At 32.3% G+C, this 72089-nt stretch overlaps 5 protein-coding genes across 9 annotated transcripts; 2 read left to right on the forward strand and 3 right to left on the reverse strand.

Annotated features, from left to right (window-relative positions):
• Positions 1–702: 702 nt before the first annotated feature.
• LOC140436542 (rRNA N(6)-adenosine-methyltransferase ZCCHC4-like) lies at positions 703–15734 on the reverse strand. Its single transcript, XM_072525445.1, has 5 exons — positions 15098–15734; positions 14816–15019; positions 9165–9458; positions 8843–9074; positions 703–874 (listed from the first exon to the last, which is right to left on the reverse strand). Exons 1-5 carry the CDS (start codon positions 15595–15597, stop codon positions 755–757), a joined length of 1350 nt encoding a protein of 449 aa, XP_072381546.1. The 5' UTR covers positions 15598–15734; the 3' UTR covers positions 703–754.
• A 1240-nt stretch (positions 15735–16974) lies between these two features.
• LOC140435699 (uncharacterized) lies at positions 16975–18196 on the reverse strand. Its single transcript, XM_072524420.1, has 2 exons — positions 17980–18196; positions 16975–17843 (listed from the first exon to the last, which is right to left on the reverse strand). Exons 1-2 carry the CDS (start codon positions 18194–18196, stop codon positions 16975–16977), a joined length of 1086 nt encoding a protein of 361 aa, XP_072380521.1.
• Positions 18197–22922: 4726 nt separating this feature from the next.
• LOC140436543 (uncharacterized) lies at positions 22923–37735 on the forward strand. Of its 2 annotated transcripts, none has more exons than XM_072525447.1 (2): positions 22923–23236; positions 33156–37735. In XM_072525447.1, the coding sequence occupies exon 2, from the start codon at positions 33188–33190 to the stop codon at positions 34220–34222; it is 1035 nt and encodes a 344-aa protein (XP_072381548.1). In that variant the 5' UTR covers positions 22923–23236; positions 33156–33187; the 3' UTR covers positions 34223–37735. The 2 variants fall into 2 exon arrangements, with proteins under 2 accessions (XP_072381548.1, XP_072381547.1); XM_072525446.1 differs by having other exon boundaries at positions 22923–23227.
• A 6739-nt stretch (positions 37736–44474) lies between these two features.
• On the reverse strand, positions 44475–56693 carry LOC140436544 (uncharacterized). 3 transcript variants are annotated; one of them, XM_072525450.1, is made up of 3 exons: positions 56619–56650; positions 56441–56550; positions 44475–46269 (listed from the first exon to the last, which is right to left on the reverse strand). In XM_072525450.1, the coding sequence occupies exons 2-3, from the start codon at positions 56465–56467 to the stop codon at positions 44653–44655; spliced, it is 1644 nt and encodes a 547-aa protein (XP_072381551.1). In that variant the 5' UTR covers positions 56468–56550; positions 56619–56650; the 3' UTR covers positions 44475–44652. The 3 variants fall into 3 exon arrangements, with proteins under 3 accessions (XP_072381551.1, XP_072381550.1, XP_072381549.1); XM_072525449.1 differs by having other exon boundaries at positions 56607–56639; XM_072525448.1 differs by having other exon boundaries at positions 44476–46269; positions 56441–56693.
• A 65-nt stretch (positions 56694–56758) lies between these two features.
• LOC140436545 (uncharacterized) lies at positions 56759–60821 on the forward strand. 2 transcript variants are annotated; one of them, XM_072525452.1, is made up of 3 exons: positions 56759–56971; positions 57033–58225; positions 59760–60821. In XM_072525452.1, the coding sequence occupies exons 1-3, from the start codon at positions 56858–56860 to the stop codon at positions 59761–59763; spliced, it is 1311 nt and encodes a 436-aa protein (XP_072381553.1). In that variant the 5' UTR covers positions 56759–56857; the 3' UTR covers positions 59764–60821. The 2 variants fall into 2 exon arrangements, with proteins under 2 accessions (XP_072381553.1, XP_072381552.1); XM_072525451.1 differs by having other exon boundaries at positions 56761–56971; positions 57033–60819.
• The last annotated feature ends 11268 nt before the right edge of the window (positions 60822–72089 follow it).

Raw genomic sequence — 72089 nt, forward strand, 5'->3', positions numbered from 1 at the left:
TAGAAACAAACTGGATTGCAGCAGCTAGAGATAGAGAGAACTGGAGACGTTTGGAGGCCGATATCCAACAATGGATGTGAAAATGGGGCTGGATGATGGTGATCAAATTTTAAAAATATATCTGTCACACGATCATTCAAATTTGATCAAATTGACGTATGTCAAGGAAATTAACTGTCTTTTTTGCTTATTTTGTTAGTTACTTGGGCTTTATTTACGATTCTAATTTTTCTTATACACAAAGAAAATAAATAGGGTAAAAGGATTTTTATAATAATATGGATGTTTTACATTATATAAATAGCTTCTTTCTCGGTATAAATCAATTATGTAGAAACTTGTTCCTGGCTTCAAGATATTTTAAATTTTTATTTATATTTCATAACAAAATAGGAAGACAAATAAACCACACACTGTCAACCAAAAGAAAATTAATTTAAATACGTTATGTCTAACTGCTGATTGTCATTTGACTTTAGATATTTTTCGACCAAACAAAATTAAAGTTTGATCAAACTGACCTTGAAAATAGAAGATCCTCTATTTTTAGAGGATTTGATCAAACTCAGGATGTGACGTCATATGCTGTCAATTTTTTGGTTTGGTCAAACTAGTTTGATCAAATATTTGACCGTCTGACACAGACTTAACGCTTCTTAACCAGTTTTAAAAAATGAGACGAAGGCTGTAAATAAAATGCAATTCTTATTCAAAATTTATTACAAACCAAATTATTCAAAATAACAAATTATTATCACTTTTTTTTCTTTTTGCGATTTGCTTCAGCTGATTTTTTCCTCTTCTGGCCTATTGTTGGATTGAGCAATGGACAATCAGCTTTCTTATGGCCCAACTTCTTACAATTAAAACATTCCTAAAAATACAACAAAATATTAATGAAGTGCAATAATAATAAAATATTGTTAAAATCGAACACAATTAAAGCTACCTAATGTTTACATATTTAAATAGAGAATAGGTACGTGTTATTAGTTTGTGCACTAAAAGGACTATTTGGTGCTTCTGAAGAATACTAAACATAGTAGGCGAGCGGAAAATGCCTATAAAATGAAACTCTACTGACCACAAACGTTGACTGTATATAGCCAATTGTAGTCATACTGTTTTCAATGTCACTGAATCCGAATTTTAAGTTTATTCTTACTTGGAAATGTTGGAGCATGCTCAAAAATAAAATTTTAAGCAAAATTCGAAAAATCAATTGTATTCGCTAATCAACTACATAGTATCTTTGGTCGCTATGGATATTCCCTTTCAAAAATATTATTGCATTAACTTTAAAGTGTTTAGACCCGCCCTAAATCTTTCACCAAAATCTACGAGGAATGGTCATCATCATCATCATTGGCTCTACAACCCATAGTGGGTCTTGGCCTGCTCCAGGATCAGCTTCCATTCCTTACTATTCTTCACCTTCGTTTTCCTATTTCGTACTCTTAAGTCTTCCTCCACCTGGTCTTTAAATAACGCTCTGGGCCTGCCTCTCCATCTTATCTCATCCGTTCATTGGTTATAAATATGTTAACAGCTCAAAATTATAGCGCCTGTGCAATAATCCGTTTTTTTTTGCACGCCTTTATAACATGTTTTTTTACGTTCATAATAGCGAGGATTTTACGTTCATAATAGCCTAATTGGGGAAGGAAATATCCTAAGTGATACGGTCTTAATCTTGAACCGATGGGCTGAATTTTTCGACGCAAAATTTAACTGCCCTTTTATCGAAGAAGCATATAACACCGTAGCAGATCGAAATAATTGGAATCTACTCAACCCAAACGAAAGATCACCTACCACTGAACAGATTGCCCAAGCCATTAAAAGACTTAAAAATAATAAAGCACCAGGAACTGATCAAATTTATAGTGAGCTCTACAAGAATGGTGGTGACGCCCTGGTACAAGCACTGCATAAACTTTTACTTCTCGTCTGGCAAAATGAGACCATGCCCTGTGAATGGTCTCAAGACGTGATATGCCCGTTACATAAAAAAGGCGATCAGCTCCAGTATGACAACTACAGAGCAAATATTATCTACGAAAGGCTACAAGTTTACACTTTTGGCATAGTTGGACAATACCAGAAAATTTACTCTCGAAAAATCAACAATTGACCAGATTCAATCAGTAAGACAGATCATCGAGAAAACATTAGAATTTAACATCGAAACCCATCACCTTTAATGCCGCATACGACAGTGTCACGAGAACAGTACTATACCAATCAATGCGTGAGTTTGATATATCAGAAAAACTTATCCGATTAACGAGAAAGATAATGTCTAACTTAAAAGCCAGCGTTAGGATACAGGGAGAAAATTCTCGATCTTTTGAGATAAAAGATGGACTCAGGCAACGGGATGCCCTATCTTATCTCCTATTTAACATTGCCTTGAAAACGATCAAGGGTAGTGGCGCAAACGATTTAATTTCGAATTAAATTAACTCTTTAATGAACCAGATGTAACGTTCATTAAAACACAGCGACTTAGATGGACCGGATACATAATACATGCCTGATACAATGCCTGACAACATGATTGCTAAAAAGCTAACCACAGGAACACCTATAGGAAGAAGAAGCAGAGACCGACTTAAGGATACTAAAGATCAGAAGACGACAACACGTTGCCAAAAACCGGACATAATGGCGAATAATCTTAGAACAGGCTCCACAGAGGATTGTCGAGCCAAAGATGATGATGGTGGTGAATAGCCTAAATGTTCATTGCTTTTTCTCATCGTCCATGTTTCGGACGCTTAGGAGGGGATGGGCTTGATAAGAATTCCTTATATCAATATTTTTGTTATTTGCTTTTTGATCGTTGATTTTTCTTTGCGAAACCCACACTGATATTTGCCTATTAGTTTTTCACAATATCCCGATAGTCGATCGTAAATAATGTAGGCCAATATTTTGTGTCAGGTTTAGGAAGGTAATTACTCTGTAATTACCATAGATTATTGGATCTCCTTTCTTGTGAGTACGTACATTTATACATACATTCCAGTCAATAGTTCAGACTTTTTAGGTCATGTTTTAAAAGCTCCAAAGGACTGCCATCTGTACCAGGAGATTTATTTTCTTTCAGTTTTTTTATTGCTTTGATGACTTCTTCCTCTGTTAGGATGTTACTTAATTTCTTGTTTCGTCGTCAATGTCTTCAAGCTGGATTTCTGCTACTTGTAACCCTATCTCATTTCTTATATTTAGATTAATTATCTCTCCCGTTCTGTTTCTGATGATTAATAATCTAGGTTTGAATTCCTTTCTATTTTGGCTAACCATCTGAAGAATTTTCGCGCTTCCATTTGTGTGTAGTACTTTAGTTCTTTCAGTGGAATTTCAATATGCTGTTTCTTCTTTCTTTTTAGTATTCGTTTTTCGTCTTGTCTCAGCAGCCTATACTCTTCTTCTACTTTTCTCGTTATTCGCCCTGGTGTCTTACATACTGTTTGATTCTTTCTTTATGTTGGTTGTGCACATTCCTCATCGTACCAGTCTGACCTTATTTTTGACGCTTTTGCCTTCCAATCCCTTTAGTTGCCACCTCTTACAATATGGTTCTACACTGCCTCCAATGGTTGTTATCATCTTTAACTATATCATCCGTATAGTTCTCTAGCTAACCTTCGAGACTCTCCTCAAATCTCTTCGCTATCTCAAGGATTTTTAATGCTTCTATGTTAAACCTTTTCTTTTTAACTCCTCTGATTTTCTTTACATTGGAGATTCTAGCTCTCATTTTCATTTGGACTAATGTAGTGGGTGCTACACACTACTACCACCGAATAATTAACAATCAGAATGACCAGTCTGCTTGTCAAGATAAGTACGCGCATCTCGTTCGCGCAGATGGAATCAGCCATGTTTTAAACGGAACCAGTGCTGTTCAGTGAAATTTTATCTTGTGTGCATAGAAAAATTAACCTGGTTTAATTTATTTACGGCAACCATAGACATAATATGAACTATTTTATTCGAACTTTTAGTTGAAGAATAGATTAAATTATTTCAAATTTACTAAATTATTAATCTCTAAAAATTTAAATCACAGTTCTGTCGTAGCTTGTCACAAATTTCTCAATCCGAGTCTATGTTTCTGTTTAAAAATGGCGATCGCGTGGTGACACTGCAAAGGCGGCATCTGAGAGTGGGCATTCTCATTGTTATTTATTCTGCGCTAATACTACTAAACGTAGGAGTCTATGTTTGCCCCGCGTCTTAAACATATGTCTATTACGTCACTGAAGTCTCTCATGTCGACTAACTACTACATGGTCGATTTGATTTACTAAACGGTATGAGGACTGGTTAACGTTTAAATATTTTATTGCGAGCTTTCACTAGTTTTATGTTTACATAGAAGTTGAGTCAGAAACTTCTGAGTTTAGGATTTTATTAACACAATATTAAAATTAATAAAATGAAGAAGTTTTCTGGAAATTTTCAATTTAAAATATACAATACAAAAAGAGATGTCTCACTTTAGAGATTGGCTGTGCTTTGCGCAATAGTAGTCATAAAAAAGAAGTGAGTAGTTGGGGTCAATTGTTAATAAAAATATATTTGGATTCAGCTATCTCGAAAACATAAAGTATCATTATAGTTGGCCATTCACCTAATGTGGTCATTTTGTTGTTTGAATTTCGCCCTTTTTAGGTACTTTTTTGTCTTTAGATTTTAACTACATGGCTTTTCTAGATTTATCTGTTAAATAAATTTGATTAATTGATTGAAAAGACAACAGAAGCACATGTTAACAAAATTTAACAAAATCGAAAATTGAAACAAAACAAATGGTACTATTGATGTGTAACGAGTCCGTCACTTCAATAATTCTTTATTCACTTTAAATAAAATTTTTAAATCCATATCCTCTTAATAATTTTCTTAATTTTTAAATTCTAAGTTGGTATTGAACAGCGACACCTGTGGCGCTGTAGCGATACATGATTATCCGGCTGGCAATTAGCGCTCATTCTGGGTTTAACTTTTTGGAAGACAAGTTCGGTTAACTAAGAAGGGTAGGCGGCGAGAGAAGGCTAAATTTGTTTTAAGAATATTAATTTTTGTTGGAAAAGAAGAATATGGAGAGTTTTTAGTTGTTTTGTGGGGTATACTATTTGATTTATAGCCACTCTTACCTACTTAAGAAGTTAAATCCAGAGTCAAGGATTTTTTTTCATTTATTTTTTTTTTGGGATTTATTAAGAGGAAAAACAAGAATTACGTTTTGAATTTACACATTTGCCCGTTACCCTTAGCTGTTCCGTCAGAGGTCCAGATCTCTCTAAGACTATTCCCGGACCACTTCAGGGAACCAGACGGAAAGACCTCCCTTAATTAGCGTGTGGAACATTGTTCATTTTTATATTGTTTTATTCATTAATTGTTAATAATTTTTTTTATATTTCTTTTTTAATCTTAATGTAATGAAATGCAAAACCTTTATAAACTAGGTTTTAATATACAAGAAATTAGCATTGTTTTGTTTGAATGAATAACATGACAATTACATATGACATTAACTAAAACTAAGATAACAAATGACAAACACAGTTCACAGACCACAGGACATTCACCCCAACTTTATTTTTGAACAAAGTCTTTAAGGTAAGCAGGAGTGTTTTTTCCCTGGTACTTCTTCTAATAAGACTGTCTTTATTTTCTTCCTTTAAAACACTTTCAATATTACCTTGATCTACCAGAACGTTAACAGGAGAAGTATTTGGATTTTCCTCACATATACTCAATCTAGGGCTTGGTGGATCTTTGATAAAATGTTCATTAGAAACCGCAGATTCCGATCCACTAACACAGTCCAGTAGAGATGCATCTCCTCGTGGTGCAAGTTGTCTTAAGGCTACTGTTGTTGCTTTACCATCTTCACGTCTAACAACAGCATAGTTTGGATTTACTTCAATTAGCTATACTTCTTCAACGAGGGGTTCATATTTGGACTGCCTCACATTTTTTTTTCATAAATACTTTTCCGGGGGTTATCAACCATGAAGGAAGCGCAGCTCCATTTATAGCTTTTCTGGAATGATGAAACATTCGCTCATGAGGGGTACTGTTTGTAGATGTACACAAAAGAGAACGAATTGAATGAAGAGCTATCTCAACTACTTCTTCCCACTGTTCAGTTTTTAAATGTTTAGATTTTAAAGCAAAAGAAATAGTTTTCCATATAATTCCATTATATCTTTCTGTCTGGCCATTGCCTTCAGGATTGTAAGATGTTGTTCGGCTTGTAGGTATGCCTTGCTTGTGAATGGAGAAATGTTTTGACTTCTTGAGACATAAATGCCCCCCCCCCCTTGATCTGAATGGATATAACTAGGCATTCCAAATAAAGAGAATAAGTTTGTAAGACACTTCACAACAGTTTTCGCTGTCACAACATCTTGACATGGATATACAAAGGGGAATCGAGAATATTCGTCAACAATTGTTAGGATATATTTGTTATGAGATCTAGATGGAAGCGGTCCTTTAAAATCCAGAGACAATCTTTCAAAAGGCGAAGTAGCTTTAATTAATCTCCCTTGAGTTTTCAAAAACTTTGGTTTTATTTCTGCACAGATAGGACAGCGATTGGTCATTTCACGGACTTCATCAATAGTATATGGTAAGTTACGTGTCTTTATCCAATGGACCATTCTGGTGATTTCTGGATGACACAAGGATTGATGTAGTTCAAATAGACTTGGTCGAGGATTTATTGAACAGCTCACTCGTGAGAAAGTATCTGGCACTACATTCTCAACTCCTGGTCGGTACTGAATATCGAAACTGTAGCATGATAATTCAAGGCGCCATCTGATAATCTTCTCATTTTTTATCTTACTAGTGTGGCGCATATTGAACATAAAAGAGACAGACTTTTGATCAGTTATCAGTCAAAAATGTTTACCTATCAAGAAATGTCTCCATTTTCTAAGAGCTTCCACTATTGCATAAGCCTCTTTTTCCACTGATGAATGATTTCTTTCACTTTTTGATAAGGTTCTTGAAAAGAAAGCAACAGGTCTTCCTCCTTGGCTAAGAGAAGCAGCAATACAAAAATCTGAAGCATCAGATTCAACGATAAAAGGAATCTTGTCATCAATCGTAGTAACGGCTGAAGAAATAATTTCAGATTTAAGAATTTGGAAAGCTTCAGCTGCTTGTTCTGTTAAAGGAAAAGTATTGCATGTGACTAGTTTTTGTATCTTTTCTGAAAATTGTGGGATAAATTTGGAATAATGTGCAAACATTCCGACAGCTCTCTTTAGTGATTGTGAATCGTTTGGTAAGGGTAACTTCTTTAATGGTTCAAGTCTTTCGGGATCAGGTTTTAAGGTCTGATTTTCTATTTGATAACCCAAAAGTTTGATTGAATTTAGTGTATAAGAACTTTTATTTTGATTTATTGTTAGATTGTATTTCTTCGCTACTTCCATAAATTTATTAAGATTTTCATTATGTTGTTGTTGATTTAATCCACAAACCGTAATGTCATCAAGATATGCATATACACCTTTTAAATATTCAGATTTGATAATACCATCGATAACCCTTTGAAAACAAGCCACTCCGTTGGTTACCCCAAAAGGAATCCGGCAAAATTGGTATAGTTGGCCGTTGGCTTCAAAAGCAGTGTTTATTTTCTCTTCATTTTTGATTGGAATTTGATGGTATGCATTTTTAAGATCAATAGTACTAACAATATCTTCAACATCTGGGAGAGGATAGGCATCTAAGTAAGTAAATTTATTAATCGTTTGTGAATAATCTACCACCATTCGCTTTTTGTGTTTCACTTTTTGTAATAAGTACTTGTGCACGCCAAGGAGAGTTGCTTTCTTCTATGATTCCATTCAATAGCAGATACTATATCTCGTCAGATATGAATTTTCTATCTTCAGTTGAAAATTTTCTTGATTTAGTTGCCCTCGGTTTGCAATCATTTGATAGATTGGAGAATAATTTGGGTGGCTCTATATTTAAGTATGCCAAACTACAAATGTTATCTATACGATCAATAACTAAAGGCATTTTTGAGCCAGCAAAAGTGATTTCTAGAGAAGAATGTTGTTTAAGCAAGTCATGACCTATAACTACATCAGCACACAAATCTTGAATTATTGATAATTTGACATTTTTATAGGAATGTTCGTTTATTTCTAAATTAACAAAGCAGTGTCCTGAGATAGTCGTTCTGAGTGCTGTTGAAGCCATTATTATGCTTGCATGACTTCTAAATGTTTTCACGTTTATAGACAATGCATAATTCTTACTGATATATGACTCAGAACTACCTGTGTCTATTAAACTTTCAGTTGTATTTCCATTCACCTTTATCTCAGTAACACTTTTAGATAAGCATTGAATGGGCAGCAGCAAGATTTCTAACATTGGAACTAGATGTAGTAGTAGCTAAAACAGCAGCTGATACTGAATGGGCATCTGAAGCCTACATACCTTGGAAAAATGTCCAACTTTCGAGCATTTCTTACAAACTTTGTCTCTAGCAGGGCATAGGCCACGAGGATGCCTTTCAGTTGATCCACAAAAGTAACATTTCCAACTTTTCACAGCAGCAGAAGTATAATTAGTGTGCTCTCTGGTTTCGGAAGAAATTGCATTAATAATTGGTACAGGAGTTGTATAAGCCTCAGAGTGTTTTGAAGCTGACTCCAGAGACTGGGCTTTCACTATGGCATCTTGCAGAGTAATAGTGTTGTTTAGTACACACATTTTTTGTTACAGATGGAAAATAATGCATAACATTGAATTAACAAAAAAGAAGAAAACATAATAACAAGAAAACTACCTTAACAAACTCAATGTTTGCACAACTATGTACAACTTGGGCACACCTGCCACATTTTTGGCAATGTTTCCATGTAGGTTTCACACATCTATTACACTCTTCACAGTGAACATAGGTAACACCATTTTTTGAAGTACAAGAGTTACATGCAGCACAATGTTTATTTTCTTTTGCAACCCATCTTTTACATATTTTACAATGTTTATGTTCTGGAGAAGGTAATTTTATCAAACTGAAAATAACAAAGATAAAAAAAATGTTAACAAAAACCAATCTATCCATTGAATAACACTAAGTTATTATGTAAATATTTTTTGCCTACCTGGGTTTGACATTAGTAAAAATTCTGATTGGTGACCCTTGTTTTCTTCCTCCGGAATTAGTTTGAAAAGATTGATGGTTCTCATACTCTACTTTATAATCCAGCATAGAAAAATCTGGTAGTGAATTCACAATTTGTGGTTCCATAAAGTATGGATATATCCAGAAAATTGGCAAAGTATTTTGGGTTTGGTTAAGCTTCTGATATTGATTATTTATTCTTTTAAATGTTGCTGAAATCAACTCTGTTCTTCCCCCAAATGGTGGATCTGTTATTATTACCATATCTTTACCGCTAAAAACATTAATATGTTATTAGGAATTTGTATATTAGGAACTAGTCTAAGACCCCATAAATCAAAAAAGAATAAAAATTTTACTTGGCACACATTGTGCTGAAAATAAACATTCTAAAAAGCAACCGCAACAGGAGAAAAAGTTCTGTAATATGTTCTTAATTGCAGATCAAATAATATCACAGATTTTTGCCAGATGACAAAGAACAAAAACTTCATACATTATTAAATTGATTATGATTTAATATATTATTAAAATTGAAATATTGAAATAGTCTAGCTAGATGTTATACCACAATATTTTGCAAAGTTAGATATGAAACTTATAAATTGATAATATTGTTTATGAAACCTTTTTTAAAAAGATTGGTGAAGGTGAACAGAAAGATATCATAGGAAAATATGGTCTGGGAATACGAAATGAAAGAGGAGATATGTTGGCATCTTTTTGCGTAGAAAAGCAATAAATAATAACAAACACAATTTTCCAACTTTCAAAACGTCGTCTTTACACCTGGAAATCACCAGCAGATACACCTGAACGAGTTGTTCGTACCAAATAGACTTCATATGTATAAATAAGAGATACAGAAATTCAGTATTAGCAGTAAAAACATATCCAGGCGCAGATGTACCAACAGATCACAATATTTTAGTAGGAAAAATAAGACTGAGATTAAAAAGAGTTGCAAGGAAGAATAAGCAAACAGTTACTATTGATAGAGAAAAGATGTTAAATGATACTGTAAAACAATAAATAACTAGTATATTAGAACAAAAAATGAAGTTAACATCAAGCAAAGAGGAAAGTACTGAGGAAAACTGGACGAGAATTAAAGACATCTTAAAGACTGTTCAAGAAACAAAATTGAGTGCGCTAAAAGCAAGAAAAAACAAGGGTGGATGACAGAAGAAATACTGAGACTTATGGATCAAAGAAGAGAAGTCAGAAATAAAGATAAAAACGAATACAAGAGGATCCACGCAATAATCAGGCAGAAGATAAGACACGCGAAAACACAATTTCTAATAAAGAATGTAATGAAATTCAACAATATGAAAAGAAACACGATACATTTCATCTGCACAAGAAATTAAAAGAGGTTGCTGGAAACAAACGGAAACAAGTATCCCAAAGTTTAGAAGACAGAAACGGACACAGAATATTAGACATCAATGAACAGTTAAAAGAATGGGAAAACTACATTTCTGAAATTTGAAGATGAGAGAGTAGAACACTATACACCGATTGCTATATCAGGTCCATCTATAACAGAAAGTGAGGTTACACGTTCAATACAAACGGCAAAAAATGGAAAAGCACTTGGCCCGGATGAAGTAAGTGCTGAAATACTAAAGTTTTTGGGAGAAAGTGGAATTAAAGCTCTGTGTAATCTCTTTAACAGAATTTATGACACTGGGATATTACCAACTGATTGGTTAAAGTCGACATTTGTCACAATACCTAAGAAACATCGTCCAAAGACATGCGGTGATTATCAGACAATAAGTCTGATGAGTCACGTTTTGAAGATCTTCCTGCGAGTAATACACAGCAGAATTTACACGCTGTTAGAGGACAGAATTAGCAATACTCAATTTGGGTTTAGGAGTGGCTTGCATACAAGAGAAGCCTTGTTTAGTATACAGGTGCTAGTACAGAGATGCAGAGCTTTAAATCAAAATGTTTACATTTGCGCAATCGATTTTGAAAAGGCTTGTGACAAAGTCAAACATAACAAAATGTTAGAAATATTGGAAACAGCTGCACTGGACAATAAAGATCTACGAATAATTACAAATCTATACTGGCATCAAGTGGCAAGAATAAAGGTTGAACAAGAACTGTCGGATGAAATAAATATAAAAAGAGGAGTGAGACAAGGCTGTACATTGTCGCCTTTACTTTTTAACTTGTATTCTGAGGAAATATTTAAGGAAGCCTTAATGGAGACAACCGAAGGTATTATTGTGAATGGAGTAACCGTCAACAATATTAGATATGCCGACGATACCTTAGTGCTTGCTAATTGCGGAGAAGACCTTCAAAATCTTATGAACAAAATAAAACAGACTTGTGATCAGTATGGATTAAAACTCAATGTTAAGAAAACTAAATATATGATAGTTAGCAAACAAAATTATATACAGGATGACGGTATAAAAGTCGGAGATGCTACACTGGACAGAGTAGAGAAACTCGTGTATCTCGGCAGTAATATCAATGAGAGCTGGGATCCAACCGCAGAAATTAAAAGCCGAATAGAACAAGCCCGATCTGCCTTTGTAAAAATGAGAAACATACTTTGCAGTCACGATCTTAGCATTGACCTTAGAGTTCGAATGACATCTTGCTACATATTTCCTGTCCTGCTGTATGGAGTGGAAGCGTGGACTCTAACTGAGGCTATCCTTAAACGCTTGACAGCCTTTGAGATGTGGGTATACAGACAACTACTGAAAATAAGCTGGGTCGACAGAGTTAGAAATGAGGAGGTCCTTAGACGGCTGAACCAAACAACACAACTGGTCAATATAATAAAGAAACGCAAGCTGGAATACTTCGGTCACATTATGAGACACCCTGAAAAATATGATCTTTTACATCTGATCATTCAGGGAAAGATCCAAGGTAATCGTGGTCCTGGTAGAAGAAGAACATCATGGCTGAAAAATCTAAGAAAATGGTATGGAAAATCAACTACATCGTTATTTAGAGCTGCTGTCAATAAAGTCACAATAGCGAATATGGTAGCCAACATGATATCCAACAATCGATAATGGTCATGGAACTAGAAGAAGAAGAAACCTTTTTTAAAAAATTTACATTTATTTTAAAAAATGCTTACTTCTTTTAATTTATAAAATACTTGGAGGTCTTGTAAAGAAAATGAGTTCAAAATGAATTTTTTTAGTTATTTTAGACCTCAAAAGGGTAAATTATATTAAGATAAACAATTAGAATTTAGCAAAAACAATTGATTTTACAAATTTTTTACATATCTACAAGGTACTACGGTAGAGGTACATATAATTATTGTTTCCACCAGAAACAAAACATCCATTCAAGCTTTGTAATCTTTAGTTTCCAGTTGAGCCAATTTTTGTTATAACAATCAAAACAACTCAATGCAAACAAACAAGCTCAAGATCAGACATTCTTACAGGTTAGGACTTGTTAAATTTGGGTTTTACCAAAGAATATAGATGCATATACAAGGACAGTTCAAATAGGCGATTTGGTTACAGTTATTATACTTCAAACACTCCTTAAGAGGACAACTACATAAACTCAAACCGTGCCATAGGCTTGAAACCATCATGAAAGATATAGTTAGGGCAAAGTGGGAAAGAAGTACAAACGGAGCTATTTATTTAAATTAGGCATCCACGCTTACCTAATCAAATTTCGATGCCCTTGATTAGCAAACTGTCTTTTTTTTTTGTTTTTTTCACAATAAAATCTTTATTTTTAACATATTAAATTATTAAATTTTTAATTTTAAGACTTAAAAGGGTATGAAATTTAAATTATTCAAAGTATTTATTTTTTTATTACATGTAAATAAAGTTTTATAATTTTGAATTAAAAATAGCTTTGTTCCAACACTACAAAAAAACCTCACATAACTTTTTATTATACTATTTTCCTGTCCAAAAATTTACGAAACATTTTAAAAAGTTTTCAAAATTATATTCAACCAAAAATTTCATTTTCTCAGCACTTTTCATTAAACTTTTTAAAGTATTTTCGAAATTATTTCATTGAACAATTGTCTTGTTCAAAAAAGTATTCAATGAAACTTTTTACTAAATTTTGAAATTTTCCATTTCGCTGAAACCTCCAAACTTCCATTTCATCCATAATCTTTTAATAAAAACAAAAAGCATTCCTGAATTATTTTTCAAATATTTATCAGTAACTTTTAATGAATAGTCTACGTGAAAGTTTTTAAACTGTATGGGTACTATTTAATCTTGTTTTAAAATAACAACTACTAGTAAAACCTAATTTTCACAATGAACAAATATTGGGGAAATTATTTCAATATAGTCTTAATTGGACCTACGTTTTAACGCATAAATTTTATCAAAAATGTGTGCAAATACATATAGCGTATTTGATTGTGCTAATAATAGCAAAAATAGTAAGTGTAGTTTTTATAGGTTCCCAAAGATTACATATAAATTAGAGAAAACAAAAAGATGGATCCGTGCTATTAATATAAAAAAGTAAATATCACATAACTTCATTTTTATGCAATTGAAATAGGAAAAATTTAAATAATTTATATTAAATGATATTTTATAAGGCTTCAAGCTAACTGCAGAGTGCCTGATGACTTTAGCTTTTATATCATAACTTTTACTATTACTGTTTTTAAATATAAATAATATGCTCTTTCATGTGAAAAACTTGATTTGCCAGTGCTAGATCTTCCCCTTTCTTTTCCGTTTGTGGTTGAAAAGATATATTATGATGAATTTTGAGAAACCCAGTTTTTAATACTACATTTATTTTGTACATAAACTGGAAAAACATAATTAAAAAGTTAATTATTAATAATTGTCAATTTCGCATGTATTTAACAATGTCAAACATATGTCATATGTTTAACCTGAAAATTGGTAGGTCCAAAACTGTCAGATGAAGGCGGTAGGTGTCGCGTCAGTCACGCACGTAGCGAATATATAATCTTCATAACTGATTTTTTTATTCATATATGAATGAATGAATAAATTATTGGTTTCAAAAATGAAGCCAAATGTTAACTTAGTATTACTACATAGTATATTCAACTAAACAGAATTTGCCTCTGGGGGGGGGGGGGTTTGGTTGGTCACCGAATTTTTTTTTATGATGTTACCTCCATTTTGAGTCCTTAAAATGTGTGAGTAACAGTGTCGGAATAGGGTCCTGGTGAGGGGGTTTAACCCCTAAAACGCCCCTGGGTGCGCCACTACAACTAAATAATATTCTTTTCATTATATATTAAACCTAGATACTACCGTCATTTGTTAAAATAAATGTTACAGAAATATTGAACAACAAAAAAGTAAAATAAAAATATATGAGAAATGATAAACATTTTGAAGGTAAGAATAGCAGATAGTTTAAAAACCTTTTAAATGTAAATATTGCTGCTCTTAGCTAATATTAATTTGCGTAATTTAAAACAAAAAATAGGGACATGAGAAATTATGAAGAAGAAAAAAGATATAGCCTATAAATTTAACAACTCATGGATAAACATAAAGTAGTTAGCCAATTTTTGAAGCTAACAACTTATTTTAAGCAGTAAAAGGATCATTAGTGTCTCGAACTTTTCAATCTATATAAACAATGTTTACTTACCCATCTGACTGAAGAAAATCAATAAACACGTCTTTGGCTTCTTTGAAGAAAAAATGATTGTTGAACATGTTATACCAACAAAATTGAAGAGGCCCAAAAAAATTGTGAAACCTTTTATCTATATCTAGCAAAATACTAGACATGTGATCACAATTACTTTGAATGTATTCATGAATTCTAGGAGTTCCGATACATATAACATTCCTTAAAATATAGAAAATATTGTACTTTCAAGAAGTATTAAAATATAATAAAATACAGTATATGGATAAAAATACATACTTATATCCTAGTTCTTTAAATATATCCATTATAACAGTTACTGATGTTTGTGAAAAATGATACTGTGCTTCCCGTTTGGAATCATCTAAAGCTGGCAAAACTGCAGAGGGATGTCTCAATTGTAAATCATTTAAACTTTTAACAACTGTGTGACTGGAGTGTTTTTCATTATCCTTACATAAAATGTTACAGGTACTACAAAACGATCTTTTAGAAACATCCAGCGAAAATATTTCATTAAGATTAAGAAACATTTTTCGGTGATTAATACCTTTGACAAATTTTTGGTTTTGTATTGCCCAAAAGGATTCTTTATTTTTCGACTTTTCTTCTTCCCAAAGAAAAAAATTACACTGTTTTCTATCTCTGCAAGCAGAACAAGCAAAATATCTCCTGTTTTCATCTTCAATTTTTCTTGAAAACAATATTGTTGGCCCATGTGGACAGCAAGGATGATTCCTTATATCTTTATCGATAACTTGTACACTTCCTTTAGTCATGTTACAGTTTTTAATAACATATAATAAAAGTTATAATTATTTGTTAAAGTATTTTCTTCAAAGCATGATGGCAGTCTAACCTAAAATAAAAACAAAACATTCTTCTTCCAGTCGTGGTTAGTTACCTTGACTACTTGTATTTATAATTTGTATAAATGATATACTCGGTTCGCGGACGATTTTCACATTTGGTCCCATTGAAGATAGCTATAATTGAGCCGTCAATTTAAGTTCATAGAACAAATTTTTGATGTTTGACTGTGTTGTCATGTTTTTATAATGTATATGTTGTAGGCTTCCCAGTACGAACTGTCTATTAGTGAATTTAGTAATCATTTTTTTGCGAAGTTAGTTACTTTTGGACCATGGTACAATGAATACACTGTGTATTCATTGTACCATGCTTTTGGACAGACCTAAACTCTATCCACCGAGAAGCGATAGTGCCAGTAAACAACGAAATATACGCGTGTATGGTTATAAACGTTTTAATTGGCTGGCGTTTAGATCTCTCTCCGCCTATTTCAGATCTGTATTACGAAAATTAAGTGATATTTATGAATATATATTTTTAAATAATAGAACATTTTTGATTCAATGCACATACAAAGGCGGCAATAAATGTTTTTCTCATCCCATATGTCATAAACTTGGGAATAGATATTCATTATACAATTTTTTGTTTGTATTTTTAAATTAAATACTAATACTAAATCAACTGACAACACTGTACACAGCTGTACTGCTGTAACTTCCATTAAATTAGTATTTGAAGAGAAGTCGAACGATAAAGATGCATCCCTAGCCACAGTTAGACGATACTTCTGTTATTGCGCTGTTGCCAATTTGTTATATTTTATTGTGCTACATAGATTTTAAATCCATTTGTTGACAATTATGAAAAATGAGCACATACATTTTGCAATGCATATGGAATGACATTTAAAATAAGTTTTTTTTTCAAACCCTTTATATTTTGTGCACTTATTTCTATTTCCGTTAATCAGTCTGGTAAAATTATAATAAATCAAACTTGAGGAAAATGTATGTTATGCATTATTCTTATAAAAAAGATTTACAAATAATAATTGAGATTAGTGGGATAATTATGAAAATAAATACAAACAAACGAGGCTTACATGCCAAAAAAATCGTTCGCCTTCCGTTTTATAGCTAACTTGGGAAAAAAAACGTGGCTACTAAGATGGCTTACCTTGTTGTCGTTAAAAACAATTAGGAAAAACTTGAACTATCACTATCACCATTACTACCAATTTCTATAATTAACGGTTCAACCATGACCTCAATAATATGATCAAGTTCCCAGAACTTTTTTTCTACTGTATTCTGCACATGCTTCACACAGTTTTTCCATTTCTAAAGGGTAATGTTGTTAAGGGCATCATTTAAAAGGATTTTAACATCTGCAAATTTGAAAGTCTTGTTGTTGGCAGCAACAAAATTTTTAGCATCAGACCAAATCAGCTCAATAGGATTGAGCTCGCAATGGTAGGGTGGCAAACGTAAAACGGTTTTATTTTGAGCTTTTGCGAGTTCATCGATAATATATTTGTTATATTCAGCCTTACGCGGTGCCACTAATTGTAAGAGTTCAACTTTAAGCATGTCCTCATCGAAGTCGATATTTTTTGATCGTAACCAGTCTTTTATTTTTTGCTTTATCCATGCTGTAGTCGGTACTTTCTCACTTTTTCGCGAATGGTAAGGAGCATTATCGAGAACTATGACACAGTTGTCTTCTAAAAGGGGCAAAATATTTGCAAACCACTTTTCAAAACCGTCTGAGTTCATTTCCTCGTGATAGTCGCCACTCTTTTTTGATTCAAACGTCCATAGGCCACCTTCTACAAAACCTGTTTCACTCCCAATATGTGTAAGAATCACTCTTTTTCCTTTGCCAGATGGATTTTTGAGACTTGCTGAGAGACCTGACAAAAACGCCTGCCTGGAAGATTTCACCGTTTCGTCAACCCACACATGAGATTTTGTATGTCCTGCATTTACCCACGTTTCATCTAAATAATAAATTTTCCTGTTTTCCTCCCGAAATTTTTTAATGGATTTTAAAAAATTTCGCCTCCATAAAATAATCTCTTCTCGTTCTAATAAAGCACTGTTTCTACCCCTACGTACGTATTTAAAATCTAATGATTTTAAAAATTTATGGAAAGTACTGCGTTTAAAATTTGGCAAGCTTTCGTCGTTAACAGCTGCAAGAACTTTGTCTATAGTTGGTATTTCGTTGCGAAAAAAAAAATTGATGTACAATTCGACGAATAGCAGTTTTATCAAAATCGTCTATTTTGTGAAGTATGGTTTTTCTGGGTTTGTTCTTTTTCGGTGAAGAAAATCCTCCTGTACTTTTCTGTTCCCTAATAATTCTGTACACAGAAGCTTCACCTACTCCGCTGGTAGAAGCAGTTTGTTTAACTATTTCCGATATTAAAGCTTCAGGACGCGATTCCGTTGTCGATTTATAAATATTATATATAACGCTTTTTTCCGTACTACTAAATGCACGTAATTTTGAACGCTTTTTTGGAGTTAATTCCTCGGCAGAATCTGTAGAACTCGACATTGTTTGTAAAACTGAAAATTAGACAGCAAACTGTAAACAGTGTAAAAAAATAAATATAAAAGCAAACAATAGAAAGCATAAATAAACACCCACTAAGTTCGATTAAATGCGCCGAAATGTACAATTATTACCACGAAAGCTATTTTATCAACTGAACTTATAGCGAGTTTATACACGCAAGAATTTGCTGACGACAGTATTTGTTGGTTCAAACAAAATCAAACAGTAACTGATTATGGCAGTGTTAACAGTGGCGGTGTTTTATTTCATTGTAAATAGGAGCGTGTTACAAATTGCTATTTATTTTTAAAATGGAAAAATTTCTTTTGCATAAAACCAACAAGATGAATCCAGATAAGTACAACATATTATTAATTTTGGATTTCCAATTTACCAAAAAAATATGTTTAAAAAAGTATGTATTAGCAAACGTTAAATCCGGACCTGGCAAATTTGGCAACGCCTTGTTGTTTTGGCGCACTATCTCTTCTCGTTGGATAGAGTTTAGAAGTGGCTGGAAATTACTATACAACCAAGCACACGTACTCATAGCCCATATTAATAGTAAACAAACTAAATAGTAAATAAAATAAAACTTTGCGAATTACCGACAATCAATATTTATTTATCTGCATCATATAATAAATAGTTATGTTAAATTATAACAACTAAAATATATTTTTGAAGTTATACTTCTATACGCGCGCTCCACGTTGAAAATTTGTACGGGAGTGAATCGGTGAAATTATTACATATGTAAGATAATGAGTAATAGAGAGACAGAAGATATATTTTCTCTCTTTTCCTCAATAAAAATGTTCCTTTTGTATATATATATATATATATATATATATATATATATATATATATATATATATATATATATATATATATATATATATATATATATATATTGTGACGATTAGGGTTTATAGAAAATAATTTATAAGTTATATACTACATAATATTAGATATAAAAAAGTATTTGATTAATTTAAGAAGTTATATATTAGAGAATTTAATAAAAATATATTTATGTGAGGGCATTTTTAATAAATTAGCATATAATAATTGTAAAAAGTTGTATTTTAGTAATTTTAATGTTGTAAATAGATTTAAGTGAGCCATGTGCATAGGCAACACACTATACCCTCCATTCCTAAGTGTCATTTTAAGAATTTTACGAATATAAGTGGGGTTATATTGTTTGAAATGTGTATTTTATTAAATTAGAGTGTTAGTTACTAATTTGAATGTTTATTCTGATCTGAAAAGCCTAAATGTAAACAAAATTATTAATAGAAAAGAATGGAATTCTCTGGATCAGCGGAGATGACCATTGTTTACAGTCGAACATTCTCGATATAATGATTATGGCGGTGGATCGAACAGATATTTTTTTCGAGAACATCTATATGAAAGTAATGGAACAAATTGGAACATGATATCTTACGAGATGGTTCTAGAATATCAGAAAAAATATAAATACCCGTGATTTGGATTCAAGATGGGAGTTTTATCATGAAAGTTAGTTAGAAGATAGATACATTTACTTAGTGAAGTCAATTGTTCAGAATTTTCAAGAAGTTTTTAGTCAGAAGTCAGGCCAGTTCATTATGAAAGTTAATAGACACATTTAGTTAGTGAATAGTGAAGAAAATTGTTCAGAATTTTCAAGAAGTCAGTCAGAAAAGTTTAGTAAGAAATATGAAAGTTAGTTGGAGTCAGTGAATCAGGTACAAATAGTCGAATTGTTTAATATAGTGAGTTAAATGAAGATTAAAAATTATGCATATAATTAATGCACATTTATAATTATACACAAATAATTATTGAAGATTATAAAAGTATATTGGAAGAAATTAAATTATATTATGGTTGGAGATTAGTATAAATCAACTTATAATAATTGGCTATTGGTATATTGAAAAGAAGAATAAATATAAATGCTGTTTGCTGGTTTGGTTGGTGGTGTATAAATGCTGGTGAAGAAAACTATATCTTAAATTGGTAGAAGCTGATAATTGGAAAAAGTAATTTCACAAAAAAAACAAGGATAACTGAAGTACGAAGACATTCAGTGGTGATTAGAATCTATATACTTAGTGGAAAACAGTTCATTTAGGCATTCAGTGAAAGAAAGGTACAAAATTTTGTTAATATAATTTAGTTAGTGTCATAACAATTTCAATTTTGAAGATAGTTTGTTTAAATTTTAGATTGTCTATAGAATTTAATTAGTTTTATAAGAATATCAGTTTAAAGATAGTTTATTTTAAATTTACATTGACTAGGTTAGATATATATGTGTGTTTCATAATAGTTATAATAAAGATAATTTAAAAAAGTACTTACAAGCTAATTCTTTGAGAACCGCGATAAAAACCCTATATATTATATTATTAAAAATACTCATTGCTCATCATTCAAACAAAAAACACATCATAACAATATATATATATATATATATATATATATATATATATATATATATATATATATATATATATATACATATATATATATATATATATATATATATATATATATATATAATATATATAGGTATATATAATAATGTATATATAATATTATATATATATAATATAGTATTTATTAATATTATTATTTTTGTGATATGTTTTGTATTATTTATTAAATGTTTAAAATTATTTTAGTCTTTTGTATTTCAAAATAATAATCTCAATAAATCACTGTTTGACCGAGAACTGTCAATTTTAAAATACGTTTGTGTCATGTCCAATTGGCAAATATTTTACGTGTTTGGTTCATACGCTGGTAGATGTGAGTTCGAATCCCAATATGAATTTCCTTTTTTATTTTTGAAATATTTAAAAACCCCACGTTAATCTTATTAAATATATGTAATATACGCAAAAATTCTAAATTTTAAAATAAAATGAAAATTACAACATAATCCGAGTTGTTGGTTTTTGAAGTTATACTTCTATACGCGCGTTCAACTTTGGAAATTTGCACGTGAGTAACAAGCCTCGTTAGGCATGTTAAATTATAAATTAAAACTTGTAAATATCTCAAGAAAGTTCAAATGTGTACTTATATACACAACAAATAACAATTAAATATTGTATTTGTCAATGTCATAAATTGACAGTTGTATTACCAAACAATATTGTTTTTATTAATATTTTTATCATGGTAAATTAAATATATGCATAAGTAAGTTACATATAATGTCATTTTTACAAATACTTATGAATATTGCATTTTAATTTGTATTGTATTATTATATTGAATTATGTTGCAGTATATTGTATTGTATTTTTATATTAATAACAAAATTAACAATTAATTTTACTGCAAATTATGTGTAAAAAAAATTTTTGCATTCAAGTCCTTTTATACATATTATATGAAAATAAAAATATATATTTTCATTAAAATATTGATTCAATCCTTCATTTACTTACTTTACTATTACAGGTCAAATGTTTATATACAGCAAACGATGCACTATATACCTAATTCTTTTTCGCTTTCTGCTCTCTCTTACCTATATCATTACATATGTAATGATTGTGCAGATTGACTCCCATATAAATTTGTTACGACGAACTCGTGTATAGAAGTATAACTTCTACCGGCAGTCCCACTGGACTGCCACACCCGTTTTTTTTTAAATATATACTACCCAAAATTTTATGGATTTAGTATACACTTCCACTATTTAGAATAATTCTTCTTTTTTTAAAGAAAGAAGTCTGCAATAGTAGTATATTTGAGCTATTAATACTGAGAAGTAGGAATTTTTTAATATTGTTCTGATGCTATTTTCTTGTGGCATTTTAAATTAATTACTATTTAAATGGGAATAAGCCACAATTAAAGGTTAAAATACGTTTATTGACGTTTCAATTTCCACTTCGGAAATCGTTCTCAAAATACAAACATTAGTAAATTAAACAAATTTTGTTTTTCGTTTGGAATTTTATTAAAATTAAATTAAACAAATTTCAAACGAAAAACAAAATTTGTTTAATTTACTAATGTTTGTATTTTGAGAACGATTTCCGAAGTGGAAATTGAAACGTCAATAAACGTATTTTAACCTTTAATTGTGGCTTATTCCCATTTAAATAGTAATTAATAGGAATTTTTGTGATGTAGGTTTCCGACAATGAATCTGTCAAAATATGCCCGAGCTAAGAGAATGGAGTAAAATAAAAATATTTTTATTTCCGTGGTTGACATTTGCGGCTATACTCAGCTTTTGATAGTACATCATACATCATAGTACATAAAATAAAAGGGGTATATTATATAACCACAGTATAGATATACTGTGATATAACTCTGTTCAATATACAACACGAACGAATAAATACTCGTTTCTTCTCATATTAATTGCAGTTAATTATTACAACATTTTTTTGGCATTTGCCTTTGATAATAAGCTAATAGATTTGGCAATCCTCAAACCACCAGTTGCCAGATTGTTACAGATGGTCACCAGATGTCTGTGGAAAGTACCTGAATAATATTCTTATTATTCTTTGAAAGAATTTCTTTTTTACTGTTAGTTTGTTAACGTTCTATTGGATTTTTATTAATTATAAATCACATGCTATTTCCCGATTTATTAAAAAAACATGGCACAGTCAAGCGCCAACATTTCGTTCTATGAACTTGATTGACAGCTCAATTATAGCTATCTTCAATGGGACCAAATGTGAAAATCGTCCCTGTGATTTCTTATTCTTATCGAATTTTTCGCTTTTTGGTGTAAAATTATTATTGGGATACATAAACTCAAGTGTAATCAAATGGAAGTAAAACAAGAAATTAGTGAGGAAACGTGTAAAGTAGAAATAGAGTATAATGAATTGGATGATGCTGGTTTGAAAGGCTTTAAATATCAAATTCAGGAGGAATCCAATAGGCAAATTATATATGATTATTTAGACATAGAAAAATGTCACATTAATACTGAAATAGAACAATATGGAAATAAAATAAACGCATTTGAAGAAAACCAACAAACTGAAAAAGGTTAGTATTGTAAGTTCCTCCCATATTAATTTCAAAGGATAGATAGGAATAACTTTATTAACTGCTAATATAATTTTGGTCTTAAATACAATTAAGGGCATATTAGAGACAATTTCAAATTAAGTGCTTAATCATATCATGATATTTTTTTAACAAAAGAAATTATGAACCACAGAAAAAGACAAATCGGATGTACAGTATTTGTGCCAAATGTAGACAACTTTGGTTGCAGCATTGTCCCACCAAAGGTCCCACTTTCAACTAATCTCCAAAATAATGCCTGATATTCAATTTACAATTTTACAAGTTTTCTATTCTTGCTTTGAGTCATCTTTACAAGAAAATTTGAGTTAATGTGACAAGGCAGTACTTAAAGTTGGAGAACATTTCAAAGCATTAATATTTTTTGAAAACCAAAAATTTATATTAACACAAAACTTATCAATCTCACTAATCAATGAAAGACTATCAATAAAACTTTACTAACTACTTTTCGTTATTTTTAAATTTAATTTTTTTTTTGCATAGACTTTTAGTCATTCAGCCAGACTCAACATGGTAGAAAAAAGATTGTCTGAGTTTTTATTAAGATAAATATACAAAACAGTAAACAGGGTCACTCTCTTCTCGCCTAGGGGCCCATCAAGGCATTTTTTTTTTGTAACATACAACACTAGGCCACGGTAAGAAAGGAATTTAAACAATTGGGTTAAAGACAAAGATTACGTTATTAACTAATATATAATTATTTACATGGTTATTTTACTATCTTTTAATGATAATAGGTACTGAAGGTTCCAAGGGGCTAATATATTGTGTTTATGTAAATTATTTATTAATCTGGATGAAATTATAGTATTTCTGGGGCAACTGAAAAATATATGATCTAGGTTTCCTTCTTCTGTACAAAATTCACATTGATCATTATCTAAAACCTTAAGTTTAAATAAATGTTTGGGGTAACAAGCATGCCCAAATCTCAGTCTTATGATTGTGGTAACATATTTTCTAGGTACATTAAAAAACTTATACCAAGGAGTTTTAGGAATATCTGTTTGAAGAGAAGTGTATCTATTTGGGCTAACAATGGAATATTCCTTCCATATATTATCCCACCTTTGGTATAATCTTAATTTTAAGGAAGCCAGAAAGTCGCAAGCCGTGATTTTATACAAAGTTTCTCTACCAGACATAATACTTTCTCTTGCTAATTGGTCTACATGTTCGTTATTTTCCAAACCTATATGTGCTTTAATCCAAACAAAAAGGACATTTTTGCCCCTTGTTACTAACTTTTGTTTGATATCCTTAATTTTGTAAATATAAGGGCAACTGTACGTATAGAGGTCAAAACTGATAAAGAATCTGATAATATCACTATATGGTCCGAGTTACTTTCTGTTGCATAAAGTAAGGCCTCATATATTGCAAGAGCTTCTGCTGTAAAAATAGAGATCTGGGAGTTCAACTTAAATGTGCGTTCTATTCGTTCCAATGGAATAAAAAAAGCGCATCCAGTGCCGTTTGATGATTTGGAGGCATCGGTATATATAACAACGGAGTTTTCGAATTCTGATAATATTGAGTGAATAATCTTTCTATTTATGTGTATACTGTCACTATATTTTGGTACCATGATATCTGCATTTGAACCATGATATGTTGCATATGAGATGTTTTGAAGTGTATATGTAGCTTTATCTATCTCTTTTAATGCTTCCATATTATGTTGCAGAGCTTCGCAGACTAAAGGCGATTTCTTTTTTTCACAGTATTTAGTAGACAAATCATAGCAATTCAGAGTGATGAGCTTTGTGTATAACGATTGATTTTTTATATATGTCTTTACCAGAAATTTTTCGGTCAGGAAGTTGTTTCGTCTGATATTTAAAGGTGGTTCCAAGGCTTCCAAATACAAGGGTTGAATTGGTGTGGACTTCATAGCACCTAAACATGTACGTAGAGCTGAATTGTGTATTACGTTAATTTTATTTAGCAATACATTACTGGCTGATCCATAAAATATGCTTCCGTAATCCAAAATAGAGCGAATATACGCTCTGTAGAATAATAAATTTACGTCTACATCAGCACCCCACCACGTTTTATTAATCGATTTAAGGAAATTTATTCCCTTGTTGCATTTGTTTAACATATCCTCAATGTGATCCTTCCAAGTCAAATGTTTGTCAAGTGTCATCCCTAAATATTTGACCTTATTTTTTAGTGGATATTGATGTTTTCCTAATTTAATTATTTGATCATTAGGTTTATAATGTCTGGTAAAAATGCAAACCTGTGATTTATTACAAGATAATTCAAAATTGTTTTTATCAAGCCATTTTTGAAGTAGTTGATAGATACTATCCAAGTTTTTGATTGCTTGTTTATATTCTTTGTGTTCTGTGTAAATGCAGAAATCATCTGTGTATTGTATGAGGTTGAATGGTATGTTATTTATTTTAATATTGTACAAATCCGCTACGTACAAATTAAACAGGATAGGACTCAATACAGAACCCTGAGGTAATCCTTTGTTTACGATTCTGGGGCCTATGAGCATTTGTTCTTTTCTTAAATAAACTAATCTGTTTGAATAAAGATTAACAATACTATCAGCAAATTGAGCTGGAATTTGAAATATTCTTATCATTTTTTCTTTGAGTGCTGTTAGACACACAGAGTCATAAGCACCTTCTATATCAAGAAATAATGCCGGTAAGTAATTGTTCCGGGAATAATTGTTTTGAATGTCTACAACTAGGGATGCCAATGCATCCAAAGTACCAAAACCTTTCCTGAATCCGTATTGTTCTTTGGGTAGAAGGTTCTGTTCTAGTAACCACCATTCTAGCCTAGCCTTAAGTATTCTCTCTAGAGTTTTTTGTACACAAGATAATAAAGATATGGGTCTGTAAGCTTCAACTAATTTTAGATTTTTCCCAGGTTTGGGAATAGGAACGACAATAATATGTTTGAAGGCCGAAAAGTTAGAACCTTCTCTAATTATCTGATTAAAAATATTTAGAAGTAACTCTTTTGCATTATTTGGTAAATTAAATAGCATAATATATTTGATTTCATCATAACCAGGAGAAGTGTTAGGACGGTCACTAAGGGCACAGTCCAATTCTACCATAGTAAACGGTTTTAAGAGAAAATGACTATAATTCGGATTGAATAACATTAAATCTTCGTGATTGTTCACATATGGTGGTGCAATTTTGTCGAAAAACTCTGCTATCCACGAATCTTCTAGTGGTAATGGAACATTGACCCTTTTCCTGTTCATCCTTTTCGCTTGATTCCAAATCGAAGTAGGCGACGTTTGTTTATTTAATTTTGAGCACCAATCAACCCAGCTTTGTTTGGCTTTCGATTTCAATAATTTCTTAGCGTGTGCACTAGCTTGTTTACATTTAATAAAATTTTCAACTGATGGATCTTGCTTGTATTTTATTAATGCATTTTTTCTTTCTGCAACAATTAGATCACATTCTGCATCCCACCATGGTGAAGGAGTCCGTTTCTTACACTTAAAGGGTTTATATTGGCTAATAGATTGTGTGGAAGCTTTATTGATACAGTCTAATAAAAGATTATATTTTTCTTCGACATTTGGGGATATAGGTCCACTTTCATTTAAAGTATTCTCGATTATTTCAGCGTACATATCCCAATTAGCTTTCTTAGTATTCCATTTACTTTTGGGATATATGGTCTCATTAACAGCTCTTGGGTATTCGAATTCTATTTTTACAACATAGTGATTTGATCCAAGTGTATCAGAATCTACAGTCCAAAATGTCTTAGCAAAAATGGAAGGGGAACAAACCGTAATATCAATCATAGAATCTGAATGTCCTGGATTTCCTTGACAAGTAGGTTGACCGTTATTCATCACAATGAAATCAAGATCCTGTAGGGTCTCTACAATTTGATCGCCAATATTATCATTTTTTGATGATCCCCAGAGCGCATTGTGGGCATTCATATCACCCCCAATAATGCAAGGGTGCTTCACTTGGGAAAATAAGTTTGTCCAATCTTCTATTCTGGTTTTGGTTTTTGGACATCTATATACAGAGAGAAAACTCAAGTGAGTATTATCGTAATTAACTTTAATACCACAGGCAAGCAGCTCTTTATTGAAGTTTTTATTTAATTTTAATATTTCAAAACGGATACCCGTTTTTACCAAAACAGCGACACCAGCAAAACCGTCTGCACGATCTTGACGAACAATATTATAACCTTTAAAATTATATACAACATTATTTTTGAACCAGGTTTCACTTAAAAGAGCAATATCAACATCTTATTTAATAAGGAAATTGAGTAGGCTGTTTTTATTTGCAACAGCTGATCTAGCGTTCCATTGCATAATTTTAAGTTTAGTGTTTAAAGCCATAAATTTAAGTACCTTTAAAAATATCCTCGAGAACAGTATGCAAACCCTTAGCTAACAAATTATTATCCAGTGTTTCTGCATCCTCAAATGATTTTACATTTTTTATAAATTCAGAAAAAAATTTGACTAACGAAATAACCATCTTGTTTTTTTCACCATCTATTGAACTATTAGGTTTATTATTGGGATTAGGTGGTAGAGGCTGTAACGGGCCAAATCTAAAAGGAAAGGTGGAGGAATCTGTAGGGGATTGTGAAACAGGAGTAGAAACTTTCCTTTTTTTAAGTGCATTATGTTCAGTATTAATCCTACTAGGTCCAGGATGAGTAAAGTTTGTTGATTTTTTCATATACGATCTTGGAATGGTAGGATGAGATGACATAATGTCATCAGATACGTTAGGTAGTTTTGGAAAATTTTCTTCAAGATTTGACAATATCGAAAATTTATTGTTACTAACAAATTCGGAAAAAGATGATTCTTTAAATCTTTTTGCTTCTAGAAAGGAGATTTTTTGATCTAACATAATGTTTTTAACATAATTTTTTTTTTGTTCCTCATAAACGGGACAACTTTTGGAGATCGAAATATGATCTTTACTTTTACAATGTATACAAAAAGTTTTTTTAGTGTCGCATATGTGACTATCATTTTTAATTTCTGCACATCGTATACAAAATTCTTGTGTACCCTTGCATTGCTTAGAAATGTGACCAAATTTCAAACACTTGTAGCACTGTATTACCCTGCCTACAAATCTTTCTACCGGTAAATACACAAAATTAACTACGACATGAGTTGGCAAAACATTTCCTTCAAATGTAACTATAATATTTCGTCTGGGGACGTATTCTGTTTTACCTTCTTTATCTACCTTTCTATGCATTCTTTTAATGTCGGTAATTTTAACGGTAGAGTCTATATGTTTTTTTAAATAATCAGTATCATACCTCGTATCTACATCGTGAATTATTCCATTGATTTCCAAGAGATGGTTAGGGATATAGGCTTTTAAATTTTCATCTTTTAACTTATTATGTGTTACTAGATGATTTGCATCCAAAATAGATTTTAAAATGACTTTAACTCTATTTTTTCCTGTAGATTTAATTTCCTTTAGGTTTTTGATTTTAAGTTTTTGATACAAAATTTCCCCCACCACCATTGGATGTAAACGAGAGATGTTCTGATTATTTAATTTCTCTATATAAACGCAACAGGTATGAAAATCATAATTATTAGAGGAAATATTATACAGTTTAACTTCCCTTGTTTTGCCGGAATCCGCACCAATTTCAATATCCTTATCCATATCCATATCTGGGGAACTTGTCGCAACACTTACTTCGCACATTTGCGTCTTAATGTTATTTTCCTCCCCCATTAGGGGAGGTAAATCACTTATTTACACTAAAATTCCAAGTATTAAACCGATATATTTACACAAACTTTAAATTTAAATATAAATATCGATTTTTAATTACCGCAAAAACTTATCTCTGCTTAATGTGGTTTTATCGTCTGTTCGAACTGAAAGACAAATTCAAACTGTTTTTGCATTTAATGATTTTAATATAGACAAGGTTTACCAACAATGTCAGTTCTAAACTAATACCTAATTTTATGTACAATAAGTATATTTTTAAAAGGTTTTGTTTGTATTTTAGCATTACATCTCTATGGTCTGTTGAACAATAAAAGTAAAGGATAATTCAAAATACTTTAAAGAAAGATCATCAATTATGATAACTGTTATATATTATAATGTTATAATATGTTTACTATTTATGAAAATAAAACTGAGAAATAATAAAAAATTAAAACAAAAAACTCAAGTAGATCCATTTCTTTTTACAATCCATTTTCTTTTAGGCAATTTCTTTAGGTCAATTTTTTTTTCTTTTTTTTTTTAATCATTCCCTTTCCACTAGCTTGATCTGATGTACCTTTTTTTACAGAATCTTTACAATTTTTTTAGTCTTAGAACATCTAATGCTCTAGAACATCCAATGTTCTTAAAGGGCATCAGAAATGCGAAAAGATATTTTTAAACAGAAGATTTTTAAGTATTACTTCAATATGTCTATAATCGTTTTTATCTTTCTTGGCGTGTGCGTGTAAAAACACTTGCAATAAGTTGTTTCATCTGTCTGTCCTTGTCTAAGCTCGATTCGTTTACCTCCTCCAGTGGTGGAGCAAAATGTAGCATGTCAAAAGAAATAATAGTTATAAAAGAAAATTATAAATTATTTTTCATTAAATTTCTAATAACGGAATGTACATATAAATTGCAAAGAAGTATTTTTCTAGCTTGCAGTACAATAGGACAGGATATAACTAAAAGTACATTTTAAAAGGATTTTGAAATATACCCACAAAAGTGTTAATTATTTAACCCACTTTAATTAAAAAATGATACAGATTTTTTAAGTTTTAAGCACTGTAGCGAATTCTGAACTGTTACAACGTACTGACCTTGATTAATTAGCTAATCAGTCAGCGTCTTCACTGGAACTGTCTTCATCATTGGAATCTTCCGCCAAATCGATGATAATCCTACTTTCATTTTCATCATATGTGACCATATTTGTCCAGTCGTCCTGAATTAATTTTTCAGTATGGTTAACACAACTCGCCCACACTGCAGGTGTTGCCTCAGCTAATGCATCGCCCCAAACTTTTTTCACCGTTTCATCTCCACGTCCATGTTCTCCAATATGACGATCATAGTATTATTTAGAAATGCCCCAGACCAACTCAATCGAATTATATTGACAGTGATATGGAGGCAATCTCAAAACCTGATGCCCATGTTCTTGGAGTAGCTCGTCTATAACGTACCTGGTATTTTGTGGTTTATTCTGGCGACAAAGACTCAATAGCTCTGTCTTGCCGGAATCGTCGTCAAAAATTATTTTTTTTGCTCGTAACCATTCTTGTAAGTCCGATTTTTTCCAACTGGCATTCGGTAACTTTTCTATTAAAGAGCTATGGTATGAGGTATTATCCATAATAATTAGAGATGGTTCCTCCAACATTGGTATCAGCTTTTCGGAGACCCACTTTTTCAAAGACTCTTTATCCATAGAATCATGATAGTCTGCACTCTTCGATTTCGTAGAAAACAGTAATCCAGCATCTTTAACAAATCCTTGCCTACTTCCGGCATGTAAAATAACAAAGCGTTTACCTGTATTTTCGTGTCCTTTTCTGATGCTCTTCACACAGTCATCTTGCCAAGTACGTTTATATGCCCCTTTTAGGAATATCCATGTTTCATCTAAAAAAACGAACTGAAGTGGGCTTGGACTTAAAAAATTTCTCACATAATGCCTCAAAAAATACAGTCGTTTGGAGACAATACATGGTTTCTCACATAGCACTCGTCTACTATTTTCTAGTTTGTATGAAAACCCACAATTTTTCATAAGATGCCACAAACTTGTATCAGAACCGTCATAGAGATGCTTGTTTCTTAATTGTGTATTTAGAACTTTAATTGTAACGTGCTCTCCTTTTGCTTTCATGCCATACAGTACATTTCTAATCTCTTCTTTTATAGTATCGCTGACATCATTAGTCTTTTTTTTGTACATTACGTGACTCTCCTGGTGTAGTAAGAGCTGCCCCTGTCTTGTATTCACTCTTTATTCTTGTCACTGTGCGAAGACTGATTTTCAAAGCGTCCGCTACTCGTTCATGTACCGATGATAACGACAGCAAAGGTCCGTTGTTTTCTTTTTCTTTTTTAAAATACTCCAATAAATGAATGCATTTCTCCTGTTATCGTTTTTCCCGGCATTTTTTTTTTTATTAAATAGAACAATTAGTTATTCACAACAAAAAATAATAAGTAAAACTGTTCGGAACAAATTCCAACAATGACTGACTAAAATCGACTAAAACAACATAAAATATCAATGGTAATTGCTACAATTATAAACCTATTAGCCAGCTCATTCAAGAACAATGCCACAAGTCATTATTGCAATTTGTATCGGAAGAGAGAGAGTTAATTTATAATAAACTGGAATTTTTAAGGTGTCGAGAGTATTATTTTATGTAATGGAATTCCACACAGTAAGAGCTCAAACTATTAATTAATTAAAAACTGTTCAAACTTATACTTATAAAAACTATTTCATCAGCTACTTCAAACCTGCACAGATCAGGGTAACATGTTATAATAAAAAAAAACACGTCACTGCCAGCTATCTGTATTCGTAAAGAGGTCGAACTTATCACCGACACCGTATCGGCCAAACGCATCGGTGTTATTGCTACAATACTGGGAGACGTGAGTGGTCTCTTCATTCCCTTCTCATAGCACTTTACCATGACGAACGTGACTCGCACAATTGAATTACGCATCTGTGTATCAGAGAGAGACGAATATTAAAAATTCCGTAGTAGCTTATTTCAGGCACACGCCAAGAAGGATGAAAACGAGTATAGTTCTTCAACAGTTTATAAATAGTAAACATATTGTTTAAGAATTAGTAATCTTTTATATACATCTTTATATTTACTTATGTTGTGTGAAAAAATTTAAAAGAACTATCTCACAGTGTTGAATATATTTTATCTTTTGTGATACTTTGTAGAGATTGGTTTATACTTCTTGGCTATTGTTTAACGAGTAAATTATTTCATATTTTAAAGAGAATTCTGCTAAAGTACAGAAATCTGGAAGTAGGCCATTCTTCTAATTCATCACACCTAAAAAAGGTGATTCATAGAAGTTTCATGGTCATTGAGGTACCCTATGTGTGTACAACTGTCTTCATACACAATATTGAATGTGTTGAGGTCATCGAGCAAAAAGACAAAAGAGGGAATCTAATCATTATGAAAAGGAGACCAAAAAAGTGGCTTCTGATGGCGGACATATCCGGAAATGTGAATGCGCCAAATTTAAATTTCATGACACTTCACAATAATCATACAGTGGTGTAGGGGTTCTAATTTATCTATTTATTTGTTGTATTTCATAATATTAATATTACATAATATTAATACATAATACACTTAAAATACTTTTTTTAACACTAGAACACAATAAAGTTTTAATTAAATAATAACAATAATAGTCTAAAATGTGAAACAATTGTTAAAAAACTTCAATAGAAAATGCAAATAATCTTTCTTGTGACAGTTGGGACAAACAATAACATCAGCAATAACATAACCCAACTAAATTTGATTTCTTAAACAAGGAAAGAGTCTCTCTTTCCTTGTTTAATGTGGCCTCTCAAGATGGCACTTCCTGTCTAACAATATTTTTGCCCCCACTACCTTTACATTCCCTCTTTTGTCTTTTTGCTCGATGGTTGAGGTACACATTAAAATATAATAGGGCTGACTATTACACATATAGAAGACAGAAACACAGGTTTCTAAAACATTTATATCATTTACTACTTCTGCTGTCATAAATTTTATTATGTCTTAATTTAATTATTGCATTCATTTTCCCTTATACTCAAATATTTATATTATAGTTAGTTTGTATTTTAGATTATCTCCAAGATGGACATAAAGTGGAAATTATGGAAACATTAATTGAAGATTCATCTTACGAAGGAAATTATATGAGTCAACATTCTGGAGGAAAAACATTAAATAAAAATATGAAAGTTGCGACCGGGCAAAAACTTTACAAGTGTGAATTTTGTTTTAAGCAATTTAGTCAAACAAGTCGTTTGAAAATACATTTGAGAGTGCACACTGGAGAAAAACCTTACAAGTGTGAAATTTGTTCTAAGCAGTTTAGACAAGCTGGTAATTTGAAAACACATTTGAGAGTGCACACTGGAGAAAAATCTTATAAGTGTGAAATTTGTTTTAAGCAATTTAGTCAAGCAATTCATTTGAAAATACATTTGAGACTGCACACTGGAGAAAAATCTTATAAGTGTGAAATTTGTTTCAAGCAGTTTTCTGAGGTAGGTGCTTTGAAAACACATTTGACAGTGCACACTGGAGAAAAATCTAACAGGTGTGAGATTTGTTTGAAGCAGTTTATTACTAAAAGTTATATAAAAAGGCATTTGAAAGTGCACACTGGAGAAAAACCTTACAAGTGTGAAATTTGTTTTAAGCAATTTAGTCAAGCAATTCATTTGAAAATACATTTGAGACTGCACACTGGAGAAAAATCTTATAAGTGTGAAATTTGTTTCAAGCTGTTTTCTGAGGTAGGTTCTTTGAAAACACATTTGACAGTGCACACTGGAGAAAAATCTAACAGGTGTGAGATTTGTTTGAAGCAGTTTATTACTAAAAGTAATTTAAAAAGGCATTTGAAAGTGCACACTGGAGAAAAATCTTACAAGTGTGAAATTTGTTTTAAGCAATTTAGTCAAACAACTCAGTTGAAAATACATTTGAGAGTGCACACTGGAGAAAAACCTTACAAGTGTGAAATGTGTTCTAAGCAGTTTAGACATGCTGATAATTTGAAAACACATTTGAGAGTGCACACTGGAGAAAAACCTTACAAGTGTGAAATTTGTTTTAAGCAGTTTAGTCAAGCAGGTAGTTTGAAAACACATTTAAGAATTCACGCTGGAGAAAAGTCTTAAAAGTGTGAAATTTGTTTGAAGGAGTTCATAACAACATTTTGAAAGTGTGCTGTGAAGAAAAAAAATGTGACATTTTTTGTGGGCAGTTTTCTTCCCAAGTATTTAATTTGATACTTAATGTTTACATGCTAGAGAAATTTCTTTTAAACAATTTAACGCAACCTATGATTTTAAACAACATACAAGGACACAAACCTTACATTCTTTTTGCTAATTTCCTAATTCTTGCAGTTCCCTATACTTCACTCATACCTTTTGCATATTCGGCCATTGCTAGTAACCTATCTAACTGATCCTCGCTTCTCAATTTTATAGATTTTCTAGATGTCGTTTTACTTTGGAAAAGATTCGATTTCTACTTCATCTCCATTTTTTTTATCTTACTTCTGTCACTCTACTATTTAACTTTTGGGCTCTACTTTTAAGTCCGCTAATAGGTATTATTATACACCATGACACTACGGAAAAAAGTCTTAGTTGAATTTATGTATTTCAATTTTTCTTACCCATACTTGTTTCCTTTTGAGAAAAATTTTTTGTGGGACATGGAAAAGGAGTACTCCAAATACATATTAACATATTAGTAAATGACCAACTAATTGATCTAGGATGCTGCATAAATGAGTGTTAAGCCAGATTTACTTTAATGTTCCCCATTAAGCTTTACGTTACCATAATGTTTATAATATTCCTTTCCACAGAACAACCTATGGTATTCGCAACCCATTGGATAGATACACGGGGCTATTAAATGTTCTCAATTTTGATATTTTCAATATAACTTTAACTCAGTTAAAAAGATCTTTTGCTTTGTGATATGTATATTGGTATTATTGAATTTTGTATCCCTTTTCTAAACTTTTTGAGATTAATTTTATATTGTAAATAAAATGTAAGGCAAATCTGGGATTAATTGACACTTTAATAAATTACACAACTTGAGTGTGTGTGTGTGTTTGGTGAGTTAGCCACAGAATTGTAATATAAGATATTAGTTTTTAAATGATGTATCCAACTTTAACAAGAAAGTTACATATTAGTTGGTTTACTTCTCTACTATCTAAAGAGAGTAAATGGGTGATGTTTATGGGAGTCTGAATTTTAAGTTCTGATAGTTTTGAATACAGCTAATCTGTTTCAAACTTATGTTTATCGCACTTAAAAATAATATGGTTGATGTCACATTGTGATATATTATGGCATGAGCATACGCCAGAACAGATAATATTTAACTTAGCCAAGTGAGCTGGGAATGCACCGTGATTAGTTTTCAGACATGTAATTGTGGCTGTCAACTTCTTTGGCATTGCGTATTTGAACATATAGGCAACATCTTGTAGTAAGGTAGGGTGGATGGAATAATACTGGTTATTTGAAATCGTTGCTATGTTTTTCCATTTTTCTTTCCAATTTATAAAAATGTTGTTATAATAATGTTGTTGTTAGTCCTCCAATGTAAATATGGGAATATAGAGTCCAACATGGGTCGCATCTTTGGCAAGCTGGTCAACCAGTTCATTTCCGTCGATACCAGTGTGACTTTTTACCCAAATAACTGTAATATCTTTACTATATGTTTTATTTTTGATAGCACAAAGAATACTATTTCTTTTCTATTGAGTCATATCTGAGTTTAATCCTTTAATGACCGATAATGAATCTGATAATATCACTGCTTTATTTAAATTGTGTAAATCTAGCCAATCTAATGGTTTTTGGATGCTACCGCTTCAGCAGTAAATATTGTAATCTTTTATTTGAATTTCGCACCATTGCCAGATCTGATTGTCACTCAATTTGAAGTAAAACAAAGAAGAAAGATAAAACCACGCATTAATCATTAATTTAATATACACATGATTATTATGAATTATGGCCTCAAAAAGTTGTTATGTTAAATTATGTACATTGTTGTATTAGAAGTGTTTTTCCGCTAAATAAAGTTAAGAAAACTATACCAATATTATTTTACTAACGAAGACTACAATGTGATGGAAGTTTAATTTTCAAAGATTCGCTTTGATGTGGAAGGTAAACTGCACAACCTGTGGCACCATCCTCTTTTTTGGAACCATCGGTATACATTATTACGTGATTATTATAGTCACTCAATATGGATTTAAGTAAGACAAAGTTTATTTGTGGAGATTCTGTGTACTTTGGTATAATGACTTTTGGTTTATTTAATGTTACCTGAAAATCAGCTTTATATATTGGTAATCTTTTTTCTTTGCCATAGATATTAGAATACTCATTAGTTTCTAAGAAAGCATCAGCAAGTGGAGGAGAATTTTTTATGCGTCAGTATTTATTTGAGAGGTTTTCAATAGATAACTCATACAGTTGGCTAAGTAGTTTATCATTATTTATTTTAAGCTTCAGTATAATATGTTTAATTGCCATAATTTCTCGACGATTTTGAAGGGTTTCATTACTTTCTGCAAGTAGAACAGGGCAAGGAGTAGACTTCATGGTGCCCAAGCATATTCTTAGACATTTGAACTGAATGCGGTTTACAGTTAATAAGTGTGTTACTGGCGGCACCAGACAGAATGCAACCATAGTCTACAATAGATCGCACGTAGGCTCTGTAAAACATCAGTGCAACTTTAGGGTCACCACCCCATCTATGATTAGTGACACATTTAAGGATATTAATACCTTTTTCACACCTACTTTGTATATATTCAACATGTTTTGACCATAAAAGTTTGGAATCAAGAAGAATCTAAGTAATTTGTATTCTTTGACAATAGGTATATCATATCCAGACAGCTTTATTTTGTCAGGTGTATGAATATTATGTCTAGTGAATATTATTATGGGTGATTTGTCAGGAGAAATGGTCAGTCCATGATTTCTTACCCAGTTATTAACGTTTTGTATGATGAATTCCAGAGCCTCCAGGCAGTCAGTATGTGTGTTGTGCTCTGTATAGATGCATATGTCATCAGCCTATGAGATGCAATTGATTGTGTTGTAAAAAATGCCATGAATACTTGCTTAAAATATGTTGAACAATAACGGACTTAAAACTGATCCTTGTGGAAGACCTTTATGAGCAATTCTAGGTAGTCGATTTAAATGATCTTTAATATATGTAACACGATTATTATAAAGATTAACAATATTAGTCGCTATATTTTGAGGTAATCCTATATCATATAGTTTTTTTGTGTAACATGGTTAAGTCAACAGAATCATATGCCCCTTTTAGGTCTAAAAACAAACAACTTGAAATACATATAATTGAAAGAAAATTCCAATCTGTTTAGTAATTTTTTATTAAGATATTCTTCAGGCAGCATACTTTCTTCTAGAACTAACAGATATCATCAGTTATAATTGAAATTTTTTTTATTAGGTGTTTAGTAAATAAGTGCATGGGGTCCAATAGTTGACAACAAGTGTTCTAATAAATGACATGTAAAGTTGTAGTAGTTGACATATATGTCGTTCATTGTAAAAGTAGTGTAATCAAATTGAATTTGTAGATATTTTGACATTTGCAAATTGATGTACAAAAAAAAAGAAAAAAGTCGTTATTGAGTTATTTACATTATATATTGTTCACTACAAGACCAAGTTCCTAATCATAAGTATAAAACGAAAAAAATAAATTGAATTCTGTGATAAAAATAGGAATTTTTTTTTGAGTTACTTATAACGTATAAACACGTAAGAAATGTGCCAATTAGACATGACACTAACGTATTTCAAAATTGACAGTTCTCGGTCATACCTACAGTGATTATTATTTTGAAATACAAAAGCCTAAAATAATTATAAACATTTAATAAATAATACAAAAGATATCACACAAATAATAATATTAATATATATTATACTATATATATATATATATATATATATATATATATATATATATATATATATATATATATATAATGTATGAGAAAATATATCTTCTGTCTCTCTCTTACTCATATCTTACATATGTAATGATTTCACCGATTCACTTCCGTGCAAATTTCCAACGTCGACCGCGCGTATAGAAGTATAACTTCAAAAGGTGAAAGGAGCGGCTGGTATCTTCAATAAGAAAGAAACTGCATTGCTACAGGATGAACATGGTAAAGTAATATTTGAAGTAGAGGACAAACTTAAAGAATGAGAAAATTACGTCACGAACCTATTCGAAGACGATAGGAGTAGTTCACCTCCCGATATTACTAACTGCCACGGACCCCTAATAACACGCTCTGAAGTTATAAAAACCATACAATCATCAAAAGATAGCTGAGCGATTGGTCCTAATGAAATTCCAACTGAAATACAGAAGCTTATAAATGATAGCAATGTTTTAGAGGCTATAACTTCGTTTTTTAATACCATTTATACCAGCGGATAACTACCTAATGGTTGGTCTAATTCACTGTTTATAGCTCTACCTAAGAAGACAACAGCCAAAACCTGTGCTGATTATAGAACCATCAGTTTGTTAAACCACTTATTAAAAATTTTGCTGAAGGTAATACATGGTCGTATCTACAATAAATGCGAGGAATACCTGGATGACACACAGTTTGGTTTCCGTAACGGGTTTGGAACTAGAGAGGCACTATTTGGTTAATTTTAGTAGATGGTGTGGAATCACAGGCTCTTAATATTAAAAGAGGAGTACGGCAGGGATGCCTCTTGTCACCCCTGCTTTTCAACGTTTACTCCGAAAGAATTTTCAGAATAGAACTTTCTGAAAAACAAGAAGGAATACTTGTGAACGGTGAAGTCATCAATAATTTGCGATATGCGAACGATACAGTACTCCTAGCTTCTAGTCAAGATCTGCAAACACTACTTCATAGTGTCGTTGAGAGTTGTAAGAAGGCAGGTCTGGATCTGAACATACGGAAAACCAAAATACTCGTAATAAGTAAACAGCATATAAAACCGTCTATATACGTAAATAATATCAAACCTGAGCAAGATGATAAAATCGTTTACCTTGGACAGCAATTAAATTGTAACGCAGAAAGTCACGGCGAAATTAGATCTAGGATAGAGCAGGCTAGAGCGGCTTTTAGAAGGATGTCCAAGGTGTTATGTAACAGAGACCTAAAATTAGCATTGAGGATTCACCTACTTCGCTGCTACGTGTTCTCGGTCTTACTTTATGGTGTCGAGTCCTGGACTGTGAATAAAATCGATCTAAATCGCCTTGAGGCTTTCGAAATGTGGTGCTATAGAAGAATTTTAAAAGTTTTCTGGTTGGAGAAGATTCGAAACTCCACAATACTAGAACGTCTCATCAAGTCTACTGAGATTATAAAAAGAATCAAGCAGAGAAAACTGTAGTATTTCGGACATGTAATGAGAGGTCCCAAATATAGGTTGCTACAAAATATCATGCTAGGAAAAATAGTAGGCAAACGCAGTCCAGGACGAAGAAGAACCTCATGGTTGAAGAACTTGCGAGATTGGTGTGGTGTTGATACAAGCATGCTATTTAGGATGGCAGTGAATAATATTAAGATAGCTATGATGGTAATCAACGTTCTGAAAGGACATGGTACATGAAGAAGAATAGCATTCTTATCCCAAGGCATTAAACCACTTTTTCTGAAGGCATTTTTCATAATTTGTTTCTCAAAATGTTCAAGAGTTTTATATACGAGAGGTGCAAAATCAGCTTGTCTTAAATTAGGGGATTGAATATTATCTACACGTCACTGGTGAACTATTGCTTTTCGCCTTGTTTTCATAGGCTTAAAAAATCCTACGCCAAGTGTCTGGAGAATATGAGTTGAATTGGGTGTAATGCTATGAGTAGATAATATTTCATTTTTACAGCAAAATTTACTGGTATGCTGTGTTAACTGACTAGTATGACCGTCTATAAAAAATACAACAGATGTTTGTATGTTTTGTGTTTGTAGCCAAGGATGAAATATATTTGTTATGTATTCGAAGAATAGCTCCATTCATCCTTCTTCTTCAAGTGCCATCTTCGTTCCGAAGGTTGGCGATCATCAGGGCTATACGTATTTTCGAAACTGCTGACCGAAACAATTCGTTGCTGCTACAGCTATACCATTCCCGTAGATTCTTTAGCCAGGAGTTTCGTCTTCTTCCTATGGACCTTTTTCCTGCTATTTTCCCTTGCATAATTATTCGAAGCAGTTCATATCTTTCGCCTCTTGTAATGTGTCCCAAGTATTGCAGTTTTTGTTTTTTGATCGTAAATATGACTTCCTTTTCTTTATTCATTCTTCTCAAGACCTCGACATTTGTGACTCTCTCGGTCCATGATATTCTCAGGATTCTGCCAAAGAATTCTTTCCATTCATCCAGCCACTACCAAATTTGAAGAATGATGATTTTCTTCAATTTCAAGTGATACATTTAATTGATTACCGTCCCTTTACTTATTGGTACTCGATCAGGATATTATTCATTAAAGATATCGCATACTTTCGCCATACTTCTTTTACCATCGCCGTAACCTAAGATTATCAAAACTTCTATGCGCTATTTTTCTGGCAGCACCATCATAATTTCTATTAGGGTAATATTTCTCAAAAAGGTACTAGTGCAGACTTCTAAATCGATGTGACACAACAAATTAATTGTATATTGACATATCCAATGGAAACTATGAACTTACTGTCTGGTTGCTAAGGAATATATAGTGGGTACTGTCGTTACCACTTTATTTTATTGTATTGTTGATCAGCAGCCCATTATAAAGCCATTATCGTTTGAATGGAATTGGTTATCGTTAATAGATAAATAATCTACCTGCTGTATCGTACAATAGGCCACTCTATTCGAGATCTTGTAATTATGTTGTTTGTTATAAGCAGAGCTCATCACAACAAAAGATGCGGAAGCATCAACGAAATTTTCCGGACGATCTCTATCCGTATTGATTGTCACACCACTGATTCAGTTGTCAAGGTTTTTAAGTATACTTGCCATATCTGTTCACGCTCGTGTACTTGTGAATTGTACACGTCGTGTGAGCGCTCTGCTTGCCATCGCAATCGCAAAGCTCGTATACTTGCAAAGTAGGCAAGTAATTGTGTACTTGCCAAGTACACGAGTCCTTTGAGTCGGCCTTGAGGACTTCTAATCGTTAGTCACTGATGTGCCAGGATTTTACTCCACTCGTTTAAGTTCAGCCTCTTCCGTCTGTAAAACGTTTAGAAATCCAATCCACTAGTAAACTATTTAATTTTCTTTACTAATTGTTTTTATAACAAGAATACTTTCGTTGTAATATCTGTCTTTTTAAGTTTTTTTAGTAATAGTTTGTTATAACGAAAAGAATTTGTTCAGAAAATTACAAAGTAACAGTACAAAGGTCCTGATTATTAATGAATAGGTATGTAGATTTAATCGATTCGCTGATTCCAGACCCAACTCTCTAGTGAATTTAGTAATTATTTTTTTGCAAAGTTAAACGATAAATTTTATGGGCAACATGAATTTTGACGATAAATTGCATCAAAATAACATGAAAAATAAAACACTTTCTACTTTTTCGTCGTGTTTCCTCTTTAGAACTGCGTGTAAGACATAGACGTATAATATATTAATGAAAATCATTAAGTTCTCGGGAAGAACCGTGTTGAAATTTTAAAACTCGACATTTTGGAGCCATTATCAAGAGGAATATGGTTCCGTTCGAGTTCGGGGCATCGAGCAAAAAGACAAAAGAGGGAATGTAAAGGTAGTGGGGGCAAAAATATTGTTAGACAGGAAGTGCCATCTTGAGAGGCCAAATTAAACAAGGAAAGAGAGTCTTTCCTTGTTTAAGAAATCAAATTTAGTTGGGTTATGTTATTATTTGTCCCAACTGTCACATGAAATCTTATTTATATTGAAGTTTTTTAACAATTGTTTCACATTTTAGACTGTTATCGTTAATATTTAATTAAAACTTTCTCGTCTAAGACACATTCTGAAAACTATTTTATAGCTACTGTTAATAAGTGTCAGAAAATTTAAATTTGGCGCATTCGCATTTCCGGATATGTCCGCCATCAGAGGCCACTTTTTTGGTCGCCTTTTCATAACGATTAGATTCCCTCTTTTGTCTTTTTGCTCGATGGTTCGGGGTATCAATACCCTGGAGATAACTGGATACCCAGGACATTTTTCGCATTTGGTCCTGGTGAAGCCTCAAATTAGTTGTCAATTGGCAAAATATTGTTTTGACAGTGTTGCAATGTCCTTATATCTTTTAAAATGTACATCTTTATTATATTATTTTATGGATTCTGCAATTTTATAATTTATATTAAACACGAATGAATTAATATTTGTTTCTTTTGATATTAATTGCAGTTAATTAATAAAAAATATGGCAATTAGCCCTTTGATAGATTAGCGAGTCGGAACCCCCAAATCACCAGTTGCCAGATTGCAAAAAATGTATTTTTAACGTGATTCTTTATACTGACATTTTACTACTTACTTTTAAAAACTATTAACTTTTTCTTTTTTGGTAATTCTAAACTATTTTTATATATCTTATTGCTTTTGATTGCATGTTTTTCATTTGTAAAGTAAATTTTCGTTCACCAAATTGCCAAAGACCAATATTTCGTTCTGTCAAACTCATTTGAGGCTATCATCGGGACCAAACTTAGACAAGGAAAGAAAGAGGATAGGTAACACTCATTTAATAAACCTTCGAAAAGTGAAGCCAGTTTCGATGGGACCGCCATATTTGGTGCCTGTACGTTGCACATTACTACCTCTCGCAGGGTTACCAGGTCTACTGAATTTACTGATTTACTGAAACTACTATGTCGATTTACAAAAAAATGTGTAATGAAAAAATCATGTTCAAAAAATGATCATTATGTCAGTGTTGAATAATAAATTTTGAAAAAAATCTATTTATCGATATATGTATATCCATTATTCTCTATCTACTGAAGAAATAAAATATGGCCTGGCAACCTTTCTGGTGCCGGTTTGGCTTCAGTCAATTCCATACGAATACGCGTCCCTTCTCTTTTCTTGTCTAAGGGACCAAATGTGAAAAATGTCTGATACCCTTTAGCGTTGGTAAGCATAAATCTGTTCTGAGAAATATTTAACATGCGCGTGAGACGCCCTTTTGTGGTACGTGTAAGATACTCTTTATTGTAGTAATCACAGAACATATATATTTGTGAAAAATAATTTATACGCGTGTAAGGTACCCTTTAGCGTTGGTGGCCACAATATAAATTTATTCTGAGAAATAATTGACATGCGTGTGAAATACCCTTTTGAAGATCGTGTAAGATGCACTTTAGAACTACGTGTAAGATACACTTTATCGTTGGTAATCACAGAACATAGATTTTTTTGAGAAAATTAACATGCGTGTAAGATATCCTTTAATATTGATGACAAAAGGATATTATGTTTTGGTAAATTTAATAATTGCTAACATGTTAAAAAATATTTTATTTTAACAAATCACATTAAATATTTTTTTGTATAATATGAAAAATGCCTATAAAGACCATATTTGTTACTTAGGTTGAGACACAGAATAAATAACAATTGTTTATTGAAGTTATACTTCTATACGCACGGTCGGCGTTGGAAATTTGCATGAGAGTGAATCTGTGAAACCATTACATATGTAAGATAATGAGTAAGAGAGAGACAGAAAATATATTTTCTCTCTCTTTATCTCTCGAGAATAAAAATGTTTCTTTTGTATATATATTTAATATTCTATATATATATATATATATATATATATATATATATATATATATATATATATAATATAATATGTATTAATATTATTATTTATGTGATATGTTTTGTATTATTTAAAATTAAACGTTTATAATTATTTTAGCCAACAAGTCAAGTTTAATTTTTCAGACCTCACAAAAACAAACATTACATTTTAAATTTCCTTTTGATGTTTTATAGTTATACTTCTATTGTAAAAACATTTTTTTGTATATTTTACTGTATAAAGGAAAAACTAATCTCTTTTTGTTTCGAATAAACGGTAATTTTTCATTTTCAAACGTTAAGTTTTACATAAAAATATCTTTGAATGTTTTTTTTTTTTTCAATTTAAATCTAAAAAAAATCTTTTTGTCTATCAAGTCGCCATTTAAAGCTTGTAAAATGATATTTATAAATAAATACGTGTACCAAATCACTCCAACTCACGGAGTGACTTTATACACAAAATTTTTTAGCAAACTAAAATTTATAACGTTATGGCACTTTGACTATATAAACTAGAGATGGAGACTAAACTTTTGAGGGGTATATGAACATTCTAGATCTTTCCATTCCAAAACCACAAGCAATTGTATTTCAAAAATGTATCAAGTCACCCCAATTGACGGTAATTAGTCAAGAAAGAAATTTTTCATCTAAAAACTTTTATTTTTTTATTAATATATTTACATAAAGTATTTTTTACAATAAATAATAACTTAAGCTATTGCTAAATCTTTCATACTAGTATCTTCATATATATTGTGTGCTGTTTTAAGATGATGTTTCATGTAGGATTTATCTGTGAATTTTTTCTCACAAGCAAAACAGGCATATGGTTTAATCCCCGAATGAGTACACAAATGCCTGGCCAACTTAATCTTATCATAAAACCTTCCTGGACAAATATGACACGCATATTTTCTCTCTCTGACTGGAATCTTTGCATTTCCAATACCGTGTGCTTTGGTTAAATGAATATCCAGAGTATTTTTCTTCCTGTAGTCTCTTCCACACTTATCGCATACATATCTTTTCACATTAGAGTGGCATCTCACATGTGCCTGTAGTTCACTCTTACTGGCGAACTCTTTTTTACACAATGAACAAATGAATTCCTTTTGACCAGTATGTCTTCGAAAGTGTTGATCGTGGTTTGACTTTAACGGAAATCTCTTATCACATATTTTGCACACGAACTTCCACAATACAGGATCTGTATGTACAATAAGATAATGAGTCCATAAATTATTATTAGTCTTGAATGCTTTGCCGCATTTGTCACAACCAAAGTTCCTATCATCATAATGTGTCATTTCATGACTTTGCAAATCACTCTTCGTTATGAAACTCTTACCACATATACTGCAAATATGCGACCTGTTACCCTCATGATAAAGTTTGTGATTTTGCAAATTTGTTGATGACCTAAACCTCTTTTGACATAAGTCACAACAGTACGGTCTAATAGACTTTTCTTTGAGTTCGTGTATCTTTTGGCAGTGATCAATTATTTCTTTCAAAAACTTGAACTCCATACTACAAATTTCACAAGCAAAAAGTCTCTTAGGCATTGATTTTTTGTGTTCAGATTTGTGCTCTTTATAGTCGTCACTATTTTGAAATACTTTGTTACATTTTTCACACTGGAAATCTATAACGTCATGGTCTTTGAACATATGATTTTTAAGATCTAATACTGTATTAAAAACACAATCACAACTCTTACAATAGTAAGCAGGCTCTGATCCTTCTTTCTTACAACCCCTGTTTTTATGATTCAACAAAGTTTTTGCACTCTTGTAATAGATATTACACTTTTGACATTGGTAATCTGTTCTTTTGAGATGTTGTTTATCACATCTCTTTTGATGTGTTTTCAAAATTTTTTCTGAACTATAAAATCGTTTGCAAGTGCTACACTGATACTCATTTTGTACTTTTCTATGCCTTCTTACACCATCACACACATCTCGATGTTCTTTAATTGAGGATTCTTTAGTAAACTTTCGACCACACTGTAAACACATAGTATTTCTCTTATATTTTGGTAATTCTTTACTGTCATTCTGATGTGTTTCTTGAATGTGTTGTATCAAGTCATCTTTTGTGACACTTTTATGCCCGCAATTATAGCAGATAAAAGATTGCTTAAGATCTAATTCAGATTCAGAGTAATCAGATTCAACATCTATTTTAAGATCACTACAATCGTCAAAAGTATCCACTTCTTGTTTTAAGTTATTTCTGCTATTTATACATTTTTCTTTAAACCTATAAGCCGCTGTTGTCTCTGTTATACAAATGTTGCATATCTTGAAATGATCCAACCATTCCTACAAAAAATAAATTTGTTTGTGAAAAAAGTATACAGTATAAGCGTATATCTATCTGTTACTACTCTACTTCCGGTTTCACCGGAAATACCATAACATAACATAACAATAACATAACAATATCTTTATTTTTAGAAAATAATATGCATTCCGTGAACATAAAATTATTTAAAAAAAACAGTGTCACAAACGAAAATATTATTTACTTATTCCTAACCGTTACATATACAAATAGTCCTCCACAGAATATGGCTCAAGAGCTACCAGTAATTTAAATATTTGATGTTTATACAAACTTAATCTTTCCTCCCTTTTGATAGGTTCAGGCAGTTTATTAAACAATTTGATGCAGCAATAAAGAGCGTTTTTTTCTGTTATACTTAACCTGTGTATTGGAATTTTATAATTATATAGCCTGGTATTTACTATACTATTGGGCTCAAAGTTCCTAAAGAGTATTTTATTCTTATATAGAAACAGTAACATTCTTGAATAAATACAGCGTAAACTGTTAAAATATTATTACTCCTAAAATGCCCTCTACATGATTCCCTACTTTTTAAGTCAAACATAACTCTGATTATTTTTTTCTGAACCAGAAATACATTATTTATGTCCCTACTGTGGCCAAAATTTATTAGACCATATCTAAATTTTGCTTCAAAATTAGCATGATACACTGTTTTTAATGAGTTACTATTCATGTATTTTTTTAGAACTCTAAAGCTGTAAATCACTTTACTCAAAGACATACATAACTGGTCAACATGTTTATCCCAACATAAAAAACTGTCAATATATAATCCTAAAAATTTGGTACTGCTGCTAATATTTAAAGTGTCATTATTTACAATAATACTGTTTGGCATATCTGAATGTGCATAATTTGTCTTAAACAAAAGAAGATCTGTTTTATTTTGATTTAAAACCAACCTATTCATAGAAAACCAGTCTTTAGCTTTCTGGAACTCTAAACTAGCATTAACGCTTAGAACAGACATGTCTTTACCACTGACTAAAATGTTTGTATCATCTGCATAATTTGTTATGCTGGAAGTAGTATTAGCCACTAGACCATGAAGATCATTGATATAGATCACAAACAGTAAAGGACCAATCACACTTCCTTGTGGTACTCCAATATTGATAGTGCTTTCAGATGAGATGCCTATTTCAGTGTTTTTATGTATTTTTACTAAATGTCTCCTATTTACCAAGTAGGACTTAAACCAGTTCAATGCTGGTCCACGTATACCATATTTCTCCAATTTATCAAATAATAGGTCATGCACTAAACAGTCATATGCCTTTGATAGGTCCAAAAAGAGACCCAAAGCCATATGACCAATCTCAGTACATTTCAAAATATCCCAGACAAATTGAAAAATCGCAGTCTGAGTTGATTTTCCCTGTTGATAACCATGCTGATTTGCACTAATAATATGACATTTTGTTAAAAATTCTGTTATCCGCCTATACATAGTCATTTCGAAGATTTTTGAAAAGGAACATAGAAGGCTAATTGGTCTATAGTTATTAATTAATTTAGGATCACCCTTTTTGTAAACAGGTGTTACTATGGCAGATTTCAGGCATTCAGGAAATACACCAGATTTTAGTGAATTATTTATGATTGTAGTGAGAGGATTCACTATCTCCTTTATACAAAGTTTAAGGATTTTAGTGGGTATTTCATCAATTCCACAACTCATTTTGTTTTTTAAATTTTTAGTTATATCCATAATTTCAGTTTCTGTCACAGGTGCGACAAACACTGAATTTATGTTACTTGCAATGTTGTCTTTATATTCAATGTATTGTAATTGAGATAAAGTGTTATTTAAAGTAGTATTTAAGTGGATCATGTATTTATCAGCAATCTCTTGAGGACTACCCTCTACTTTTATTGAATTTACACTTTTTAATTGACCATTAATTTCACTAACAATTTGCCACATGCATTTATTTTTGTTGGCAGCTTCAGACATCCTGTTTTCATATAGCTTTGATCGTTTTGTTATTAGTTTCTTATTATATTCTTTTTTTACCTGTCTATAGGCATCATAGAATTTATGGTTAACTCTGCTCATTGTAAACAAGATGTCTAAACGAGTCTTACATTCTATTATCTCTGGATCATCTCTTTTATTAAGGCCTTTTTTACGTTGCCTAGAATCTAACTTTTTAAAAGGAAAGCACTGATTGAATATATACAGAAACTGATTTAAGAAAGTATTCCATTGATCATTTACACATTTGTAACTTAAATTAAGCCAGTCATGATTATGTAATTTACTTATAAAGGTTTCTATATTATTTGTACTAAAATGTCTTTTCATTTCAAGAGTATTCGTTTCTGCTTCCTCTACCTGAAAAGTTAATTTTTGGGCAGAATGATCAGAGATTCCAGCATGCAAGACTTCTACTGACACATATGATTGCATATTTGTTAGTATGTTATCTATACAAGTTTTAGATGTGGCAGTTACTCTAGTGTAGTCTTCAATTACATGACAAATATTATATGAGTTAATTAACATACAAAATTTTACTTTATCTAATGTGTTATTCTTAAGATCGATATTGAAATCTCCCCCTATAATTATAATTGTGTTTTCTATCATAATTCTTCCCAGTATAATATCAAATTTGTTTAAAAAAACTGCCAGATCGCTACCTGATGGTCTGTAAACTGATGCTATAATGAGTTTGTTATTACCTAAATTAGCTTCGCATACAGCACACTCTATTACCCTATCTACTGATAACTCTTATATATCCTTTCTTTCCTGGCCAATGATGTCTTTACTAAGATATATAGCTGTTCCTCCATGTTCATTCACATTATTTCTACAATGACTAGCTGTCAGCACAAAATTGTTAATTCCATATTCACTTAATTCTTCTTTAGTTTTCCAATGTTCTGTTGTGCACAATATTTTACAGTCACTGTTGTTTGTTAGAAGTTCTTCTATTTCATCAATACAATTTCCTATGGATTGGAGGTTCTGGTGGATGATACTTATATTCTTTGCTCGTGTGACTGTGTTTTGAATTTCAATTTCCTTGTGTTGATGTGTCTTGTGCTCTCTATTTTCTCCTATGAAAAATTTCCACCTCGGTTATCTAGAAAATCCTTATGACGATGCATCTGGAACCTTTTTATGCCAACACCATTAGGCCAAAACTCTGGTTTATACATGTCATCCTTATATTCAAAGGGAGCCGATACAACAAATCTCTTCAACATATTTTCTTGACTTGGCAATTCCTTTACCATAATAGACTCTTACTTACCCTTAACTAATTTTATTTAATTGGGAAACCCTGTATATTTTTACAGGTTTTAAAAGATTTTTTTAAAACTAATTAAGGTAAAGGGACCAATAGTCGACACTGGATCAATAGCCGACAAACCAAAATTCAAATTCAACAAATAAGAGGGGTGGAAGGGAAACCATCTAATCATTCCCACTGAACGTCTGGAGTAATCGTCCTACATAGTGCATATGTCCTATGAAGAAACGCGCGAACTAAGTTAATGTGGTTAAGTTTGTATTGAAATATTGGCTATCCTGATCGCCAAACACTAAGTAAATCAGGTTGGCTATCTTGACAGAACAATAAAGAAGTTGTCATTCTGTGTTGCACAAGTGAAGAGGTGTTTTATTCTCTCCATTCCAGTATCAATATTTAATATATGTATATATAATTGTACTCTAAAAGCTTTTCCAAAAGGTTATGGGCCAAAGCAAAGTAAATTAGAACCAAGATAAAGTAAATGTATAATGGTTGGATACAGTGTAGCTGGCTATAGAATCTGGAATCCAGTGGCTAATCAAATCAAAATTTCAAGAGATGTTGTTTTCGATGAATCATAATTTAAATATTCTCCAGAAATATCGTCCAATAATCAAAATATTGAGGAAATTTTACCAAGCCAAGATGAAATGGAAACCTTTGAAGAGAAAAACTATGATGAGAGTACAGTCGAAACATAACCACCAAGATTAAGAACTAGTAAATTTACAAAATACCAAAACTAGTTTCTCCAATAGAGAAATAAAATCACCTTCGAAGTTCAAAGACTACGAACTTTATTATACATATTGTTTAGTTATATCAACCTCAGTAACTTATCAAGAAGCAGTGGAGGAGGATGAATGGAAGCAGACAATAGAAACAGAACTACAACGTCTTGAAAAAATTCACACCTGGACTGAAGCTACAAAGGTACCTCATAATCAACAAATCATAAATACAAAATGGGTATTTAAAACCCATTTTGTATTTATGATTAAAAATGTGACAGCACGAAAAAGGCTTGCTTAGTTGCAAAGGGCTATGAAGAAGAAGTATTTTTAGATATCTATTCACCTGTGGCTAAAATGGCAAGTGTCAGAGTTTTATTGTCACTAGCTCTCAACAATGACTGGAAGGTATACCAGTTAGAGATTCCTTCAGCCTTCATCAACGGAGTGCTACAACATGATGTTTATATTCATCGTCCTGGATATAAAAGACAAAACACACTTTGTGTGGAAATTTATAGGGTGGCCACTTTTTTTGCCGGTCAGTGTAGATATAATAGGATTTCCCAAATAATACCAGAGACATTTCCTTCAGAATGGGCTATAGGTAAAAGTGATAATGGTTGTATGACACATGGATTGTTTTACAAACACATGGCCAATATATTTTTGGTAAAATAGAGAAAATTCCTCTTCCCATTATTTTTTTATAGATGGTCATATGTAGCACATTTTTTTACCATTAAGTCAATTTTGCAAAGAACAAGGTATAGAATGAATTGCTCTTTATCCTAATGCAACCCACATACTCCAGCCAATGGATGTAGCTGTGTTCCATTCACTTAAGCAAATGTGGCGTTAAAGTGTTCAGGATTGTAGAGTGCAGAACAGTAGTGAACAATTAAAGAAACATGATTTTGCACAATTATTAAACCCCACTCTAGAACATCTCACACCACAAACAATCCAAAATGGGATTAGGAAATGTGAACTAGTTCCATGGATTCGCAGTCAATTAAAAGTATCAGAAGATGAGACATTATTAACAGCAAACAGAAAGTGCCACCAAGAACAGGAAGACAGAATGATTTTGTCTGCTCTTGAAAAAAAAAATTACAATGAAAAATTAAATTTGTTTAATCAAAATTATGGAAATTTGGAAGGGCCATTAGAAAACTACTCCTTATACAATCTGTGGAAGACAATAAAAGTTGCCTTGAAAAAATGGGAGGTAATAAAAGCGACACTCTATTTTACTATGTTTTTGGATAATAAACATAAAACTTTGTTTTTGGGTTAATACCATCCCCATTTAAAAGACCTTTGATGTGCCCGAACCACAAGAGATGGTAAAATCAAAAAGGAGAGAAAAATTTCCTGTAGTAGTTACATCTCCACACATGTTACATTATTACAGGAAAGAAAAAAAGCAAAAATGGATGCCCAAAAATTAAAAGATGACATATTTAGATATCTCTGATGACTGGGATAAAGAATGATGAAGAGGAATATGTTACAAAAGTTAATTCTTTTAAAAAAACTAAAACTTTATATTACTGAAGTTTAAATGAGGAAAACATCAAATTTTGTATATCTTTTGATATATCTCTCTTGTGTTGTTTAATCAAGTTTTAGGAAATGGTCCAAACCCCAAAATTGTTGCAACAGGAGAGGGAGTTAGCTGTAAATTTGAACAATCTCTTGGCATAAAAGAAATGTAAATGTAATCATTGTATAGTTTTTATACATTTTTTCTTGATTTTAATATTACACATGTCCTAGTTTGTCTGTGTCAACCAACTATTTGATCTCTTTTAACGAAGTTTTTTTTAATCTAACAAATATATGCGGGTTGACCAATTTAATGTGGGTTATGTGTCATTGTTTTTAATCTAACAAATATATACGGGTTGACCAATTTAATGTGGGTTATGTGTCATCAAATTTAATACTGGCAGTGACCATAGACTAGTTCGTGCCGATATACATATTAACGTAAAGAGAGAAAGACGAAAACTATTAACAACAAACCCTTTACCGACGGCAGACATCCTAGCCAGTAATAAAGAGAAATATCAAGAGGAATTAGCACGGAAACTAGTAGCAAATACCTTTGAGCACAAGAATATAGATGAACTAGCTGAGAAAATAACTAAAGACATACAAACAGTCACTAAGAAACTTTGTTGCAGAATAAGAAAACAGAAAGAAGCTAAACTAAAACCCGAGACTCTAGAACAGATAGAGAAAAGAAGAAGAACGAACAGAGATAACCCGGACTATAAAGCGCTCAACAGAAGCGTTAAGAAAAATATTCGAAAAGACCTCAGAGCTTATAGAACAAACCAGATTCTTGAAACCATAGAGAACAATAAGAACATGAAAGTACTAAAAACATGTAAATCCGCTGGCAGGAATAAAATCATAAAGATAAAAGACGACCGTGGAACATTGTGCTCGCATAAGGAAGAGATCGTTAGAGAAATCCGAAAATTTTACGAGAAGCTGTATACTTCTACTATTCCGAACCCCGGTATACCAACAAAACATATCTTAAATGTGGGCTCAGAGGATCTCCCTGAAATAATAACATCAGAAATTAGGGGAAAAAATGGGAAAACACCAGGAGAAGATAAAATTACTTCAGAGATGCTAAAAATGGGAGGCACTGCATTAGAAGAGGCAATGAGAGCATTACTGAATAAATGTCTATTGGAAGGACAAATACCAAAAGCATGGAAAAATGCGGAAGTCATTCTACTCCATAAAAAAGGAGACGCCGCAAATATAGAAAACTACCGACCAATAAGCTTGTTGTCACACCTTTACAAACTACTAACCCGAATAATAACAAATAGATTGACAGCTAAGCTAGATGCATACCAACCGGTGGAGCAAGCAGGCTTTCGTAAGGGTTTTAGCACTATCGATCACTTGCAAACAATCTGGACAGTTATTGAAAAAACAATAGAGTACAACATACCACTACATCTGGCATTTGTCGATTATCACAAAGCATTCGACAGTATCGAGAAATGGGCTTTCTTAACAGCATTGGACGACGCCAGAGTAGATTCAAGATATGCTGCCCTCCTTAAGAATATATACGATGATGCTACTTTTCACGTAAAAATAGATGATGATCTGGAAACTATGAAAATAGACCTTGGCAAAGGCGTGAGACAGGGTGACACCATCTCACCCAAGTTATTTACTTTGGCATTAGAAAATGTCTTCAAAAAACTAAATTGGGTCGAAAAGGGATTAAAAATAGATGGAGTATATCTTAACCATTTGCGTTTCGCAGACGACATAGTACTAATAAGCACAGATATCCATGAACTAAAATCAATGCTACAAGATTTAAATCACAAATCGAATCAAATAGGATTAAAAATGAATCTCGACAAAACAAAGATATTAAGCAACAGCCTAGAAAACATCACGATAGATAACATCAATGTAGAAAAGGTAGAACAATATATATATCTAGGACATGCAATTAAAAACGAAAAGGAAAATCAAACCCTAGAAATTAAAAGAAGGACACAATTATCATGGGCTGCTTTTGGGAAGTTGAGCTTCATTTTAAAAGACAGAAAAATCCCAATACACTTAAAACGAAAAACCTATGACACTTGTATACTACCAGTTGCAACTTATGGATTGGAAACTATGGCAATAACAAGAAAAATGGCAGAACAATTAAGAGTAACTCAACGGGCCATGGAGAGGGCCATGTTAAATATAAGCCTCAGAGACAAAATGCCTAACACCGAAATACGTCGAAGAACTACGACGACCTCTCGAGACCTCGAGAAACAAAAAGAAGCGTGGGAAGACCCAAAAAGAGATGGATAGACGATATAACAGCTGTAGCTGGAAAGCAATGGATGAGAATTGCAAAAGATAGGGAAGCGTGGAAACAATTGGAGGAGGCCTATGTCCAACAATGGATGAATGAAGGCTGAAGAAGAAGAAGAAGATGTGTCATTGTACTTGCATGCAAAGTTTCATCAATAACAAATTTTTCGTTTCAAAGATATTTACTTGATTCCATACTTTTATCCCAATTCTGTATATCTGTACAGCTTGTTGGTAGTTTGGTAAGTATTCTGAATATTGTGACATAATATGTATTAGCATTGTCAATATATATGTCACGTTAGTATAGTAAATGTGGTCAAGACTAGGACTCACTAAGATTAATATTTAAAATGGTAGAATGGAGTGTGGAAATGGATAATGGAAATGGATACAGTGGAGCCATGACGGGACTCATCACCTTGTATAGGCAACCGGAGTTCATGGTCCAGAGGGGACAAGATCACAAAACTAGAGAAACTTGAGTACCATAGAGAGTGGTCTTATCACCTATTCTGTATAGCAAATATGCTGCATTTGTTCCAAGAACACCCAGAACACTACTCATCCTTGACACAGATGACACTGCAATAGTGGCAAAGCACAGGAGCCTAAATATAGCTGTAAGAAATCTGTAGCTGACACTAAATGCAACAGCATTAGATACAATAGAAGAATGAGGTATCCCAGGGAAAATAGCCATAAATCCAGAGAAGGCACAGGCAGTTATCTTCAAAAAAGAAGAGGTAGACCAGAAGAACAGCTAACAGTACAAAACAGACACATTTAATGGAAAAATGAAGCTAAATAAATAAATAATTAGGAGTCACAATGGACCAACATGTAATGTTTTGTTTAATTTATATTTATTTCAAGACCAAAGTTTTGACTTAGGTTATTGACTTTATTTATTAAAAACTGACTCTTTCTCATTACTGACAGGGAAGATCATGTCATTAGCACATCAAATGCTATTAATAGTTGTTCTATTTACATATCTTTCTTCATATTTTTCTATCTTCTCTGGAAAATTGATTCAATATAAAAATTAAAAAGGAGTGACTACAGTTCCATGTCTATTTTGACTCACTCTACAAACCAAATCTGATACTGATTACAAGTGATTTTCTAATCTTAGATCTAAATATAAAATTGAAACTCAAAAATGCCATTAAAATTAAGAATTTTAATAATATAAGAGAACCTCCAGGAAATTTCTGAAAATACATAAATAATAAAGGACAATTGGTCTGGACATAATGCTCAAGATATAGTATATCTTTCTGGTGATCACTTTGTTAATGTCTATGATCCTACAGACTTATATGTTGCTAGATACTCAACTTAGTCCTAAAGCTAAGGTATTTCTTCACAAAGAACATATATCAACTTTCATATGCATTTTCTACACCCCCTGATACAATACCAAATTTCTTTCTCAAATCTTAATCATTTAATCAATATTTAAATCAAGTGATAAGCACTATATATATTATACACTGTATACAATCAGCTTTTCCAAAACCCTTTGATAAATTAGTTTATATTCAGATGAATGGGAAAGTTCAATTGAAAATGGGTTATTATCTGTGGGGCAACATGGATTTATATTGCTGTGAAAACTTTATATTCTAGGTTTTACTATGGAAGCAATATAATAGCTGATCAAGTTTTCGAAAGCAGAGAGTAAAACTTTTTAATTATACATCTAAGATTGTGGAACCTACAGGACTCTTATGCTTTATAACATGAAAGACTCAATAGCTCCTATTGGTCCTTGTTGGCCTGACAATTTTTTTAGACTGGCCTTGAATTTATCAAATCATTTTGTATATTACATAAAGATGCAATAAAAAATTAAACATTAAAACAAAAATATTAACAGTGAACCTTTTTCCTAGATAGTACATTATTGCTAATATAGATGTGACACTATTTGAATCTAGAATACAAGACCTGGTTAAATATGTAAAGTTGATCTGGTTAGAAAGTACAGAATAATTTGTGTATTGTGTCAAAGAATACAATCACTACCTAGCATACAGAAGTAGTAATTACAGAAGTATATTTTCAAGCATTTAAATAATCATTAGACTACAGATATTTTCATTGGTAATTATGGAAAGCTACTCACATTCAATGTCAAATATAAATTTGGTTATGTTTATCATTGTCCAAAATATCTTAGTTAATAAACATTTAATTTCATTTATGTTCATACAAATTTAATATCATTACAAATAGTCATGCTAAATTAGAAAAAAAAACTTTCTTACCACTTCAGGTACTATAAATACCAACATGAAAGAAAGTTTCAAACCATCTTCATTCGTCTTGGATAGATCATAAAGTACATCATTTCGTTTACAACAGATATAACAGTTTCCTGGAAACATTGTGGCCTTATAATACTGAAAAATAAATATACATAAAAATACAAACAAAAATATTTACAGCATCATCTGAGAAGTTAGTTACACAACTTCACTTCATGTTCACTTCCCAGTTTTGTTTGTACGAATGAACTACTTAGACAATGGAATTTAAACTTAGACTATAGAACTAAACAACTAACTCTTCAAAAAAGAAGAATATTATGACATTTAAATTGCCAAATCTGTGAAAGTATATAAACACCCAAAACTAAACAGTCTAGTTCTGGTAATTTTAAGAAATGTTAAATTAAAATAAAAATGGATTATTGTAGTATATGCTTGGATTCAAAGGGATGCACAATTCGTTTCAGTGATTTGGACGAAAACAACGTAAATTGGTCAACGAAATTAAAATCCATTGTATCTGATTTGGTATGTGCAAAAATGGAATTGAGTTATAAATTTAAATATAAACGTTTTAAACTATTTTTAGGAAGACACTCCAGGAGAACATTTTATTTGCGAGGGTTGTACTAAAAAATTGGATGATTTATTGACTTTTAAAAAGAAATTGGAAAATTTGGTGAAGAGATTTAAGACTATATACAAACAAGAGAATGAAAATGAAACTAAATATAAGATTGACGACGAACAATGCAGTCTAAGTCCAGCTTTGTGTGACTACAAAGATAATGATGATGTCGAATTTGATGATGAAGTATTAACTGCAAGAATAGAGAGACTTGATAATGGGTCTCTTGAGTCTACTAATTCTATTAAAGGTGAAACAGAAGCTGAAATAGTTAAAGTAAATGAATCTTGTATTTGTTTAATATGTGATGAAGACTTTGAAAGTAAAAAAGCATTGCGACTCCACAGAAAAACATGCACAAGAAATCCGAAAGGTGTTTATACATGTTTCACTTGTAACAAAAGTTATAGTACAAAAACTAATCTTAAATTACATCATAGAAAGTGTGGTAAAATAGTAGTGGAAGATGAAAATACAGATAAACTGCTTAAAAAACATGGAAAAAAATCATCAAGAAGTTATACATGTGACTCTTGTGATAAAGTATTTAATTTAGTAAAGGATTTAATGGCTCATTGTAAAAGTATTCATGACATGGAAGAAAGGATGGTGAAACCTTATTCCTGTAAGCAATGCACTCAAAGGTTCAGAACATATGCTGGTTATGATCAACATCTGAAATATCATAGCAGAAAAAGGGACAATGTGTGTAGTTTGTGTGGAAAAAGGTTTATAACAAAAAGTGAACTTATAGTACATGAATATACTCATTTTAATAGAAGAAATTATAAGTGCACAGCCTGTGGTAAGGCTTATAATACTAACAAAAACCTAAAAACACATATCTTAGTAGTACATACAGACAGAGCAGCTTGGAAGTATGCATGTGGAATATGTGAGAAAAGGTTCCCACAAAAGGGCAACTACGATCAGCATATGAAACGTCATGCTGGGGATAAACAACACATCTGTCACATATGTCAAAAACCTTTCATCACTAGTAGTGAGCTGAAAAGGCATGTAAGTTTACATTCCAATGTAAAAGCCTTTACTTGTGAATATTGTCAGAGAGAATACAAGACTATAAGAACTTTAAACACACACTTAAGAAGATCTCATTCAATTGGTGATAAATTGCCAGAGAACGAAAAGAGGTATGTCTGCCACATTTGTCCTAGTCAGTTTTATGATAAACAAAAGTTGTCTAGACATTTGTACTGTCATTCTGGAATAAAACCTTTTCCATGCACTGCTTGTGATAAGAAGTTTACAGACAAATCATATCTTAAACACCATATGAAAGTTGCTCATAATATCACAGAAGTATCTAGTGAAATTAAATATGAGACATCAGATGCTTTAAAATATGAAGTTCCAGAACAAGTTAGGTTTTAATTTGAAGAGATTAAGTAAATGAGTCCTTGAGTTTTAACACATTGACAGGCAACAATGTTTCTAGATGTTAGAATCATCATATGTGTGAGTGACACTAATAAAAATAATGGATGTTCTGATATGGCTCATCCAGATTTGTATTAATATTGCACACATACAAGAAAAATATACAAAAAGTCAACAGCTACAGACGTCAGTGGCACATTATAAACATTCTTTTGTATAGTTTATGACACAGATGTCAATAAACATCATCATATTAGTCAGAAGGAGTAGCAGACGTTATTGAAAGGATAAAAATACTAAAGTGGAACTGGGCAGGTCATGTAGCAAGATCAGTTGATGACTGGTGGACAAAATTGGTGGAATTTTGGAATGGAGACCCCGAATATAAGCTAACAGAAATAGAGGTCGATCCCCAACAAGATGGACAGATGACATAAAAAGAGTGACTGCAACTTGGATTCAGTTGGCACAAAATCAGACTAAGTGGAAAAGCATGCAAGAGGCCTATGTACAGCAGTGGATGTTAAAGGCTAGTTGATGATGATGATGATTAGTAAGAACTGTTTTTATTTATAGTAACAAATATGTATGAATATAGAGTACATTAGGATATTAATCAGAAATGTTAAAGTTCAAAACATGGCACAGGACATAATGGAGGAGCATCTGCACATACTTCACACCTATACCTTGTTTCTTTTCGTTTTTTCTCTCTTGTACATCACCTTTATTTCAAGAATAAATGAAGGTATCTCTTCTAAAAAAATGTTGTTCTGTAACTTCTGTTTTTAGTGCTTGTTTTCCTGTTGTTTGTTGTTTTACCAAAAGTCTTTCATCAACATCCTATTCTAATTTTAATGAGAGATCCTATTATAGCTTCTTCTAAAATCAACTAGTTTTTCTCCTGTCCTTTTTTTACTTTTTTATATAGATTGAAAAAGTTCCAAACCACTATATCTAGAAGATGGAATAACATCTTATACGAAAGGATCGTTTTACAGAGGCAGCTATAGTAAGATACCATTTGATAGCTTTTGTCAATCCCTAACATGTGCATTTTATAGCCATCTATCTCTCATGGTTTTTGCTTTTTGACACCATATATTTTTACCAGTAATTATACGTGGCTTGTATGCAGTAGTTATTATATACACATTATGCTTGACATGCCACTTGCTCACATATAAGCAAGTATTCTTCTTTTTCTCCAGATATATTCATCTTTTCTCAGTTTCTTTTTTAACAAAAATGCAGGGTTGCCTACTGTATTAGATCTTATTGTTCCAGTTAAGTGAGTTTTGAGAGTTAGCGACTTTGAAGACAGTATAACACTGTTGTAAAAATTGTGCATAAAGACATGATGGCCCTTGTTGAGGTACAGTCCCAGTAATCGCAAAACTAATTCAGTTCAGTTCAATTTTGGAACTCTCGCCTTTGTGTTTTGTTTTTTTCAGTGAACTACTGTAACAACCAGGTAAATTTTTGAAATATTTAAAACAACAATCATGGGTAATAAGTTCAAAGAACTTTATCCCATACTTTGACTTTTTGTTTTTAATATATTGCTTAATTGCTAAGTCAGTCTGCCCCTAAATAGGAACATTGACTCATCTATCGATAAAGTTTTCAAATGGTGCATATGCAGAATTATTATTATTTGTCACCAAATCCAATAGATTTCAGCCTTCCCGATCATATACATCAGGAATAGTGTTGAAACATCGAAGTATTTGTTCAAATCTACACTCACCCATTGTATATAAAAATATATATTATAGTATTAAATAAAGCATTTGAGGTGACACCTAAACAAAATTTCATGTTAGCTCGACGGCCCAAAACGTGGATACAGAAAACGAGTTTATTTTAGGATGTCTCAGTACGTCGTAAAATTGGACTGTCTTATGCACAATAACTCGAATTTCAAGACGTCGCTGTCACACAAAGTACTCATTCACTAATGTGCCGTGTCCGTCAATGTATTAAAAGAGAAAAGCTTTTGATCTTATTAATTTTTAAAATTATTTTTTAAATAGTTTGCAATTTATGGAATGGTAGTTAGGTTTTTACAATGACCATATTGGGCTTTATAAATAAAATTAGATTTTCTCCCAGATCTTACAAGCATATATACAACAAACTGAAGTGAGTGTAGTTGTCATGATGTAGTGTATGGTCCACAGACTTCTGCCACTTCTATTACATTGTGCAAAAGTATTTTGTAACTTCCTGTGATCTGGTCAATCCCTTTTGTTGGAGATCTTCCTTTTTTTATATATAATTGGATAAATATAATATGTACTTATTGTTAGTTTGTATTCAGATAAGCCTCTTTTTTATCAAATTTGCTGTGTTTCTTTTTTGTTTTTGAATTTTTTGTAATGTTAATGTAGTTCTAACACTAGATTTTTTCTCATTAGAAAATTCTTATTTATTAAATTAGATAATTTTTATTCTTAACAAACAAATAAATGATACAAATATGATAAAATGGATTACATAAGTTAGCAACAGGGGAAGAGAAGGTAAAAAGAAAGGTTACCTGTACAAAAAGGAGGGAAATAGATAGAAAACTTCGTATTTTACAATGCTATGTTTTCCATTATGCTAAATGCTTTTTATATGTTGTAATAAAATACTGTCATATTGAAGAATCGCCAATCCTTCATTCAAAATTCTACAGAACCATGTAGCTTATAGAAGAGGATGTGGTAGGGGAGACCAGTCTGTCTGGCACCCCTAACAAAAATTGCCTGTAAAATCACTAATAAAATAGATAAAAGACTCTTTTTACCGTGAAAAAGTTAGTAACATGTTACTCTTTGTAATAACAAAATATTTTGACAAATAAAACAAAACTAAGACTTTGACAATCAAATTTGAAAAAAAAAACAAAGTATGCCATCATACCCGAATTAACAAAAGTTGTTAGTAGCTGTTCTATTTTAACTGGATTGACAGTGGCTACAATTTAACGTATTGTCTGTGAAAAAAAGCTGACAAATGCGTACGAAAACCTAAGTTGGATGAAATTCAAAAAATATCCTACGCAGAACTGTACGTTCGTTTCTCTTTAAAAATGGGACTTCAATGAAATATGAATAAAATAAAGTAGACATAATCAATAATTTTCCTAAAATAAGCCGTACATCATTACAAAAAAGAAGAATAAGAAGAAAAGACCGAATATTTAACAACAGAGCAAGAACCAGTGATAAACTTGAAAATGGACGATAATAGGGAAATTAACGGCACTGACAAATTCAAATATTTAGGATTCATACTCTCAAAAAATGGAACCACCGAACAAGAGATAACCAGCAGATTACCACAGACAAGAACTTGTATTAAACAAATGAGCGAGGTACTGTGGGATAGACAGATTACCAGAAATACAAAGAAGAGAATTTATAACACCCTGGTGCGCAGTATAATGACCTATGGAGCAGAGAATTAGGTAATAAATAAACGAAACAGGTCCAAAATCACAGCAAGTGAAATGGAGTTCATGAGAAGAAGCTGCAGAGTGAAAAAAATGGATCGCATCAGAAATGAGGAGATAAAACGAAGGATGACAGTAGAACAAGACATACTTAGCTAGATCGAAAAAAAAACGTTTAATTTGGTATGGACATGTGAGAAGAACAGATCATACAAGGTGGATAGCAAAGATTTCGGATTGGAACCCAATAGGAAGGAGGAAAAGAGGTAGACCCCGAAGATCATGGAGGGATGAAGTGGACGAATCCATGGAAAGACGAGACCTTAGAGATGGAGAATGACAGAACAGAAAGGACCGGAGACGTTGGCTGAAAGAAATAAGGCGGCGACAGCTGTAAAAATCCTTATATAGATAGATAGATCATTACAAAAAACCTTACACGATCTTAACTTTCGATACCTATATAAAACACTATCAAATTCCATTTTAACTGATACGGAAGAAATGATATGACAACTTAATTATCTACAATCAATTTGTGAATATCGCGCAGTAAAAAGAAAGATTTATTACCTGGACGAGATTTGGATTAACGCCAGACATAAAGTTGGCAAAGTTTGGCAAATGGGCAGCGACAATGGTTTTCTGAAAAATGTCACATTGTTTTTATATTTGAAAAAAACAGGGGACTATCATGAAGACATGAACTCCACATGGTTCCAAAACATTCTGCATGGTGTTAATAGTACCTAGCTCTGTAATAGTGTTGGATAATGCATTTTATCACAGCCGTCTTGTTGACTGGATTACAACGATGACTGATAAATTCGGGAAGCGGAGGTGACTACAAGAAAATGCATTTCATTTACAGAGGATATGGCCCAAGCAGAATAACTCTTTATTAATTACTGGCAATAATCAAAGGCATCTTAGTAGATATCATCAATATACTGATTCAATGTTAAATTCAATTAAAGTAAAATTGGCTCGAATGAGGGGAGTGGCCTGGAAAAATTGGGAGTATGCTGTTGTCCGTGTATTAAAAATAAATTAGTAATTAACAATTTAATAGATTTAAATAATTAAAATCACAATTTTATTTTTAGATTATTTATTAAACTTTAAAATACAGAAGAGCACTATTTATGAGTAGAATAAAGATCGTTTTTACACCGAAAATTCAATTTGCGATATAGATAATATTTTTAAGTTGCCGTCATGAAACACCAGGGGCGTACGGCGAAATTTAAAACAAGGGAAGCAATTTATAAAAAAAAAAAATGTAAAAACTCACCTATTTATAATGTAATTCAATTCTTCTACCATTTTTCGCAAACTCGTCTATAACTTAATTGTAAAAACTTGGATATTGTGACATTTCTTTAACCAGATTATTTTCAATTGCCAAAAGGGAAACAGAGAGTCGAACTTGTCCTGTCGAGTTTCTTAAGTAAGTCTTTGTGAGCAAAACAGTGTATAAATATCGCACTAAGACATGTTTCTCTCACTTTCAATTGTAGACCCCCCAAAATGCCCAGACATAACCGCAGCGCCGTCATAACTTTGGGCAATTAACTTGTCATTACCATTAATCGATTTTAAAAGTTCACAAACAATTTTATATAATGCGTCTGCCGTTCTATCTTTTGATCTTCTTCTTCTTCAAGTGCCCTGTCCGTTGCGAACGTTGGCTATTAACATGGCAATTCTGATCTTATTTGCGGCGCTTCTGAATAGTTCGACCGATGTGAGCCCGAACCACTTCCTCAGATTTTGGAGCCACGAGTGTCTTCTCCTGCCTGGCCCTCGCTTACTGTCTATTTTTCCCTGGACAATCAATTGCAGTAGACGGTACTTATCGTGTCTCAATATGTGGCCTAGATATTCAAGCTTTCTTTGTTTAATTGTATTCACGATTTCTTTCTCCTTTCCTATTCTTTGGATTACCTCTATGTTGGTGACATGTTCGGTCCAGGATATACGAAGAATGCGTCGGTACACCCACATTTCGAATGCTTCTAGTTTTCTCGTGAGCGTCTCCGTCAGCGTCCAGGCCTCCACACCATACAGTAAGATCGGAAAAATGTAGCATTTAACTAGTCGTAGTTTTAGGGGAAGAGACAAATCCCTGCTTATGAGGAGCTTTTTCATATTGCTAAATGCTGCTCTAGCTCGTTCTATTCTCGCCTTAATTTCTGTGGCCTGTTCCCATTTTGCATTTACGTTGGTGCCAAGGTACACATAAGATTCTACATGGTCAATTAGTATGTTACTTATCCGTAACTGTCGAGCAGGCTGTTGCTTCCTGCTTATCAGCATCCACTTTGTCTTCTTGAAGTTGAGGCTCAGGCCGTATTCCTCACTAACTAAATAAACTCTTTCCATTACCTGCTGTAATTCGTCTATGGTACTGGCAAGGATCACCGTGTCGTCGGCATATCTTATATTGTTTGTTAACTCGCCGTTTATTTTTATGCCCTCATTTGCATTTTCCATACATTTATTAAATATTTCTTCGGAATAAATATTGAATAGGAGTGGGGATAATATACAACCCTGACGGACACCTCTTTTGATCTGCACACTTTTAGTGAGTTCGTTGCCAATTTTTGCTCTTGCTGTTTGACCCCAGTATAGGTTTGCCACAATTCGAATGTCCTTGTCGTCAATACCTGTCTTTCGCAGAATATCTATCAATTGTTCATGATTGACATTGTCAAATGCTTTTCTAAAATCCACAAAGCACAAATACACGTCCTTATCAACGTCTCTACACCGCTGTATAAGCACCTGGAGAGCGAAAATTGCTTCTCTAGTTCCAAGTGCTTTCCGAAAGCCAAACTGCGATCTATCAATATTTGACTCACATTTATCATATATTCTTCTATGAATGATCTTAGTGAACGCTTTAGTGACATGATTAATCAAGCTTATAAGCCGGTAGTCATCACAGATCTGGGCCTTTGGTTTCTTCGGGATTGTAATAAATGTTGACTGCAGCCAGTTCTCCGGGATTTTACCGCTGTTATATATGTTGTTAAAAAGTTCAACTAGATTATCAAGGAACTGTTTGTCCGATTTACATAGGATCTTTAATATTTCGCAGGGTACATTGTCCGGACCTGCTGACTTATTGTTTTTTAGTGCTGCAATGGCATCTTCTATCTCCGATTTAAGGATTGAAGGTCCTGTTTCTCCTTCTCCATATAGGTGATCATCAGTCCTGTCAGATGCAAATAATTTTTCTATGTATGATTTCCATGTTTCTAAGATCGTTGATGGCTCCGAGATAAGATTTCCATCGCCATCTTTTATGCTGTTGGGTGACTTATTGAATTTCCTCTTGTTTGTCATTGATTTTATTTTTTTGTGCATATTGTAACTGTCGTATTTTCGTTCGTATTGTTCTATTTCCCTGCATTCGTTGGAAAACCATTTTTCTTTGGCTTCTCGAATTTTCGTTCTTATGATTTTGTGGATCTGCTGGTATTTTTCTTCATTTTTATTCTTGAATTTACGTCTTTCATCCATCATATCCATTATCTCATCAGACATCCATTCGTTCTTCTTTCGTCTGTCACGCTTTAATAGAGTCGCGCATGTTGTTTGGATTGCTTCCCTCGATTTATCCCATCTCTCTATTATGTCCGACGTGTTCTCGTTAATGTCGTTTATTTTCTTTCCTAGTTGTTCTCGTACTTTTATTTCGGTTTCTGGGTTAGTGAGTTTCTTAATATCAATTGTGTTTAAATTAGATCTTTTCTCGAGCCGTTTTACTCTCATGACCATTCTGCATACCAACAGATTGTGGTCCGTAGGAACATCGGCACCTGGGTACGTTTTTGATGATTTTATCATGTTTTTATATCTTGTTGGCACTGCTATATAATCTATCTGATTCCTTATGATGTTGTCAGGTGAGTCAGCGGGGGATTTCCATGTGTAAAGTCGACGTTTGGGGAGCTTGAAGAGTGTATTACTTAATAGCAGGTTATATTCCTGGCAGAAGCATATAAGTCTATCACCTCTATCGTTTCTCTCTCCTAGGCCGAAGTTACCCACGATCTCATTCACCTTGCCTCTGCCAACCTTTGCGTTAAAATCTCCCATCACTATTGTTACTTCATGTTTTTTTGTCATTTTCATCAGGCTTCCCAGTTGTTCATAGAATTCTTCGCTGGTTACCTCAACTTTATCTGCCGTTGGCGCGTATACCTGTAATATGTTAATATTCACCGGTGTTGCTTGAATTTGTAAAAGCATTATTCTATCTGAATGGGGAGTGAAAGATTTTACTGCCGAATTAATACGTGGGGCAACTATTATTGCGGTGCCGTTTCTGTGATGTGTTGTGTCGTTTCCAGCATAGTAAACTTTATATCCAAGTATATCGCATTGTCCAGAGTTTTGCCAGTGTGTTTCACTAATTCCCAATATATCAATTTTTAATCTTTTCATCTCTTTTACAATGTTATGAGTTTTGCCGCTCTCGTACATACTTCGTACATTCCAAGTTCCAATCCTTAGGTGTTGAGGACTTGCTTCCTTTTTTAGGCCGTAGGGATTTCGCTGGCTGACGACCAGGGAGGCCCTACTATTTGTTTGTGTGCATCCTCCCCTGCCGGGTCTTGGGATCCGATCACCATGATCAGTAATGTTTTTGTTATCGTAGTGTATTGCCATGATAAGTATTCTAGGAAATTCTTATGGGGTGGTTTTCCGTTGCCTTCCCCATCGCAGTACCACAACCATTCAAACTGCTCCAGTCATGCTTGTGGTAGTCCAGTTTTAAGCCGATCCAGGATCATTTCCTTTGCGCCTTGAGCTGGTACTGATGATCGCTGCTGCCCTTCATCAGGGTATCACTCGGTAATCACTCGGTGAAATTTTCGCCATATCTGGCTACCCTCACTTAGTTTAGCCTGCAGACCAATGCAGTTGCCCGGGGTGTGGCACATGGAGCCATAAGTGAGAGTTAGGTGTCTTATGAGGACCAGTTATCTAGAACCATCTCCCGTCTATGACGCTCGATGTGGTCGTTCCGATAAAAGGTACTACCTCTATAACACAACCCTACACCCCTACACCCCTACACCCCTTTGATACATTTATAAAACCTAAAAATCTTTGCTGTATAATTCAGTCTGTTTTAACAAATCGTACTATTGCAGAGAGCTGGCTAAAATTGGTAACATCAGTTGTTTCATCTAAAATAATTGCAACGAAGCGTGCTTGTTTAATTTCATCAATTATTTTGTTTAAAACTACTGCCGAAATAGCAAAAATCAAATCATTCTGAACTCGATTTGAGGTACCTTGAAACACACTGGACTGTTCTAAATGAGTTTTTAAACAAGGATCGTACTTAGAAATTAGTGAAACAAGATCCATGCAATTGCCCCTATTTGCTGATGTACTAGTTTCGTCGTGACCTCTAAACCCAACTTCATGGAAACATAAAAAACACACAGCGTCAATAAGTCTTTTCAGCACGTCTCTATTTTTATCAACTAATTCATTATGTTTTTGATGACTCACTTTTAATGAAATATCCAAAATGTGTTCTATTCTATTTTTTCAAAAACTTTCTCTTTGATGACGGCCTGCAAGTGAGTTTTAGACACGACATGTAGTTTCACTACCTTATGAAAATTGTTTAAATCGCCAAAACCACTATGATTCCAAACACAATTTTCATTCACAAAGAGCAAACAACACCAGCAAAAGAGTTTATTCCTAAATTCACAACCAGTTAGCCACTCTTATTGTTCATAAGATTTTTCCGAATTAAAATGTCGGCCCAAGTTTGTAATTTGGTAGTGAGATTTTTCATTTCAGGCTTCGACCTACCTTTAATTAAAAAAAGAGTAATACCTCAGCTTCTTTTATCAATTATTTTATTATCTTTATTAATAATAATAGTAATTTTTATTATTATTTTAGGTCGATTGTTTTAATATTAAAAATAAAACAAAATAAAATATAAGAACAGTTGATTTAAAAATATTAAAACTATTGATCGAAGAAAGCTGTAATATTATCGTTTTCCCTATTCGTGCCATGTAAATATAATATAGTACCTTTATTAATTATGTTCCATTTTTCACCAAAATTAAACGAACTAAAGCGTTTCTCTAATAACAAATATACTACACATTTACACACTACAGCTGATTCCACAAAATCAGTCGACGAAGACGCCATTGTCAAACTCCAAATTTAAATTCGCCAAAACTTCGTAATCAATTGCCACAGTTGCTTATAAAGCGACAAATACGGTCAACTTAACCTTTGCTTCTCAGTTCATAACCCGGGTTATTTTTACATAAGACAGGAGAAGCAACTCTGAACGTGGATTATCCCGAAATAACTCTCCGACTTCCAACGTAGAATTACGAACTAGAAAGCTAAAGAACTAGCTATTACGAACGGAAACCTGGGGAAGCAATGCTTCCCTTGCTTCCATACACCGCACGCCCCTGTGAAACACCGCCGATCTAAAGAATTAAGAATTCGGATAATTTGTGCTGACAAAATTTTAATTTGCTTAAATGTATCGTGGCTACGTCTGTTGCTAAAGGAGACTCACAGTAAAGTACCGACCTATTAGTATGTACGGACAGTTATTAAAATGTTATGAACCGATATTATTTTAATTTTCTTATTAGTAGAAGACATATTTGATTTGCACCTCCTACAATTAGTAGATTAAGTTACATTTATGATTCACCCTCCCCAATTTCTTGTCAGAGTATAGTTTTGACAGATATATGGACAATTTTGTCTAAATAATTCGCTAACTGTATGTATAGTGCCATAAGTTTGGTATCCGCTAGCAATTTGCGACGCAATTGATGTCATTTAACCTAATAAGAGCAGCTTTTTTGATTTTTTTCTTCTTACCATATTATTCTTTCAGGACTATACATGTTAAAACTTATAAATAAAATAAACAAGTTGAGTATACAGTTAAGACTAACTTTATTTTGTTCCAAAAGTGAATACAATACAATTGACAGTTTACATTGTACCAATCATAACTTCCCGCTAATATTTAAATTCTGTTTAGTTGATATCAATATTTTAACACCCCCACTTATCAATAAAACAAAATTTATAGGTTACCTATACCACCTAACAGTTTCAATGATCTGTGCAGCTTTTCAGCAACTAGACCTTAGTCAACACATCAGTAATATATTTTACATTAATAATTGTGTCAGATATTAGGTCTCTCATAAAATGATATCTTACATCAATATGCTTACTTCTTTTATGATAAATTGGATTTGTTGATAACTTTATTGCACTTTGATTATCGTTACTTAGCCTCTGACAAGACCATATATTCTGCCTTGCAGCTAGATAAAGCTACCGTTTTCTTGTTTTGCACTTTGCCAAGATATTCCAGAACAACAAAGCTTAAATTCATATCCAGTAAAGGATCTACGATCTAATGTATCGCTTGCTCAATCAGCATCTACAAAACTTTGCAATTCTGAATTATCTTTTAAATAAATCAAAGAATAATTAATAGTGTCTTTTAAATACCTCAATACCCTTTTTGCACATTTCCAATGTGCAATGAGATTCATTATATACATTGTTAAATTGGCTCAAGAAACTGACTGTAAATGATATATCTGGACTGGTTAAAACAGATAAATATATCAAACTACCAATTAGCCTCTGATAAGGAAATTTATCTCTAATACAATTGTTACTATCATCAATTGTTAAAGATAACTTTGGTTCAATTGAATATTAACTCCTTTGGCGCCACTCATGTTAAATCTCTTTAACAAGTGAATAATATAGTTTATCTGATTCAAAGCAATATAACATTTATCTGGATCAAAGTTTATTTGCATACCTAAACAGTCCTTAATTCTACACAAATTTCAATTACAAATTTACTCTTCAGTTCATTTTTAGTCTACTTGTTTCACTTTCATCATTTGAAAAAACAAAAAAATCATCCATATATACTGCTACGACCGTAATAATATCTTCCCCTTTTTTATAGATACAAGGTTATTGTTTTGATTTCCTATAATTAATATTTTCCAAAACATTATTTACTTCATAATTTCAGTGAATTGGTATGATGTAGGTACTTTCAAACGCTTGCGAAAATGAACTAGAACTGAGCTTTCATAGTTTTTACCAATAAGTTTTTGGTCTAATGGCGAGTACCCAAATAGACAAAGAGACATGTTTGTTCAATCACAAATTAGTCCATTAGTTTGTAATCTCATATTAATCATAATTTCCTGAATTTGTATAGTTTTACCGTGTATAATTGTGAAACATATCGATTAGTAGCTTAATTACAGTTTGTTCAACTTCCTGCACACTATAGATTGCCTAATATGTTTTGAGGAAATGCCTGAAATCATTTCCTCGGTCCAAATTGTATTTGCCAGCTTTCAAAAGTCAAAGGTTTTTGTTCTATGCCGAGGGCAATGCACTTATTTGATTAATCGTAGCATTTTAGTGAGATTATAAGTATAGCTTTTGGACGCAGTCTGTTATAAATTTTACCTCAACAACAACTATAGTGTAGTAATTAAGTAGCTGTCAATAAAACTATATTTTACTCCACGCCTTTAACATTTTATTTTATCATCGTCGATCGAGAATAATCGGACACCGGGAATTAGAAATAATTCGAAATTATATTTACAGTCGAATTGGTCCAATGTTTGCTTTTCGTGGACACTGGAGATTCGCTTCTCCCAATGACTTTATTTTCCAAAGACTGTGTTTACAATGGAAGCTATTGAAAATTGATAAATATAGATAAGCTATCGACAATGAATTTTTGATATACATACTTTACTTTTTTTTGTAGTATTTTTTTCATGTTATTGTTTAGTTCGACAATATAATTCTCTTATTTATAATCGATGACTGAATCATGCTTTAGTTAATGCAAACAATAATGTCTTTTATACAACCGTTGGCAATTGTTGTGTGCGCGTATTATATTCCAGTGTTATGATCCGGTCGTGATGAGCCGCTTGGGGCAAATCGGCAACGTGGTCGGTCGTTCTCCCGTAAGAAGTACATTGTGTACAGTACATTCAACCAACTTACACCTCTAAACGATTAATGGAATTCGCAGAAAACCTTTCATTGTAGTAAAACGCACGGTAAACTGCACTGGAGTTCTCCATAATCTTTTTAATTACTTACTTTGTTTAGAATATTTTTGCCTGTATTATCACTTAGAGTTAATTTGTATAAAATGAGGAGCAAAAATTCAAATGGAATTTTAAATATTATTGTTTATTTGGCTAATAATGAATGTATAAATTTAATGGTTAACCTGCTGTACAATTATTTTGTAAATAACATTATAATAGTGTACTTACTGATTATTTAAATTTATAAATCGTTATCATCGTCACTAAATTCACTACCGCTATCATTATGTAAATCTATAATCACTGCATTAATTTCACTAATTTTATTTTCTCGGATCCACCTCTCCTCTATTAATTTTTTACATGTATTTACAGTTTTGGCCCATATTTCTATAGTTGCAGTTTTTGCAATGTGGCAGAAGCAAGAGCTTCTTGCCACATTTCCCTTACTGCATCCAGCGTGATTACCATAATACGTTTTACATCCCAGAATTGTGTTCCATGAGATTAAACTGGCAGTAATACGGCGAAAACTGTAGTACTTGATGTCCTTAACTTGATACAATTTGGTCAACTATATAAACTGTTGGTTTTTCATTACGTTTCGAAATTTCCAGTAACTATGATTTGATTCCGGAAAATTGATATTATTTTTAACTAAGCGACTATTTTGGTTGTTTCACCAAAATCTCCGAATAGTATAAAGTGCCTTATCTAAAACTATAACTGATGGTTCACTCAGACTATTTAACAGTTTCTCCTCGGGCCGTTTAACAAACATATCTGCATTCATGTTTTCATGGTAATCAGCAGATTTTGATTTTGAAGAAAAAATCAAATCTGCGTTTTCTCTAAAGCCTTCTTTCCCCTTCTGCATGAAGAATGATGTGTCTTTTGCCTTCGCTATCTGTGTGTTAATATTGATTTTATGCTGTCCTCTTGAAAAATTCTTTTAATTCCACCTTTTGCAAATATCCATGTCTCATCTAAGTATACTAATGTTGCATTTTCAGATTTAAGTCTAGC

This window comes from Diabrotica undecimpunctata, chromosome 3 (assembly GCF_040954645.1).
Source record: "Diabrotica undecimpunctata isolate CICGRU chromosome 3, icDiaUnde3, whole genome shotgun sequence".
Classification (NCBI taxonomy): Eukaryota; Metazoa; Arthropoda; class Insecta; order Coleoptera; family Chrysomelidae; genus Diabrotica; species Diabrotica undecimpunctata.

Excerpts from the sequence above, each read along its gene's own strand:
- LOC140436545 (XM_072525451.1), top strand. The coding sequence starts at position 56,858 with ATGGATTATTGTAGTATATGCTTGGATTCAAAGGGATGCACAATTCGT. Across the intron at positions 56,972-57,032 it reads AATCCATTGTATCTGATTTG|GAAGACACTCCAGGAGAACA; the intron begins GTATGTGCAAAA and ends AACTATTTTTAG.
- LOC140436543 (XM_072525446.1), top strand. The coding sequence starts at position 23,002 with ATGGAAGTAAAACAAGAAATTAGTGAGGAAACGTGTAAAGTAGAAATA. Across the intron at positions 23,228-33,155 it reads AAACCAACAAACTGAAAAAG|ATTATCTCCAAGATGGACAT; the intron begins GTTAGTATTGTA and ends TTTGTATTTTAG.
- LOC140436542 (XM_072525445.1), bottom strand. The coding sequence starts at position 15,597 with ATGACTAAAGGAAGTGTACAAGTTATCGATAAAGATATAAGGAATCAT. Across the intron at positions 9,459-14,815 it reads GATTTTCTTCAGTCAGATGG|CGGTAAAGATATGGTAATAA; the intron begins GTAAGTAAACAT and ends TAATGTTTTTAG. Across the intron at positions 875-8,842 it reads CAAACATTGAGTTTGTTAAG|GAATGTTTTAATTGTAAGAA; the intron begins GTAGTTTTCTTG and ends TTGTATTTTTAG.
- LOC140436544 (XM_072525448.1), bottom strand. The coding sequence starts at position 56,560 with ATGTTTCCAGGAAACTGTTATATCTGTTGTAAACGAAATGATGTACTT. Across the intron at positions 46,270-56,440 it reads TATTTATAGTACCTGAAGTG|GAATGGTTGGATCATTTCAA; the intron begins GTAAGAAAGTTT and ends TATTTTTTGTAG.
- LOC140435699 (XM_072524420.1), bottom strand. The coding sequence starts at position 18,196 with ATGTCGAGTTCTACAGATTCTGCCGAGGAATTAACTCCAAAAAAGCGT. Across the intron at positions 17,844-17,979 it reads AATTATTAGGGAACAGAAAA|ACAAAGTTCTTGCAGCTGTT; the intron begins GTACAGGAGGAT and ends TACCAACTATAG.